The 57500-nt window shown below is 43.9% G+C and overlaps 1 long non-coding RNA gene across 1 annotated transcript; it reads left to right on the forward strand.

Annotated features, from left to right (window-relative positions):
* Positions 1-18573: 18573 nt before the first annotated feature.
* Positions 18574-52086, forward strand: LOC143527571 (uncharacterized). The gene is made up of 4 exons (XR_013134175.1): positions 18574-18638; positions 18732-18833; positions 19361-19488; positions 51954-52086. It is a non-coding gene; the product is annotated as an uncharacterized LOC143527571 (long non-coding RNA).
* The last annotated feature ends 5414 nt before the right edge of the window (positions 52087-57500 follow it).

Genomic DNA, 57500 nt, shown 5'->3' on the forward strand with positions numbered 1-57500 from the left:
ACCCCAATCATTGTCACAATTAGAGTGATCCCATGACGTCAACATCTCAGATTACCAGAAGACTCAATGACTGGGGGCCCCGAGCCCCACACCTTTACATGTAGAATATTAACTGAAGTCTTGATTAAATAGGTGAGTCTTAAGTCTAGATTTAAAGATTGGAACTGTGTCAGAATCTCGGATTGGAGCTGGAAGGCTATTCCATAATTGAGGGTCTTTAAAGGAGAAATCTCTGCCTCCGGCTGTAGTCTTACAATTTTTTGGAACTAGGAGAAATCCAGCATTTTGGGAGCGCAAAGGGCGAGATGGGTTGTAGTAAGCAATGAGTTCACTCAGATATTGTGGAGCAAGACCATTTAATGCCTTATAGGTCAACAGAACAATTGTAAAATCAATTCTGAGAGAGTGGGACTAATATGATCAAATTTTTTAGCCTTAGTTAGAACTCTAGCTGCAGCATTTTGTACAAGTTGTAGTTTCTTTATGGACTGTTTAGAGCATCCAATTAGAAGACTATTACAGTAGTCCAATCTTGATGAGACAAAAGCATGGACCAGCTTCTCTGCATCAGCTTATAAAAGTAAATGTCTCAGCTTGGCGATATTACGTAAATGAGAAAAGGCAGCCTTAGTGACATTGCATATATGTTTGTCAAATGAAAGATCCGAATCAGTAGTGACACCCCAGCTTTTTGCGGTAGATTTAGATGTTACTGAAAATCCATCTAGATCGGGGGTCGGCAACACGCGGCTCTAGAGCCGCATACGGCTCTTTGGCGCTGCCCTAGCGGCTCTCTGGAGCTTTTTCAAAAATGTTTGAAAATGTAAAAAGATGGGGGAGAGAAATATATATTTTATTTTAATATAGTTTTTGTAGGAGACAAACATGACACCAACACTCTTTAACGTTTTCCAATGCTGTAAGAATGTGTAGAATAAATTACATTAAATTTCAACATTTATGTCAACGAAGATTTGCGTCATAGCCTGCGACACACGTTTCTATTAGCAGGGCGAGATGAGGCAGGTGGCTGTTGGAAACAAACCCGCGCCACGCTTCAGCGCAATGAACAAATTCGTGTTTGCAGGGTTCATACACCTATATAAGGTGGAATTAAAGCACTTGTACGTCACTTTAAAGGTCTATTTAAATAATTCCCAGCATGATAACAGGCCCGTAGCCAGGGGGGATCGAAGGGTTCGTTCGACCCACCCCCCCCCCCCCCACCCCCCCCCCCCGCACCCTCCCTCCATACATACATGCCCCTCAAGATAGGTAGGCTATTCAACGAATGAATTGTTAATCTCCGGTTAATATACAGGCGATCAAATAAGGACAGCAACAACAGACTCACAACAAACTTATAACACTGTTGCCAACTCCCACGCAATAAGCATGAGACACACGCATTTGACTGTCTTCACACGCTCACATGCCACACTTCCGATTTCTCACACGCCACACTTCCGATTTCTCACGCTAAACAAAAACTAGTTTATTTACCGCTGATCCACATCTATGATTCAATGAGTTACTACCCCCTGCCCCCAAATCTATTCTCACTAGTGATTTTGAAAAGTTGGCAACCTTGCTTAAAATTAATAATATGTTTAAAATAGTGGTGGGCCGTTAACGGCGTTCGTTAATTTGATACTCTTATCGGGCGATATAAAAATTATCGCCATTAATCTATTAATCTATTCTTAAAGTTGGGTTGGGAACTGGGACAAAATGGTTAAGCAAACTATGATGACTTTCAACTTGATAGTTTAGCTCGGCTGTATTCCTAACCAAATTGCACAGTAGGGGCGAGAACGAGTTTTCAAACCTGTGAATTACAAATCGTACGTGTGTTTACATGGATGCAGCCACGAAGTCGCCAGGTTTGCTTAATGGAAATTTCATTTTTAGGAAGCTTTCTAATGGAGACATTGACAAGACTAAAGTTGTTTGCACCTTATGCAACGTGGAATTAGTTTATTGTAGGAGTTCTACCAGTCTGAAGTATCATTTAAACGTGAAGCATCCGTTTGCTAATGCTGCTGACGCTGGGTCAAACACTGATGCAGCCCAGGGGAAGAGTCACCGCCGCCGAAAACAGGTTAAATGTACTAAATGTTGGCTTACATTTCAAATATCATGTTTAGCTGAATAAACATGTTATCAATCCCCTTTAATGTACAGTATGTAGGCTTACAAATTTATGTTTAACTGAATAAACCGTTGAACACGAGTAGCCTACATTTTATTGTTTTTTTTTTTCAAGTATCAAAGTAGAACAGCTTCCTCAAGCAGTCATTGATGCATTTTGGAAACAGGAGATGAGCCCCTGGTCTAATGCACGCATATGAACCATTTTAATCTAGATTAATCTAGATAAATTTCAAGATTTCAGTGAGATTAATCTAGATGTAAAAAATTAATCTATGCCCACCCCTAATATTTATACATATACTCGTAATGATTCGAAATAATGCGCTTTTTATCACATTATTTAATGGTTGTTTATTTTCAAAACGCCCAATCTTAACGTCTTCACGTTCTCTCATGTTTCGTCCTGGAATTACAAGAGGCTCGTATTTGTTAATGTAATACAAGAGAACTGTTCAGTCAGACATATATATGATATTTGTTGTGAAAGTAGTTACAATTTCAAGCATTTTCAAGTATTTTGGCCTAAATTCCAGCACTTTTCGAAGCTGGAACACAATGCAATATTAGTATGTGACGCGCCAAGTTCGCGCGAGGTGTGCGGAGTCGCGCGCTACGGTCACTCGTGAAAGTATCTTAATCTTAAAACTAAAATGTTGCCCTCCATGTATGAAGACACTAAAGAAATAGTTTTAAAGAGATTTTGTAGGATAGAGTTTAGTTTGTTAAGACTATTTGTTCTATTATTTTGTAAATTTAGAGAATCGTGACACCCCTACTACAGAATACACTGCAGGGAGAATAAACATTTAATCATGAATGCTCATTATGTATTTGTAGCTAACTTAGTCATTTTGATGGTAGGCTAATATAGATACTTACAGCATGTGTTGCCTTCATTATAAGGCTTTTAATTTTTTGCGGCTCCAAACATATTTGTTTTTTGTTTTTTTAGTCCAATATGACTCTTTCAACATTTTGGGTTGCCGACCCCTGATCTAGGGTAAGAGGAATATCAGCCCAATTGCTTCTAGCAGCTTTTGGTCCAAAAAGCAACACCTCAGTCTTACAGGAATTTAGAAGAATTTAGAAAATTAAACACCCAGTTTAGACATCCAGTTTTTTAAGTCCTGGACACAGTTCTCAATTTTGAGAGTAGTATTGACATCATCCGGATTAGAAGATATATACAACTGAGTATCATCTACGTATCAATGGAAGCTAATACCATGCCTACGAATGATGGTGCCCAGTGGTAGCATATACAGTATAATGAGAATAATATGGGGCCCAGTACAGATCCTTGTGAGACACCATACTTTACCTTAGAATGCTCTGAGCATTCGTTATTTACTAGTACAAATTGGTAACGATCTGTCAGGTAGGACCTGAACCGCGAGAGTGCTTCTTATGCCAATCAGTGTCTCCAGCCTATTAAGTCGAATGTTGTGATCAATGGTATCAAAAGCAGCACTGAGGTCTAGCAGTATAAGAAAAGAAACGTGTCTTTTTTCAGAGGATATTAAGAGATCATTTACTACTTTAATGAGTGCAGTTTCGGTGCTGTGGTGGTGTCTAAATCCAGACTGAAATAACTCTAGCACATGTTCTGTCTATAAGAAAGAAGAATGTTGCGAAGAAACTACTTTCTCAAAAATTTTGGAAATGGATGACAGATTAGAGATTGTGTGTGTGGGTGTTTGTGTGTATCTGCATGTGTGAGTGTGTGTGTGTATCTGTGTGTACCTGTGTGAGTGTGTATACGTGTGTGTGCGTGTGGTGTGTGTGTGTGTTTGTGTGTGTGTGGGGGGGGGGGTTTATCTGTGTGTGTGTGTGTGTGTGTACCTATGTGAGTGTGTGTGGGTGTGTGTGTGTGTACCTGTGTGAGTGTGTATACATGTATGTGTGTGTGAGAGAGAGTGTGTGTATGTGTGTGTGTATGTGTGTGGACCTGTGTGAGTGTGTACCTGTGTATGTGTGTGTGTGTTTGTGTGTGTGTGTGTGTATTTGTGTGTGTGTGTGTATGTGGGTATACCTGAGTGAGTGTGTATACATGTATGTGTGAGTGTGTGTGTGTGAGAGAGAGAGAGAGAGAGAGAGAGAGAGAGAGAGAGAGTGTGTGTGTGTGTGTGTGTGTGTGTGTGTGTGTGTGTGTGTGTGTGTGTGTGTGTGACTGAGCTTCCTTACTCATGACCTCAGTTTCAGCGTTTAAACACACCTGAGAGTGGAAATGGCAGCAGTGCTGTTTGGAATCTGTTACAGCAAATTACATCAGCAGAGCAGCTACTGTTACCTGAACTCCTCCCAACCATTATCATCATTGTGTGTGTGTGTGTGTGTGTGTGTGTGTGTGTGTCTGTGTGTGTGTGAGACAGAAAGAGAGAGACAGAGAGAGAGAGAAAGCAGGTGAAACTCATTCTGCATTAAATAATCAATTCCTCTTAGCTACTCTCCCTGTTACACAATCATGTACACACATAGACACATACACTGTTACACACACACAATCGCACACTTACACACACATACACTTACAAACACACTATTTCACACACACACACACACACACACACACACACACACACACACACACACACACACACACACACTCTTTTGCACACATACACACACACTCTCACACAGGCACACACACACACACACACACACACTCTTTTGCACACATACACACACACTCTCACACAGGCACACACACACACACACACACACACACACACACTGCTCTCTCTGTACCTCTATTTCTCCTCTGGTATTCCTTTCAGGTCAAATGAAAGTAGAAGGTCTGAAAGTCTCTGCCTGGTTTACTGGTTGAGTGCACAGTTCTTCTTGACATCTTAACAAAGTCATAGCTGAGGACTTCATCAAGCTAAAGTTGCAGCAAAGCCCTCATCAAGACCAGCACAAGAGAACGCCCTCCGCATAAAGTCAATGCAAAGTGAACTTGGAACTTGTTGAAGGACAGCTCCTAACGCCAGTGACCTAAATACAGCTCAGGCAGCCTTTTACACAGCTGCTAATGACGGCGATTTAACGTTAACCTTCGTGTTTCTGTCTGACAGCTGTGTCAAATAGCAACAGAATATCAAAAAGCTTTATTCATAGAGATCAAACACTGGCTTTAAAATGTCAGTAGAAAAATAGTTATAAAACACATAAAAAATAGTTCCTTTAAGCTATTTGAATTCATTTTTAATCTATTTGAATTCGCGTTACGTAAATCTGATTCATAGCTTTATTTATTTCCTTGTCTGTTGTTCTTCAAAGTCAGGACTTTAATACACACTCTCTAATATAGCATAATATATAAATACACACATATATATAATACACACATATAATACAGCACACATTAGCTCAGTCTTATAATGCAAACTATTAATACACATATAATACAACACAGCAGCTATCTCTAAAATAACAAAAAATCTAAATATAAAACACCCATGGCAGCTGTGTCCCTGATAGCAGCGTGCTGGTGTTGAGTTGTAGCACCTGACTCATGACAGCAGCAGGAAGGGTCTAATGAGCCCCTGTGTGGTTGATAATAGAGCCTGTTTATGTGCTGCAGGAACGCAGGACTCTAAGATGAGAGTAAAACCCTCTGGTCCTTCACATACGCTGCTTCTGTTCAGCTGTTTGCTGAATCTCTGCTCATGCACTTAAGAGCCATTAGGTTTTTCTATGACCCCTCAGATGTAGGAAGTGTCACACTGCTGTGATGTGGCCTGACACATACACACACACACACATACACACACATATACACACACAGACAGACAGACATACACACACAGAGACAAACACGCACACACACACGGACACACACACGCACACATACACACAAACAAACACACACACAGATATTGCTTTGTCTTGTGTTGTTCAAACACACACAGCAGAATAGCCTGGTGTTGTCTAATATACCCAAGATCTGTCAGACGTAGAGTCAGTGTACTGAAGTTTGTTCTGGGACCCTTACACGTACACTGTAGACAGCACAGTGAGACAGGACAGGTGGACAGGACAGGGAGACAGGACAGGTAGACAGGACAGGTAGATAGGACAGGTAAACAGGACAGGTAAACAGGACAGGTAGACAGGACAGGTTCATGCTGGAGTCCCAGGAGGAGCTTCTGGAAGCATTAGCAGTATTAGCGTTACTGCAACAGACCAGCATTCAGAACAAGTACCCATGAACCAGTACACATGAACCAGTACCCATGAAACAGTACCCATGAACCAGTACCCATGAAACAGTACCCATGAACCAGTACACATGAACCAGTACCCATGAAACAGTACCCATGAACCAGTACCCATGAAACAGTACCCATGAACCAGTACACATGAACCAGTACCCATGAACCAGTACACATGAACCAGTACACATGAACCAGTACCCATGAAACAGTACCCATGAACCAGTACACATGAACCAGTACCCATGAAACAGTACCCATGAACCAGTACACATGAACCAGTACCCATGAACCAGTACCCATGAACCAGTACACATGAACCAGTACACATGAACCAGTACACATGAACCAGTACACATGAACCAGTGAGCTGCAGTGAGTCACTAGCTGACATGCTGTAGCCTTTGGTCTGTGGCCTTTTCAAAGCTGCTATGGTCCCATGTAGCGTCCCAGAGAGCTAGTGTCACCTCGGGGCTCACATGAGAAATGGACAGTAAACACATTTCGTCTGTCTCAGGGGGACGTTCACAAGCTGCAATTTATTACTACTCTTTAGAGAACAAGTGTTTTAAAAAACTATTAATAATGATAAAGATTTTAGGACAGAAAATCAATTTCTGTTATTATTCTGGAGAACATAAAGTTAAAAAAGTAAAAACAAAAAAAGTAATTTCATCAACTTGCAATAAATAAGGTTGAGTGATGTTTCTATAGTGCATGTTAGAGGTTTATTAAGAAGGTGTGTGGTTTAGGGTTAGAGGAGACAGGAGGTGAGGGGTAGGGGGGGAGGAGGGGTGGGGGGGGGGGCTTCAGTAAATTACCCATCTGCTCTTGTTGAGGTCTTGAGTGAACATCACTCATCAGTGCTAAATCCAGACCTGTCTGGAATCTGTAATTTCTTAAAGCCTATAGCAGACTAAATGAACCCAGACCCAGTTTTAAATATGAATAAATGAGCAGTATTTCCCTATATAGCAGACTCAGACTCGACCCAAAGATTCAGGCCTTTTGAACTAGAGCTCTTTGTTTCTCTGCCACAAAGCATTCTAGTACCCTATATTCTAGTGCCCTATATTCTGTGTGGATTCTGGGAGGCCACTGTTTATGCTCTGTACCTATTTACACACTGAACATTCACAGATAAACATTATCTGTAATAAATCCTTTTAATTTACAGTTCTGTAGGTAACTGTCTACCACTGCAGCATAAGCCTGTTTAATTCTGAGCTAGTGATTCAGAGCTGGCTACCTGGCCACTGTAAATTACAAACAAAAGTTATGAACTATTCTCATTTCCACAAATGCAAAAAATGGCAGTTCGGGGCAGTGGCAAATACGTGGAGTCACCCAGACGAGTCTTTAGATGCCTGTGAGCTGAAGCAGGGCCCATTCTGGACCACAGACGAGCAGCACTGGCCACACTAGGGCCACGATTATGTGGCACCTGCCACATGCCAAACAGGGACAGCACCCTTACTGGAAACTTGGTAGAAAGAGACGCCTCCCAGTGACCTCTGACATGCTTCCTGATTGGTCAGATGTGAGTTTGATTAGCTCTACGTTTTTTTTGGTCTTCCCAAGTTCCCCGGTTGTTTTCCTGACCTGAATTTTTCAACCTGAACCTGATTTTCAACTTGTTTTTTTGAATACCTGATTAAATTTCAGAATTTCTTTCAAGAAATATTGATTTCAGGTTCGGGCTCTGGTGACTCTGAATTATCACCACAGTTTCCAGTCTGCCCAGTTTGTGTTTACCCGTTAGCCCAGTTCTGTGGTTCTGTTCTTCCGTCTTTTTCTAGTTGTCTCTATGTTCTTTCATTCTTTACCCATTTATTTTATTTTGCCTGTTAAGTTATTTCTGTTTTGTGTTTTCATCCTCTGCCACTGGGCATGTATTCAGGTTACCTTTCTGTTTCTGATCTCCGCACTAATATGACCCCTGATGCGACCCCTGATGCGACCCCTGATACGACCCCTGATACGACCCCTGATGCGACCCCTGATACGACCCCTGATGCGACCCCTGATGCGACCCCTGACCCCGAGTCTGTTCTATTTTTAAGTCTCTTGTCTCTGTATTTGGATTCTGCATCCGGGTTCCAACATTACATAAATATCACATTCATACTTTACATGTTTCAAAATTCATATCATAACTTAAATCTTTCCCATTTTCCTTTTACGTGTCTGTCAATGTGCTGAGTTCCTGCAGCCCTGTTCCAGCTGCTGTGAGTCTAATATTAGTATTTTTATTAATTCTCTTAAATTAACTGTCAAAATGGTTAATTAGAATAATTAATGTAGTGTGGCCAAAACTGAATGGTATTTGAAAAATGTTAAAACATCAGAGTGACTCAATAGTAAGTTGTCAAAAATACATAATTACTGTTATTAAATTCCTGCCCTGACACACGTGTCTTTAATAAAGATCTGCAGAAAGTTAAGTGGAAAGAGAATCTACTCACGTTATTCTTTCACATTAATCACATTTACATTTCCAAGAGGACACACCTGGGTTTAAAGATTTATTGCTTTGCCACTTCGTTTTGGCTGCAATTTAGCAAAAAAGGGGAGAGAGGGGAGACTGTTCTGAGATGTCTCTGCAGGAGAGAGGGGAGACTGTTCTGAGACGTCTCTGCAGGAGAGAGGGGAGACTGTTCTGAGACGTCTCTGCAGGAGAGAAGTGAGACTGTTCTGAGATGTCTCTGCAGGAGAGAGGTGAGACTGTTCTGAGATGTCTCTGCAGGAGAGGAGAGACTATTCTGAGACGTCTCTGCAGGAGAGAGGGGAGACTGTTCTGAGACATCTCTGCAGGAGAGAGGGGAGACTGTTCTGAGATGTCTCTGCAGGAGAGAGGTGAGACTGTCCTGAGACGTCTCTGCAGGAGAGAGGTGAGACTGTTCTGAGACGTCTCTGCAGGAGGGAGGGAGACTGTTTTGAGATGTCTCTGCAGGAGAGAAGTGAGACTGTTCTGAGACGTCTCTGCAGGAGAGGAGAGACTTTTCTGAGACATCTCTGCAGGAGAGAGGGGAGACTGTTCTGAGACGTCTCTGCAGGAGAGAGGGGAGACTGTTCTGAGATGTCTCTGCAGGACAGAGGGGAGACTGTTCTGAGACGTCTCTGCAGGAGAGGGGAGACTGTTCTGAGACGTCTCTGCAGGAGAGAGGGTAGACTGTTCTGAGATGTCTCTGCAGGAGAGAGGTGAGACTGTTCTGAGATGTCTCTGCAGGAGAGAAGTGAGACTGTTCTGAGACGTCTCTGCAGGAGAGGAGAGACTTTTCTGAGACATCTCTGCAGGAGAGAGGGGAGACTGTTCTAAGACGTCTCTGCAGGAGAGAGGGGAGACTGTTCTGAGACGTCTCTGCAGGAGAGAGGGGAGACTGTTCTGAGACGTCTCTGCAGGAGAGAGGGGAGACTGTTCTGAGACGTGTGATAGGGAATGTTTAGACCTGAAGGGAGACCTGAATGCTGTTGGTTGGTTTGTTGGTGGTGCAGGGGCTGCTGGGTAAAGGTGGGTGCAACTGTTCAGTTTCTGCTGATTTGGATTCTAAATAAGCTACTGGTGTTGCATAGAAATGTTAATATAGAATGTTTTACAGGGTCTTCTGAACGGCAGCCACAGAATGGTGTAAGTATTGAACAGATTTCCTGACAGCTGCCATGTCCAATCACCATGGTGATCAGTAAAGGCTGCAGTAATAAAATGAGTAGATATCACCTCCTCATAGAAGCTCCTCACCACGCTGCTCCTGCAGTAATGTAACTCAAACTCTACCCACCTGAAGCAGAACAAGCATCATAACCACAAACATTTGAGCATAGTTCAAGTCATCATTCATACTATTTTGCAAAGATTCAAATATTTTCATTTTTCATATTGTACAACTGTTACGAATCTATGCACAACAATTGTGGTTCGATTTGACCAACTAGATGTTACATGTGAAACTGCCTTATGTCTTACTGCAAAGATTCAGCTGGAGACGAATCAGAACATTTATTGGTCAGGATCACAACTTCCATGTAAAATAACAAAACACATCAATTCTATAAAAAACACCACGACCAATCACACTGTAGCACTCAGAATCATACATGGATATGATACATATGTCCAAATACATATGACACATACAAAGAGGGCAGAGACAGAGACAGTCTGAGAAACCAGATCAGTGTCCATGCAGAAAACGTGAGAAAATGGGAGCAAAGGAAAGAACATTTAGTCTCACAGAGTTTACGGCGGTTTATTAGTTTATTAGGGAGTGTCAGTGCACACGATGTCTGAGCCACTCTGTGGGACACCAGGCGAGACGGAGATTTAAACTCATCAAAGAAACCGTCGTCCCCAGAATGCTGGTCAGCGAAACATGACTGGGCCTTTGAAAAATTAACACACACACACACACACACACACACACACACACACACACACACACCCTCACACACACCTCACACACACACACCCACACCCACACACACCCACACACACACACACACCTCACACACACACACCCACACACACACACACACACACACACACACACACACACAACTCACACACCCACACCCACACACACCCACACACACACACACACCTCACACACACACACCCACACACACACACACACACACACACACACACACACAACTCACACACCCACTCACACACACACACACACACACCCACACACACACACACACACACACACACACACACAACTCACACACCCACACACACTCACACACACACACACACACACACCACACACACACACACACACACACACACACACACACACACACACACACACACAACTCACACACCCACACACACACACACACACACACACACACACACACACACACACACACACACACACACACCCCCACACACACACCTCTTATTACAAACCTCACTATCATTTTCATTCCCATTCTGATCCCTTATCACAGTTAATAAAGCACTTGCGTTTGAAGCAAGCTTTGCTCATGGAGAATGCAACACCCTCAATAAACATAGCTTATTCTCTCTCTCTCTCTCTCTCTCTCTCTCTCTCTCTCTCTCTCTCTCTCTCTCTCTCTCTCTCTCTCTCTCTCTCTCTCTCTCTATCTATCTATCTATCTCTGCACCACTCTCTCTCCCAGTGTGCAGATGCTACACTAATGTGCCATTCATCCTCAGTCCTGTCTCCTCAAATACACACGACACACTACACACCTCAAATTCAATGTTTATATGTTCATGTGTGTGTATATGTGTTCATGTGCTATGATCACACATCTCTATGTGTGAATATGTGTGTGTGTGTGTGTGTGTGTGTGTGTGTGTGTGTGTGTGTGTGTGTGTGTGTGTGTGTGTGTGTGTGTGTGTGTGTGTGTGTGCATTTGAACTCTGAGTGTGATTAGCAGCTCTTTTACTCTCTGGGTCACATAAGTGTTCTCCTGGTGACTGTTATCACCCAGCTGTGGATGTGTCATTGCTGTCAACCTAACACAGAGCACAAACGTTCACCAAACGCTGAGATCAGACAGCACAAACACTCACCTAACGCTGAGATCAGACAGCACAAACACTCACCTAACGCTGAGATCAGACTGCACAAACACTCACCTAATCCTTCAATGAACTAGTGTGACTTGTAGGGGTTTGGGATGAGATGGGAATAACTGGATTAGAGGCACTAAGCTTGTCTCAGAATAAGTTGAGGTCTGTACCCTAGGACATGGGCTAGGGTAGGTCTGTACCCTAGGACATGGGTTAGGGTAGGTCTGTAACCTAGGACATGGGGATCCTTTAACCCTCCGAGAGACAGAGAGATATGTGGAGAGAGGGTGTGACAGGGACCTCTGTAAATATACATCTAGGTGCATGTGTGATTAACTCACCTGTAGATGTAAGAGGAGAGAGGAGAGGAGCCCAATCGTGACGCCGCTGGTTGAACCAGGCCTGCGTGGGGCTGGGTCAGAATGATGCAGGCTGCCTCATGTCTTTTCAGCCCGGCTGGAAGCCTAATCAAGAACGTCCAGCTTCCAGACCCGGGATGTCTTCACCCACGCAGCTTCTGACAACCATGAGCTTCAGCTGAGGGGTCACAGTCTTGATTAGAGGACAGAGTGCAGGAGAGAGAGAGAGACAAAAGAGAGGGAGAGACAGAAGAGAGAGACTGAAGAGAGAGGGAGAGACAGAAGAGAGAGAGACAGGAGAGAGGGAGAAACAGAAGAGAGAGAAACAGAAGAGAGGGAGAGACAGAAGAGAGAGAGAGACAGAAGTCTGGAGGGCTTCCTGAAAATCTAAACTTGCTCAGAATTTGTGTAATTGCAATATGTAAATGTAGTTTGTAGTATATTATTGTAATATGTAAATGTCAGCTCAGAAAAGACTTCTAATAAAGACGTTCCCAGCCTGGCCTTTAGGAGAGCACAGCACTGCTGGGTCAAGCAGTCCACCTGTGACGGTGGCGCCAGAGAGACGGACGAGACACGAGTCCGGTTGTTCACACACAGTCACTTTAATTTAACAACAAGTATTGCGCAATCAGCGCACGATAAACACTCACACACAGCACACAACGTGCAGACTGTAGACAACGACGAGCACAAGACACTGCGCGAACGCACATTAAATGGACAGACCACATCAACCCCACGTGATGACGAGACGAGCCACAGGTGAGACGGATAATGACAAGACGCACCCGCACTCACGGAGCTACACTGACGCAGACGAGTAGACACAGACAACGTTAACACACGCCCCAAAAGGAAGGGTTCGGGGACCGTAGCGTGACAGACGCCCCCACCAAGGGCACTACCCGTCCCGGGGTGCCAACAGGACCGAGTGCCCCGAACCCACGTCGATGGGCGGATCCGAAGCGCCCAGTCCTGCGTCTGGGAGATGACCGCCCTCGGTGGAGAATCCGCCACGAACAGCCTAGAACACCCTCCCTGGGAAGACTGGGGAAAACACGTTAGACACATTTAACGGGACATTTACAAACACACAAACAGGAACATTAACACACAGAGGCACGAAAGGGAAAAGGAGATTAGGCAGACATACGGGAATACATACGAAAACAGGAACGGACACACATGACAGTGGCGCCAGGCTGCGCGCCAGGAGGAGAGCGATCAGGGGAGAGAGACCGGGAGCTGCTGGGGCTGCAGGCGCTGCGGTGGGCGGTCCTCCTCCTGCCCTCGCTGCAAACCCTCCACCGGGCGCAGGGCGGCTGGCGGACGCGTCAGGTGCAGCGCGGCTGGCGGACGCGTCAGGTGCAGCGCGGCTGGTCCCGCCCCTCGGTGGGCCGTACGGGAATCCTTCACCCGGGGATCTCCCTCCGGACCTGGCAGTGGGAGGGGCCTCCTCTGCTTCCATATCTTCCTCACTGCCACGGCTCCAGCTCATGGGCTGCCCCGAGCTGCCACCCCGGGAACAGTCCATGTCGCTGGCTGGGGAGCGCTCGGGAGACGAGCCCGCCTCTGGAAACCTCCTCTTCACCGTCCCGGCGGACAGTTCCGAGGGGGGAGGGCTCTCCTCTTCCTCCTCGGTATAGGAGCCCTCTTCCTCAGGGTATGCGGAGCACTCCGACGGAGGGTACTCCTCCTCGTCATACTCCTCTCCGCCTTCCTCCACGGTGGTAGAGGGACCTACGGGCGGAGGGATGTAGCCCTCCTCCTCGGTGTAGGACCCCTCCTCCTCACCGTAGTCTATGGTGGGATCGGAATACACTGATGGAGGGTAGTCCTCCTCCTCCCCGCCGTAGTATTCGGTTGGGGCGGAGCACACGGAGTGGGGATAGTCCACCTCCTCTTCTCCCTCGCCATAATCTATGGTGGGTGCGGAGCATATAGAGGGTGAACTGTCCTCTTCCTCTTCTTCCTCGTCCGGAGAGTCCGCCCCCTCGAACTCGCTCTCGGGGGTCTTCTCCGTGGAGCAGAGCTCGAGGGAGCCTACCCGCAGAGGTGAGAGGTCCTTGGAGGGAGAGGGGTGACGCGCCTTCCAAAACCGCACCGCGGTCTCGCGGAAATAGTCCGCCAACTCCTCAGTCCTGGCTTCCCGAGCCTGAAGCAGCATAACCGCACATAACGGATCCTGCTGCATCGCTTCGAGGGTGACGGGGGCTCCGCGGTGCTGTGCAGGGGAAGAGGCGTGGTGGTGCTTGCTGGGCCTCCTCCCCTTCTTAGGTCGGGTGGTGTAGCCTGGCATGGTTTGGTGTCTCTTGTCGGCTCGTCGTTCTGTGACTGTGGCGCCAGAGAGACGGACGAGACACGAGTCCGGTTGTTCACACACAGTCACTTTAATTTAACAACAAGTATTGCGCAATCAGCGCACGATAAACACTCACACACAGCACACAACGTGCAGACTGTAGACAACGACGAGCACAAGACACTGCGCGAACGCACATTAAATGGACAGACCACATCAACCCCACGTGATGACGAGACGAGCCACAGGTGAGACGGATAATGACAAGACGCACCCGCACTCACGGAGCTACACTGACGCAGACGAGTAGACACAGACAACGTTAACACACGCCCCAAAAGGAAGGGTTCGGGGACCGTAGCGTGACACCACCACAGGATAAGATTAGGATTTAGGGTTAGGGTTCGGATTAGTGTAAACAATGTAGGAAATAATTATAATCTTTATTTGTATAGTGCAACTCAAAGTGATTTGCAGAATAAATAGAACAAAAGAAACAGCAAAATAAGGTAATAAAATTATAAACATGAACAATTATTAAAATAATAGAAGAAAACAACAATAAAATAATAAAGTGGTAAAACTATTAAAATATGTGACGATGGGGTCGTGGCGAAGGATGAGACACAGAATGACAGTGACTGACGTCACTTTCGGTTTATTTATAACAATTATAGCGCAAAGGCGCACGTAGAACATTAAACATGTACACAGCAACGTGTAAACCATAGAGCGCACATTAAATAGACAAACCACATTAGCCCCACGTGATCACGAGATGAGTCACAGGTGAGACGGATTATCACAAGACACAACCATAACCACGTAGTTCCACAGACACAGACGATGCACGTGGACACGTAAACACACGCCCAAAAGGGAGGGGCCGGGGTCCTCAACGTGACAAAATAATTGGAAGAAGAACATAAAATGTTATTATGTAAATAATGTTATAAAGTGATTAAATAATGAACCATCAGAGTTGCTTGACTAAATGCAGCTCTTAACAGGAAGGTTTTGAGACTCAGTTAATATATAAAACACACCCAGATAGGTTTGTTTAGTTTATGTTAGACACTTAGCCGTCATTACAGTTAATATATAAATGTACATTTATTTTACAGTTACAGTTATTGGCAGATATTTTCCATCTCCTGTTCCTAAGCTTATCTTGGTATTGAATCAAGACTTAACTTGGACTCCAGCCTAAACACTCATGACTTGACTTAGACTTGTATTTTGCGACTTCTCTTTCACGCACACACACACACACACACACACACACACACACACACACACACACACACACACACACACTGCTGTATGATACTCACACAAACACATGCTGCTGTATGAAACACACTCATGACAGATGCAGTGAAAATGCTTCTCATGCACAAAAGTTGGTCAACAAACGATTAACTCCCAGAACACGATGAGGAAGCACTCAGTGATAACCTTCATCAACAGCAGAACATTCACCTTACTCTCACATCCACACTCTCTCCTTCCCTCCATCTCTCTCTCTCCTCCTTCTATCTCCCTCTTTCCCTCCATCTCTTTCTCCATCCTCCATCTCTATCTCTCCTTCCCTCATCTCTTTCTCCTTCCCTCTATCTCTCTTTCTCCTTCCTCCATCTCTATCTCTCATTCCTCATTTCTCTCTCCTACCTCCATCTTTCTCCCTCCTCCATCTCTGTCTCCCCATGCCCCTCCCCCTCTCCATATGCCCCTCCCCCTCTCCCTATGCCCCACCCTCTGGGCTTCATTGGGGATATTCATCTCCCTGACAATTTATGCACTAGATAGTTTATATCTGTGCAGCACCAGCACATGAGTAATGCTGTGGGGGTTTAGGATCAACGTATCGGCACTGCAGAGAGAACCGAACGCACAAACAACAGCAATTACTTTCTTCTTGTTTTCTCTGTTTCTCCATCTCTCCCCCTCTTTCTCTCCCTCTCTCCCCCCCCCTCTCTCCCTCTCACCCTCTTTCTCTCCATCTCTCCCCCTCTTTCTCTCTCTCCCTCTCTCCTGTTCTTTGCTGTTTTTTCTCATAAACACTCTCAAAGAGTCTCACACTGAGAATGAATGTAAAATTTGCTTTGGTGTACAGAGGCAAACAACACACAAACAGTATTTTACCACAACACTCACAAACATTATCAGCACACAACTCTTTAATTCTAAGCATGTATGTACTGCATGCCACAAACTCAGTGCTCAGTGCTTATACACTTATTGTCATACAGCAGACCCAAGGGGACTACAACACCCAGAATTCCAGTTGTCACCTGCCTCGTTTCCCCGCCCCTCACTACTAGCTCACACCTGTTTTCAATTTAGTATCTCCAGTCTATAGTCTCTTTGAGAAGTATTTCCGGAACTCCTGAAAGTAAGCATACCGAGCAAGTTTTTTTTTTTTTGCAGTATTTCTCTATTCATGGTTTTCCCTTTATGATTCTCCTTTGGATTCTTCTCTTTCTACCTTTGCCTGGACTATACGATTGTCTGATACTAACCTGGATTGTTTTTGACACTGAGTTTAGATTACGGTTGGATTCCAGCCATCACAGAATACTTGACCTGACAGTCAGACAGCAGATGAGAAAAGGGTTCAAGCAGTGAAGCCTCAAGGCCAATTGCTGGGACAGTACCAACGCCAATTCAAGGATTTAAGAGCCTCTGTGGAAGCCCTTTCCCAGCAACAAGCAGGACAGCAGCAAGTTATGGTGGATTTAAGCAGAAGCATGTGAGAAGTTAGCCTTCAGCTACAGACTAAGTCCAGTGGCCCTGCTAATCCTGCCATAGTAATGGGTGGTTCACGTCCTGCTCCCCAAACCCATCAGAAAGTGAACCAAAACAGCACGATGGGTCATCTGAGAAGTACAGGGTTTCTTACTGGAATGTGAGATTTTTTCAGTAACTAGCCACCAGGCACCGAAAGCAGTAAAGTGACTCCATGAAAGTGTTGGAGTGGTCCTGTGTGGGAGAGCAGTGACCTGTTCACTTGCAACCAATTCCTCTCCCGCTTGTGTGCAGTGTTTGACCACACTCTTGGGGAACGTCTTGTGGAGAGCTTTGTCCTAAATTACATCTAGGTAACCGGACCACAGCAGAATATGCTCTTGAATTCCGAATGTTGGTGGCTAGAATGAGGCAGCGAGACTCCTCAAATTTCAAAATGGTTTAAAGGAAGAGGTTGTGCAGGATCTGCCATGTAAGAACGATGGTCTTTGAACAAACTCATCGCCCTCACTATCGATCGATTAATGACTCTGGGAGCGTAAACCACAATGAAGCGTGCGTCACGGCCTTCCTCAAACCTACAGACACGCCAGGAAAACTGAGCAACGATGCAGTGCGAATCAACGTCCCTAACAAGGGAGGAGTGCCAACTGCATTTTGAAAATGAGTTATGCTTGTATTGTGGTAACTCCGGACCCTGAGTGAGAGACTGTCCTCAGCTCACACAGACTGGTCTAACCGGGAGTGTTGGCAATAAATCCATTCGTAAGTCTTTTACCACCCCTGTTATTATTTCAATGGCGTGTGATTCTGCTGTTTTCCCAGGACTGATTGATTCAGGAGTTGAGGGGAGTTGTATCTGCACTTCAGTCACCAAGGATTTGAAGATTCCCTTAGAACCATTGAACCATATAACATAACGTATAACATAAAAACGTAAAACTTCTCTTGATGGAGCCCCAGTAGGAAAGAGTGTCATTTCACACAAGACAAAACCCATTAAACTCTGTACTAGCGCATTACATTCTGAGATTATGTTGTTTTTTATTATTGAAACATCTGGTTTACCAGTAGTATAGGGGGTTGCCATGGTTACACAAACACAACCCTCAGATTTCACCTGGTCACTATTTTGTAAAGGAGAATATTTGCAATCCAGGACCATGTGTGTCCGCTCCACCTCAGAAGAGTCCTGAAACACCGTCTTCTGTTCCATGTCTCATTCCAAAAGAGGATCTTTTTATTCCAGGATCTCATAGCAGTTTTTAGGAACGAGAAGGCCACATGACCTCCCCACACATATCAGACAAGTATGTATAATGTTGGAGACATTTCTCAAGAATCAACTCTTTGTGAAGACAGGAAAAATGTGAGTTTCATGAACAAGCAATCTTCTTTCCTAGGCTATGAGATTAGCCAGATGGGCGTCACGATTGATGACAACAAGGTCTGAGGCGTTTGAGACCCAGACCTACCACGCGGACCTACCACGCAGACCTACCATGGTGAGACAACTACAGAGCTTCTTGGGTTTTGCAAGTTCTATAGGCGGTTTATCCACAACTTCAGCTCCATTGCTGCTCCACTCACAGCCCTCCTTAAGGGGCTCCCAGGAGACTGATATGCTCCACTGAAGCAGATAGATCCTTTGAGAAACTGAAGATATCCTTTACCACTGCACCTGTGCGGAAACACCTGGATCTGGTGACTCATTTTATCGAGGAAGTCGACACCTCTAACTCGGGCGTGGGAACTTCGCAGAGGCTAGAGGGTTCACGTACGCATATATGCACCCTGTCGTGTTCTATTTACATAAACCCACCCTCGCAGAACACAACTATGGTAGAGGTGAGCGAGAATAACTGGCCATCAAGTTTGGGGGAGTGGTGCCACTGGCTAGAGTGGGCCAAACATCCATTCAAGGTCATCACAGATCACCACTTAGAATACATGTGCAATGCCTATAAACTGTTGGCGAGCCAAACACGATGGTCACATTTTTTCAGACATTTAAATTTTCTATCACCTACAGATCAGGTTCTCGGAACACCAAGGCTGACGCTCTTTCCTGGCTACATCAGGAGGAACCAGACAGACACTAATTCCTCAAAGGCTCTTCATCAGATGGGAGATGCTGACTGAGTGTCCTATGGGTAAACGGTATGTACCGGCAGAGTGTCGCAACCGGCTACTTGCCTGGTCCCACACGTCACTGACCACTGTTCATCCTGGTGAACCGCACACACCAAAACTCTCCGGACGATACTGGTGGGTATCCACGGCCACCGATGTCCACCGATATGTAGTGTCATGTTTGATCTGTTCACAGTGCAGGACACCCAAACCCCTACCTGTTGTTAAACTCCACCCTCTTTCTGTACTTGTATGTCCATGGACACACACAGCCATAGACTTGATGACTGACCTGCCTGAGTCACAGGGGTACACAACAGTTTTAACCGTCACGGACCATTTATCTTGTGGTGTAAAATTGATCCCTTTTATCAAGTTTTCCTACTGCTTTTCGAACAGCAGAAGCCTTGTCTTGTTTTGACATGTTTTCAGGAATTTTGGGATGCGGAAGAGATCCACTTGGATCAGGTTAATTGGTTCTCCCAGGTGTGGTCTGCATTCTTTGACAGACTAGGTGTAACGGTCAGTCTGACGTTCGGATATCACCCCCAATCTAACGGGTAGTGTGAGATGGTTAACCAAGAGTTGGGAAAGTTCCTACGGGTATTCTGCTACAATAATCCCAACGACTGGGCTGCTTTGCTTCCTTGGGTAATGATGGCCCAAAACTCACTCACCAGTTCTACAGATCTTACACCTTTTGAGTTGTTGCTTTAGGTTATCCTAAGAGGACCCAAGAGGACTACAACACCCAGAATTCTCCTCCCCTCACTACTAGCTTGCACCCGTTTTCAATTTAGTATCTCCCATATATACTCCACCAGTCTATATACTATAGTCTCTTTGCGAAGTATTGCTGAAACTCCTGCAAGTTACCGAGCGGTTTTGCAGTGTTTGCAGTCATAAAGGTTACACTATATAACACACCATGCAGACACATCGTCCCACAGCACTGCCAGCAAACACATGTCCACAATGCAACACGCACTACTGCAGACAGACACTGCAACACACAATGCTGCACAAATATACACACTAATGTAACATACATTAATGAAAAATATTTAATACATTAATGAAACAATGTAATACATGTGCTAATGTAGTGGTGTTGGTGGTGTAATGGTGTGAGGGAGCATTAAACACTACCTTCCTGAGCACTAAACACCACAGCCTACCTGAGCACTGTTACTGACCATGTCCAGCTCTTCATGACCACAGTGTTCATCCAGCAGTGTCTTCCACAAATTCAGGCCAAACAATCTTAAACTGATTTCCTCAAAATCTCTGAGCAATGTTTGCAGCACATTGTTGAATCTGCAACAAAGATGGGAGCTTTGAAGGCCAAACTGGGCCGAGCCTGGTTCTGGTTCTGGTGAATTGTACCAAAAAAAAGCAGCAAGAGTTTCACTGTGGGGGTGTGTGTGTGTGTGGGGGTGTGTGTGTGTGTGTGTGTGTGGGTGTGTGTGGGGGGGGGCGCGCGTGTGGGGGGGGGGCGCGCGTGTGCGTGTGTGGGTGGGTGTGTGGGGGGGTGTGTGCGCGTGGGGGGGTGTGCACGCGTGTGTGCGCGTGCGCGCGTGTGGGGGTGGGTGTGGGGGGGGTGGGTGTGTGTGTGTGGGGGTGGGGGTGTGGGGGGTGTGTGTGTGTGTGCGCGTGTGTGTGCGGGTGTGTGCGGGCGTGTGTGCGGGCGGGTGGGCGTGTGTGTGCGGGGTGGGCGCGCGTGTGCGGGTGTGCGCGCGTGTGGGGGTGTGCGCGCGTGTGGGGGTGTGCGCGCGTGTGGGGGTGTGTGCGTGTGTGCGCGTGTGGGGGGGTGCGTGTGTGCGCGTGTGGGGGGGGTGCGTGTGTGCGCGTGTGGGGGGGGTGCGTGTGTGTGTGCGCGTGTGGGGGGGTGCGTGTGTGTGTGCGCGTGTGGGGGGGTGCGTGTGTGTGCGTGTGGGGGTGCGTGTGTGTGCGTGTGGGGGTGCGTGTGTGCGCGTGTGGGGGTGGGTGTGTGGGCGTGTGGGGGTGGGTGTGTGGGGGGGGTGTGGGGTGTGTGTGTGGGGGGGTGGGGTGTGTGTGTGGGTGGGGTGTGTGTGTGGGGGGGGGTGGGGTGTGTGGGGGGCGGTGGGGTGTGTGTGTGGGGGGGGTGGGGTGTGTGTGTGTGTGTGTGTGGGGGGGGGTGTGTGTGTGTGTGGGGGGGGTGTGTGTGTGGGTGGGTGGGGGGTGTGGGTGGGTGGGTGTGTGTGGGTGGGTGGGGGGGGTGTGTGTGTGTGTGGGGGGGTGTGTGTGTGGGTGGGGGGGTGGGTGGGTGGGTGTGTGTGGGTGGGTGGGGGGTGTGGGTGGGTGGGTGGGTGGGTGTGGGTGTGTGGGGGGGGGGTGTGTGTGTGGGTGTGTGTGTGTGTGTGTGTATGCACTGACTTGGCTAATGTAGAGCAGCTCCATAAATCAACTTAAGTTGAGGTTAATTTCAGAAAGTGCTGGTATCTTTTGGCTTCATCTTAGACCTCTTCGACTCTCTTTCTGATATTTTTTCTAGAAATACTAGAAACAATTTAACCTCCTTTAGAGAGAGATTGTAGAGAAAATGCATGTGCATATCAGTATGTTAGAAATGGATCTAGACCAGATGCTATCTTCTCATGTACAGTCACATTCTCAAACACACACACACATACACACACACACAGTAATCTTTTTAATGGATAGTTTCCCTTATCATTCTAACCATACAGTACTACTCTCTCAGTATGATATATGGTGGTAAGTGGGCACATATCCATACCTGCGTTTATTAGTTGAATTGCAGAGTTTTAGTCTGTGTAAAGCAACTCTGGGTGTTCCAGAGGGACCTCCACCCACTCTGGGTGTTCCAGAGGGACCTCCACCCACTCTGGGTGTTCCAGAGGGACCTCCACCCACTCTGGGTGTTCCAGAGGGACCTCCACCCACTCTGCTCTCATTACTGGGTCCCTGTGACATCCATATCCACATGGAGCTAAAACAAGAGTGGAGAGCTAAGAACGTATGTGATGGACAGAAAAATGTGGAGAGTGAGAGAAAGACAGAGTTGGGGGGGGGTTAGAGAAGGAGGCACAGGGGGAAATGAGGGGGGTGTCAGAAGAATGATTCAGTCCAGTCCTTGGGGACCTGCAGCCGGTCCACATATTTGTTGTGTTCCCCGCACACCTTGGCCAGGTAAGAGCCAGCAGCTACAGACAGCCTGGTTGAGGTGATGCTGCAGGACCTCGTCTGGCTGAGGGAGACCAGGCAGGATGGAGCCACACACACACATATATAGACATGTAGACACACACACACACATATATATAGACATGTAGACACACACACACACACACATATATATAGACATGTAGACACACACACACACACACACACATATATAGACATGTAGACACACACACACACACACACATATATAGACATGTAGACACACACACACACACACACACACATATATAGACATGTAGACACACACACACACACACACACATATATAGACATGTAGACACACACACACACACACACATATATAGACATGTAGACACACACACACACACACACACATATATAGACATGTAGACACACACACACACACACACACACATATATAGACATGTAGACACACACACACACACACACACACATATATAGACATGTAGACACACACACACACACACACACATATATAGACATGTAGACACACACACACACACACACACATATAGACATGTAGACACACACACACACACACATATATATAGACATGTAGACACACACACACACACACATATATATAGACATGTAGACACACACACACACACACACACACATATATAGACATGTAGACACACACACACATATATAGACATGTAGACACACACACACATATATAGACATGTAGACACACATATATAGACATGTAGACACACACACACACACACATATATAGACATGTAGACACACATATATAGACATGTAGACACACACACACACACACATATATAGACATGTAGACACACACACACACACACACATATATAGACATGTAGACACACACACACACACACATATATAGACATGTAGACACACACACACATATATAGACATGTAGACACACACACACACACACACACACATATAGACATGTAGACACTCACACACACACACACATATATAGACATGTAGACACACACACACACACACACACACACACACATATATAGACATGTAGACACACACACACATATATAGACATGTAGACACACACACACACATATAGACATGTAGACACACACACACACATATAGACATGTAGACACACACACACACATATATATAGACATGTAGACACACACACACACACACATATATATAGACATGTAGACACACACACACACACACATATATATAGACATGTAGACACACACACACACACACATATATAGACATGTAGACACACACACACACACACATATATAGACATGTAGACACACACACACACACATATATAGACATGTAGACACACACACACACACACATATATAGACATGTAGACACACACACACACACACATATATAGACATGTAGACACACGCGCGCACACACATATATAGACATGTAGACACACACACACACACACACATATAGACATGTAGACACACACACACACACACACACATATATAGACATGTAGACACACACACACACACACACACATATATAGACATGTAGACACACACACACACACACATATGTAGACACACACACACACACACACATATATAGACATGTAGACACACACACACACACACATATATAGACATGTAGACACACGCGCGCACACACACACACATATATAGACATGTAGACACACACACATATATAGACATGTAGACACACACACATATATAGACATGTAGACACACACACACACACATATAGACATGTAGACACACACACACACACCTATAGACATGTAGACACACACACACACACATATAGACATGTAGACACACACACACACACATATAGACATGTAGACACACACACACACATATAGACATGTAGACACACACACACACATATAGATATGTACACACACACACACACATATAGACATGTAGACACACACACACACATATAGACATGTAGACACACACACACACACATATAGACATGTAGACACACACACACACACACATATAGACATGTAGACACACACACACACACACACATATAGACATGTAGACACACACACACACACACATATAGACATGTAGACACACACACACACACACATATATAGACATGTAGACACACACACACACACACATATATAGACATGTAGACACACACACACACACATATATAGACATGTAGACACACACACACACACATATATAGACATGTAGACACACGCGCGCACACACACACATATATATAGACATGTAGACACACGCGCGCGCACACACACACATATATAGACATGTAGACACACACACACACACATATATATAGACATGTAGACACACACACACACACACACACATATATAGACATGTAGACACACACACACACACACACACATATATAGACATGTAGACACACACACACACACACACATATATAGACATGTAGACACACACACACACACACATATATAGACATGTAGACACACACACACACACACATATATAGACATGTAGACACACGCGCGCACACACACACACATATATAGACATGTAGACACACACACATATATAGACATGTAGACACACACACATATATAGACATGTAGACACACACACACACACCTATAGACATGTAGACACACACACACACACCTATAGACATGTAGACACACACACACACACCTATAGACATGTAGACACACACACACACACACATAGACATGTAGACACACACACACACACACATAGACATGTAGACACACACACACACATATAGATATGTACACACACACACACACATATAGACATGTAGACACACACACACACATATAGACATGTAGACACACACACACACACATATAGACATGTAGACACACACACACACACATATAGACATGTAGACACACACACACACACATATAGACATGTAGACACACACACACACACATATAGACATGTAGACACACACACACACACACACACATATAGACATGTAGACACACACACACACACATATAGACATGTAGACACACACACACACACACATATAGACATGTAGACACACACACACACACATATAGACATGTAGACACACACACACACATATAGACATGTAGACACACACACACACATATAGACATGTAGACACACACACACACATATAGACATGTAGACACACACACACACATATAGACATGTAGACACACACACACACATATAGACATGTAGACACACACACACACATATAGACATGTAGACACACACACACACATATAGACATGTAGACACACACACACACATATAGACATGTAGACACACACACACATATAGACATGTAGACACACACACACATATAGACATGTAGACACACACACACATATAGACATGTAGACACACACACACACACATATAGACATGTAGACACACACACACACACATATAGACATGTACACACACACACACACATATAGACATGTACACACACACACACACATATAGACATGTAGACACACACACACACATATAGACATGTAGACACACACACACACATATAGACATGTAGACACACACACACACATATAGACATGTAGACACACACACACACATATAGACATGTAGACACACACACACACACATATAGACATGTAGACACACACACACACACATATAGACATGTAGACACACACACACACACATATAGACATGTAGACACACACACACACATATAGACATGTAGACACACACACACACATATAGACATGTAGACACACACACACACATATAGACATGTAGACACACACACACACACACATATAGACATGTAGACACACACACACACATATAGACATGTAGACACACACACACACATATAGACATGTAGACACACACACACACATATAGACATGTAGACACACACACACACATATAGACATGTAGACACACACACACACATATAGACATGTAGACACACACACACACATATAGACATGTAGACACACACACACACATATAGACATGTAGACACACACACACACACACATATAGACATGTAGACACACACACACACACACATATAGACATGTAGACACACACACACACACACATATAGACATGTAGACACACACACACACATATAGACATGTAGACACACACACACACATATAGACATGTAGACACACACACACACATATATAGACATGTAGACACACACACACACACACACACACATATATAGACATGTAGACACACACACACACATATAGACATGTAGACACACACACACACACACATATATAGACATGTAGACACACGCGCGCACACACACACATATATAGACATGTAGACACACGCGCACACACACACACATATATAGACATGTAGACACACACACACACATATAGACATGTAGACACACACACACACATATAGACATGTAGACACACACACACACATATAGACATGTAGACACACACACACACATATAGACATGTAGACACACACAAACATATAGACATGTGGACACACACACACACACACACACACACACACACATATAGACATGTAGACACACACACACACATATATAGACATGTAGACACACACACACACACATATATAGACATGTAGACACACACACACACACACACATATATAGACATGTAGACACACACACACATATAGACATGTAGACACACACACACACACACATATATAGACATGTAGACACACGCGCGCGCACACACACACACATATATAGACATGTAGACACACGCGCGCGCACACACACACACACATATATAGACATGTAGACACACGCGCGCACACACACACACATATATAGACATGTAGACACACGCGCGCACACACACACACACATATATAGACATGTAGACACACGCGCGCACACACACACACATATATAGACATGTAGACACACGCGCGCACACACACACACATATATAGACATGTAGACACACGCGCGCGCACACACACACATATATAGACATGTAGACACACGCGCGCGCGCACACACACACATATATAGACATGTAGACACACGCGCGCGCACACACACACATATAGACATGTAGACACACGCGCGCGCACACACACACACACATATATAGACATGTAGACACACGCGCGCACACACACACACATATATAGACATGTAGACACACACACACACACACACATATATAGACATGTAGACACGCGCGCGCACACACACACATATATAGACATGTAGACACGCGCGCGCACACACACACACATATATAGACATGTAGACACGCGCGCGCACACACACACACATATATAGACATGTAGACACACACACACACACACACACACATATATAGACATGTAGACACACACACACACATATAGACATGTAGACACACACACACACACACATATATAGACATGTAGACACACGCGCGCACACACACACATATATAGACATGTAGACACACGCGCACACACACACACATATATAGACATGTAGACACACACACACACATATAGACATGTAGACACACACACACACATATAGACATGTAGACACACACACACACATATAGACATGTAGACACACACACACACATATAGACATGTAGACACACACAAACATATAGACATGTGGACACACACACACACACACACACACACACACACATATAGACATGTAGACACACACACACACATATATAGACATGTAGACACACACACACACACATATATAGACATGTAGACACACACACACACACACACATATATAGACATGTAGACACACACACACATATAGACATGTAGACACACACACACACACACATATATAGACATGTAGACACACGCGCGCGCACACACACACACATATATAGACATGTAGACACACGCGCGCGCACACACACACACACATATATAGACATGTAGACACACGCGCGCACACACACACACATATATAGACATGTAGACACACGCGCGCACACACACACACACATATATAGACATGTAGACACACGCGCGCACACACACACACATATATAGACATGTAGACACACGCGCGCACACACACACACATATATAGACATGTAGACACACGCGCGCGCACACACACACATATATAGACATGTAGACACACGCGCGCGCGCACACACACACATATATAGACATGTAGACACACGCGCGCGCACACACACACATATAGACATGTAGACACACGCGCGCGCACACACACACACACATATATAGACATGTAGACACACGCGCGCACACACACACACATATATAGACATGTAGACACACACACACACACACACATATATAGACATGTAGACACGCGCGCGCACACACACACATATATAGACATGTAGACACGCGCGCGCACACACACACACATATATAGACATGTAGACACGCGCGCGCACACACACACACATATATAGACATGTAGACACACGCGCGCGCACACACACACACACATATAGACATGTAGACACACGCGCGCGCGCGCACACACACACACACATATATAGACATGTAGACACACGCGCGCGCACACACACACACACATATATAGACATGTAGACACACGCGCGCACACACACACACATATATAGACATGTAGACACACGCGCGCACACACACACACACATATAGACATGTAGACACACGCGCACACACACACACATATATAGACATGTAGACACACGCGCGCACACACACACATATATAGACATGTAGACACACGCGCGCACACACACACACATATATAGACATGTAGACACACGCGCGCACACACACACACATATATAGACATGTAGACACACGCGCACGCGCACACACACACATATATAGACATGTAGACACACGCACGCGCACACACACACATATATAGACATGTAGACACACGCACGCGCACACACACACATATATAGACATGTAGACACACGCGCGCGCGCACACACACACATATATAGACATGTAGACACACGCGCGCGCACACACACACATATATAGACATGTAGACACACGCGCGCACACACACACACATATATAGACATGTAGACACACGCGCGCACACACACACACATATATAGACATGTAGACACACGCGCGCACACACACACACATATATAGACATGTAGACACACGCGCACACACACACATATATAGACATGTAGACACACACTCTGCTGGGGGAGATGCACCCAGACACAAAAGCAGCCTATGATAAGAACACTGGTCCTACTCTGGGAGATTGTGTGTGTGTCTGCCTAAATAACCTGCTGATCTACTGGGGGCTTATACACTACACTTCTGAACCTGCAGAGGAAGCGAAACTTAATGATAGTGAATATGTGTAGCCGAATATGTGTGTAGCCGAATCTGTGTGTCTCTTGTTGTAACTGATTTTTGCAGCTGGTCTCATTTATAACAACTGCAATCAGTTAAATATTAAAGGAAACAGCTGGACAGTCAATAAAAGAGATGATGTCTAGATCACAGAGATAAACAGATGTGGCAAGAAGGAGAGAGAGAGAGAGAGAGAGAGAGGTGGTAGCAGCAGGAAGAGACATCACAAGCGATTAGTGGTAATGTGTGTGGGTGGGGCAGACACTGCTTTAGCCACTCTAACTACGTGCATCATTAAAGATTACACACACACACACACACACACACATATATACACACTCACTCACACACACGTGCACACATACTCACATATATACACACACAGATACACACACACACACACACACACACACACACACGTACACAAACAAACGGGCTGGATGTTCAGGAAGTAGTGGGGGGTGTTCAGAGAGAAATCAGGATATTATCGAATAATCACGTATAAACATCGAAAACTTTTCAATCAAACCAGATAAATTGAAAATGTCCTATGCCATGCTTTCTGATTTTTATCTGTCTACATGCAGCCGATCGCTAGAAATCCGGCTTGTAAGTTCTTGAAAACACATGGACCACGTGGGTCTCTTTAAACATCCGTTTAAAAGGTTTACGACGTGAAATGATCATGTTTCGTCACCTAAAATTCATTTACTAACTGCTTCAATATCACACTTTAAAACTGTGGACAGAATGTGGGAATGCGTTGTTTTTATTGGACCTGAGTGAGCTGGTGACTTTGAGGTGTTAATCTTTTCAGCTTCGAGTGAACTATTGGTTAGAACAGCTATCAATCACTTCGAAGGTGTCAGCTGATCGCTGTCGAGGCTGTTGATTGGCCCACTGCCCCTCCCCTTTTCTGCCTGGCGAGGTGTGAAGGTGTCACTACCTTCAAAGTGATTGATGGTTATATATATATATATATATATATATATATATATATATATATATATATACACACATACACATACACATCCTGATAAAAATCTTAAGGCCAGCTAATAAATTGGAAGAATTTGCATTTTGCACCACTGGATCTTAAGAAGGTTGTAAGTAGAGCTTCATTCAAAGCTAAAAGAAGAAATTGGACCAAAAGACAAAAAATTTTGAGCAGCCAATTTCTTGTAGACTGCATTTACACTCAAACATGTGTTTTTCAGCTGATCAAAAGTTTAAGACCACAGCCTTTAAAAGCCAAAATCTGCCAAAAATTTTGAATCTATGTCATTTTTTGTCAAGTATTCCTACTGTCAAGACCTCCAGATGGCAAAAGCTAAAAAACTTACTGACTTTGAGTGTGGTAGGATTGTTGAGCTGCATAAGCAAGGCCTCTCACAATGTGCCATCGCTGCTAAGGTTGGACGCAGTAAAACTGTAATTTTGCATTTTTTAAAAAGATCCTGAGGGATATGGAACAAAAAAGTCAAGTGGTAGACCCAAAAAAAATTTGACCAGCGCTGAGCTGCAGGATCCAACTAGCTGTGCGTAAAGACACGGGACGATCCTTGACACAGATCAAGGCCTTTACTGGTGCTGACTGCAGCCCAATAACCATCAGACGGCATCTGCAAGAGATGGACTTCAGAAACAAAAAATGTCTTCAAAGGCCACGTCTCATTCAACGCCACAAAACTGCCCGTTTGGACTTTGCAAGGGAGCACCAAATATGGGACACTGAAAGGTGGAAGAAAGTTTTATTCTCTGATGAGAAAAACCTTGATGGTCCTGATGGCTTCCAATGATACTGGCATGACGAGGAGATCCCACCTGAGATGTTTTCTACACGGCACAGTGGAGGGGGCACCATCATGATTTGGGGAGCTTTTTCCTTCAATGGAACCATGAAGCTTCAGGTTGTACAGGGGCATCAAACAGCAGCTGGCTATGTGGAGATGTTGACGCAGGCATCCCTCATGACTGAGGGCCCTCGTCTGTGTGGTAATGACTGGGTTTTTCAGCAGGACAATGCTCCCATTCACAATGCCCGCCTGACAAAGAATTTTTTCCAGGAGAATAACGTCACTCTTTTGCATCATCCTGCGTGTTCCCCTGATCTAAATCCGATTGAGAACATTTGGGGATGGATGGCAAGGGAAGTTTCCACAAATGGACAGCAGTTCCAGACGGTGGATGCCCTTCGTGAAGCCATCTTCAACACCTGGAACAACGTTCCCAGTAGCCTCCTGGAAACACTGGAATCAAGCATGCCTAAATGGTTGTTTGAAGTGATCAATAAGATCACTTTGATTTTTGAGTTTTGAGGGGCCCTTTGGGTTTTTTGAGGTATGGTCTTAAACTTTTGATCAGCTGCTGAACAGCCTATTTCAGTTATATTGTTGTTTTCAATAAATTGGCTCAAAATCTTTTGTCTCTTGGTCCCATTTCTACTTACAACCTTAAGATCGAGCGGTACAAAATGCAAATTCTTCCTATTTTTTTAGCTAGTCTTAAGATTTTGATCAGGAATATATATATATCTCAGTAGCGAACCGTGACCATTAAACCTGGGCCCGCTCCCACCCCCCTCCCCCAAAAAAAATTGTTTCCTCTCCTAATTAACTGCAATTTAAAAAATTGAGATGACAGTACAGCTTTAGAAACGCAATAGACAATAATATATGTACTAGATAACTTCTTAAGTAAAATAAGGTGCCAAACAAAATACGGTTCACAGCTCCGTGTTCCTCGGGAGCGGAATATGTAAACAACGCAAACAATGAATCGAAACTAGCTAGCGGTGGTAAGCTAATGACAACTAGCATCGCCACAGTGGGCGAAAATTATCATACAGTTAAGCCCGCTCACTAAGAGGGAAGATATGATTGGTCAATTTTACTGTCATTTGAAACTGGTATTGCGCTGAATTATAACTGCCAGGCCCTCTGTAAACGAACAGCGGGCATCACAGTCCTGATAGGGGGAGACACAGACAATAATTTATTTGCTTATATTTTTGTAATTGTTTAGATGTCTATTGTCAAATAAAATTGGATAAATTATACTATATATAGTTGTTTTAAGAATATTATAGGGCCTCTGAGAGGCCGTAGAGGGCCCTGACACGGTTCCCCACAGATAGATAGATAGATAGATAGATAGATATAATGTTGCATGTTCCTGATGATGGGCCAGTGTCTTGGACCAGGGTGTGCCACATTTGGACCAGGGTGTGGCACTCTGGACATTCCTTGCGCCATTTAATGTGAAATGTTGTGTAACTCAAAATTTACATGTATGTGCTCAATATGCAAGAGCACATACATGTCAGACAAGGCCCCATTGAATCATAGATGATAGAATAGAAAAAAAATCCACATCACCAGTGTACAAATACGCACTGTATATCCCCAAATCAAAACTGCTTTTTCGTACGCCATGTTTTTTTTGACATTTTCTTCTGTATTAGAGGCTTTCAAATGGAACCAAAATTACAGAAATATAAGCCTGGAGGTGAATCAATATGTTGACCCAACTGTCTACTTCAGTTTGAGTCCTGTATGATCATTTTCCTATACATACACCTTGAGATAACTAGTGTTAAAGTGTACTAGTACAAACGGCTCAAAAATGTCTCAAAATGGGCTGAAATGGCCTCTGCACATGTAGTGGAGACCTGCCCAGTCCTCTGTGTTGTCAGTGTGGTTGTGAAGCATCTCATCAGACACCAAATGGGGCTTCTGCAAAACATCATACAGCTTGTGTGTGTCAGCATGCAGTGTGAGACACCACACAACAACTTCAACTTGGTATAGTAATAGCAATCTGATGATGGTGACGGGGAGTCTGATGTTTTAGGAAGTGTTTCCTAATGTGAGAAGGTTGAACATAACTGGAGTAATTACTCGTAGGAGCGAGCTTTCATGTTCATTAATTTGGATGATAAATGACATTAATAAATAAGTAAAACAAAAAAATAAACATTAATAAACGAAGCAAAACAAATAACATTAATAAACAAGCTACACAAAAAAACTAATGTGGAGGTTTGAAAGATCTGGTTTAAACATCACTGACTCATTCACGCTGTTTCCATAACAACCTTAACCCTAACTAACCCTAATCCCATTTGTAACCCCAACTGTAACCTTAACCCTGTACCACACACACACACTTCTTTGAGTTGGTGTGTGTTGAACACTTTTTTTATTTTATTTTTTTTGTATGGCAACCTTTTTCACAACTGATTTGCTGATTAGAACAGCAGCACTTATGGTCAGTACTCATTCAACCTTTATCCAGCAAAGCTTGTGGTGCAAAATATTTTGTGTTTCCTATTATAGATTGTAGTAGCATAAAGAAAGAAGAATTTCACTGATATATTGCTGCAGATGTGAAGTGTTTCCCTTTGTGAATGTACGACAGCCAATGGGTCCCTTCATCTTCTGTTAAGCAGAGCTGAATGTGATGCTCTCCTGAGTAGGTGGCACGGTGTGTGTGGTGACGGCATGCGTACAGTGCCGTTAATGTTTAAACACCCACTCCCCAACATGGTGGGGGTAATACCGTTTGTGTTTGGGGGTGGTTCCTTGCTGGGCTAATGACTTTGTAAAATTTTTGCTGGAGCTGGTTGGGTGTGGTTTTAATATGGTTGGTTGGGTGTGGTATTAATATGGTTGGTTGGGTGTGGTATTAATATGGCTGGTTGGGTGTGGTATTAATATGGCTGGTTGGGTGTGGTATTAATATGGCTGGTTGGGTGTGGTATTAATATGGTTGGTTGGGTGTGGTTTTAATATGGTTGGTTGGGTGAGGTTTTAATATGGTTGGTTGGGTGTGGTTTTAATATGGTTGGTTGGGTGTGGTATTAATATGGCTGGTTGGGTGTGGTTTTAATATGGCTGGTTGGGTGTGGTTTTAATATGGCTGGTTGGGTGTGGTTTTAATATGGCTGGTTGGGTGTGGTTTTAATATGGCTGGTTGGGTGTGGTTTTAATATGGCTGGTTGGGTGTGGTTTTAATATGGCTGGTTGGGTGTGGTTTTAATATGGTTGGTTGGGTGTGGTTTTAATATGGTTGGTTGGGTGTGGTATTAATATGGTTGGTTGGGTGTGGTATTAATACGGCTGGTTGGGTGTGGTATTAATATGGTTGGTTGGGTGTGGGTGTGGTATTAATACGGCTGGTTGGGTGTGGTATTAATATGGCTGGTTGGGTGTGGTATTAATATGGCTGGTTGGGTGTGGTATTAATACGGCTGGTTGGGTGTGGTATTAATATGGCTGGTTGGGTGTGGTATTAATATGGTTGGTTGGGTGTGGGTGTGGTATTAATATGGTTGGTTGGGTGTGGTATTAATACGGCTGGTTGGGTGTGGTATTAATATGGTTGGTTGGGTGTGGGTGTGGTATTAATACGGCTGGTTGGGTGTGGTATTAATATGGCTGGTTGGGTGTGGTATTAATATGGCTGGTTGGGTGTGGTATTAATACGGCTGGTTGGGTGTGGTATTAATATGGTTGGTTGGGTGTGGTATTAATACGGCTGGTTGGGTGTGGTATTAATACGGCTGGTTGGGTGTGGTATTAATATGGCTGGTTGGGTGTGGTATTAATATGGCTGGTTGGGTGTGGGTGTGGTATTAATATGGTTGGTTGGGTGTGGGTGTGGTATTAATATGGTTGGTTGGGTGTGGTTTTAATATGGTTGGTTGGGTGTGGTTTTAATATGGTTGGTTGGGTGTGGTTTTAATATGGTTGGTTGGGTGTGGTTTTAATATGGTTGGTTGGGTGTGGTTTTAATATGGTTGGTTGGGTGTGGTATTAATATGGTTGGTTGGGTGTGGTATTAAAACGGCTGGTTGGGTGTGGTATTAATATGGCTGGTTGGGTGTGGTATTAATACGGCTGGTTGGGTGTGGTATTAATATGGCTGGTTGGGTGTGGGTGTGGTATTAATACGGCTGGTTGGGTGTGGTATTAATACGGCTGGTTGGGTGTGGTATTAATATGGCTGGTTGGGTGTGGTATTAATATGGTTGGTTGGGTGTGGTATTAATACGGCTGGTTGGGTGTGGTATTAATATGGCTGGTTGGGTGTGGTATTAATATGGCTGGTTGGGTGTGGTATTAATATGGTTGGTTGGGTGTGGTATTAATACGGCTGGTTGGGTGTGGTATTAATATGGCTGGTTGGGTGTGGTATTAATATGGTTGGTTGGGTGTGGGTGTGGTATTAATATGGCTGGTTGGGTGTGGGTGTGGTATTAATATGGCTGGTTGGGTGTGGTATTAATATGGTTGGTTGGGTGTGGTATTAATATGGCTGGTTGGGTGTGGTATTAATATGGCTGGTTGGGTGTGGTATTAATATGGTTGGTTGGGTGTGGTATTAATATGGCTGGTTGGGTGTGGTATTAATATGGCTGGTTGGGTGTGGTATTAATATGGTTGGTTGGGTGTGGGTGTGGTATTAATATGGCTGGTTGGGTGTGGTATTAATATGGTTGGTTGGGTGTGGGTGTGGTATTAATATGGTTGGTTGGGTGTGGTATTAATATGGCTGGTTGGGTGTTGTATTAATATGGTTGGTTGGGTGTGGTATTAATATGGCTGGTTGGGTGTGGTATTAATACGGCTGGTTGGGTGTGGTATTAATATGGTTGGTTGGGTGTGGTATTAATATGGCTGGTTGGGTGTGGTATTAATACGGCTGGTTGGGTGTGGTATTAATATGGTTGGTTGGGTGTGGTATTAATATGGCTGGTTGGGTGTGGTATTAATATGGCTGGTTGGGTGTGGTATTAATATGGTTGGTTGGGTGTGGGTGTGGTATTAATATGGCTGGTTGGGTGTGGTATTAATATGGTTGGTTGGGTGTGGGTGTGGTATTAATATGGTTGGTTGGGTGTGGTATTAATATGGCTGGTTGGGTGTGGTATTAATATGGCTGGTTGGGTGTGGTATTAATATGGCTGGTTGGGTGTGGTATTAATATGGCTGGTTGGGTGTGGTATTAATACGGCTGGTTGGGTGTGGTATTAATACGGCTGGTTGGGTGTGGTATTAATACGGCTGGTTGGGTGTGGTATTAATACGGCTGGTTGGGTGTGGTATTAATACGGCTGGTTGGGTGTGGTATTAATACGGCTGGTTGGGTGTGGTATTAATACGGCTGGTTGGGTGTGGTATTAATACGGCTGGTTGGGTGTGGTATTAATATGGCTCGTTGGGTGTGGTATTAATATGGCTGGTTGGGTGTGGTATTAATATGGCTGGTTGGGTGTGGTTTTAATATGGCTGGTTGGGTGTGGTATTAATATGGCTGGTTGGGTGTGGTTTTAATATGGCTGGTTGGGTGTGGTTTTAATATGGCTGGTTGGGTGTGGTATTAATATGGCTGGTTGGGTGTGGTATTATTATGGCTGGTTGGGTGTGGTTTTAATATGGCTGGTTGGGTGTGGTTTTAATATGGCTGGTTGGGTGTGGTTTTAATATGGCTGGTTGGGTGTGGTTTTAATATGGCTGGTTGGGTGTGGTGTTAATATGGCTGGTTGGGTGTGGTGTTAATACGGTTGGTTGGGTGTGGGTGTAGTATTAATACGGTTGGTTGGGTGTGGTGTTAATACGGTTGGGTCTTGCTGTGTTTGGTGCACTTTGCTTGACCTCATCTGCCCCCTGTGGTGGTTGGACCTGCCTGCTACAGAATTGGCTTGGGTTATTAATCATTGATGGCTTGGGTCAGCCCACCTTCAGCCCTCTTCATTGTTTGTGTGTGTGTGTGTGTGTGTGTGTGTGTGTGTGTGTGTGTGTGTGTGTGTGTGTGTGTGTGTGTGTGTGTGTGTGTGTGTGTGTGTGTGTAGGCCTGTTGGTGTAGTGGGAGAAAGGAAGAAAAGAGAAGGTGTGTTTGGCAGGAATCCAGACAAAGAGGTGCATGTTTGTGTGTGTGTGTGTGTAGGTGAATACAAATGGACACACGAGGATTCTACTCTCATCTCTTTCTTTCTCTTGACTGCCAGTTCTTTCTGTTTCTAACGAAAATTGTGTGATGGTCCGATAAACTATAACAGCACAGCCGTTACCTCCCGCCACAGACATAAACACCACTATCATCTGTGTGTGTGTGTGTGTGTGCGTGTGTGTGTGCGCGATTGCTTTTGATTGCCTGTGTGTAGCTCGTATCAGTAAGGCCAGACCACTGACATTTTGTCAATAAAAAGAGCAAGAAAACTTCACTCTTCTGGGGCAATCACCACTTGACCTTACACACACATACATACACCATACTTACACACACACCATAGTTACACACACATACACCATAGTTACACACACATACATACACCGTAGTTACACACACATACATACACCATACTTACACACACATACATACACCATACTTACACACACATACATACACCATACTTACACACACACCATAGTTACACACACATACACCGTAGTTACACACACATACATACACCATACTTGCACACACATACATACACCATAGTTACACACGCATACATACACCATACTTACACGCACACATACACTGTAGTTACACACACATACATACACCATACTTACACACACACCATAGTTACACGCACATACACCGTAGTTACACACACATACATACACCATACTTACACACACACCATAGTTACACACACATACATACACCGTAGTTACACACACATACATACACCGTAGTTACACACACATACATACACCGTAGTTACACACACATACATACACCATACTTACATACACCATACTTAAACACACATACATACACCATAGTTACACACGCATACATACACCATACTTACACGCACACATACACTGTAGTTACAGACACATACATACACCATACTTACACACACACAAGCCGGGTTTCCATCCAAACCTTTCGAAAAAATAATGCGCAATTTCCAAGTTTCGGCAGAAAAAAATGCGAATTAAGCCTCGTTTCCATTCATTACAGTTATGCGAATAAACTTTAGATCACGTGAGAGGACGCCAAACAATAGTGGTTTTACGTCCATCTGACAGTTACGCATTTTTGCACTTTGAGGTTTTGAAACATTTTTTTATTTTTCTTTTCTATACATGGAGAAGTTAAATTCAATTTTTGCTCTCTCCAGAACTGTTTTTGTATGCATTTGCCATGTTTACATCGCGATCATGTACAGAACCACATGACTTGAGGCATGATACGTCATCGTTTATGCGAAAAACCCTTTTCCATCCAGTTTTTCCGAATTTTGGCGATGCGATAGTCTAACTTTTCCACCTCCTCCTAGCGTAAAAATCTTTTTGCGATATTTGGGGCTTTTTTCGAATTTTGGTCTTTTTCCATCCAGCATTTTCAAAATGCGCAAAAACTCAGTGGATAGAAAACCCTCTACACCAGGGGTGCCCACAGTTTTCAGCTTGCGAGCTACTTATAAGATGACGAAGTCAGAAAGATCTACCGGGGTGGCGGCGAATGTAATTTGTTGAGCGGGGGGGGGGGGGGGGGGGGGGGGGGGGGTGGCGAACGTAATTTGTTGACCGGGGGGGGGGGGGGGGGGGGGGGGGCGGTGAACGTAATTTGTTGAGTGGATTGCAGATTGGCTACCGTGAATGTCAATCAAAATACAACCGTCAGTGCAGATGTGCGATTCTTCTACTACTGTTACTCGACGTAATGAGCACCCCTGCTCTACACACCGTAGTTACACACACATACATACACCATACTTACACACACACATACTGTAGTTACACACACATACATACACCATACTTACACACACACACATACACTGTAGTTACACACACACACACATACACTGTAGTTACACACACACACACACCGTAGTTACACACACACACAGACATACACCATACTTACACACACACATACATACACCATACTTACACACACACATACATACACCATACTTACACACACACATACCGAGGTTACACACACATACATACACCATACTTACACACACACACACCGTAGTTACACACACACACACCGTAGTTACACACACATACATACACCATACTTACACACACACACACACTGTAGTTACACACACATACATACACTATACTTACACACACCGTAGTTACACACACATACATACACCATACTTACACATACACCGTAGTTACACACACACATACACCGTAGTTACACACACACATACACCGTAGTTACACACACACATACATGCACCATACTTACACACACACACATGCACCATACTTACACACACACACATGCACCATACTTACACACACACGTACATAGTTACACACACATACATGCACCATACTTACACACACATACATGCACCATACTTACACACACACACGTACACCGTAGTTACACACACATACATACACCATACTTACACACACATACATACACCATAGTTACACACACACGCACGTACATCGTAGTTACACACACACACACACACGTATACACAAACCTATACACACGTACACCATACTTACACACACATGAACAACATATGTATACACATGTTATACAGGACTCAAGTCTACTTCATCTTACTCATTGTGTGTTTAGATGAATAGGGCAGTGTTAAAGTTCTCAGCAGAGTTGTATAGTAACGAAGTAGAACTACTTCACTACTGTACTTAAGTACTAAAATGCTGTATCTGTACTTTACTGGAGTATTATTTTTTCTCCTACTTCCACTTTTACTTCACTACATATTTTCCATCAGTTTAATACTTTTACTACGATACATTTTTTACGTGCTGTATAGTTACTCGTTACAATTATAAACATGTTAGCTGGCGCTGTCACCGGGTCAAGCGATCAGTCTTATGAGAAAACTGCGCATGCTCTGGTCGCGTCTCGTTTACCCTGCTGCTGCCTTCACTGAACACTTGAGCTTCATAATCTAGGTTCACTCGACACGTCGTGACTGCCGCAAGGGTCCGCACGGCAAAAAACTCTTTTTGGGCTCCGCCCATGCATGCTGGCCACGCGTGAGGTCGCGTCGCGAGGTCGTGCACCTGTCGATTTTTGTGTGTGCGAAGTTACAAGGTGGAAATCATGCACTTGTACGACACTTTCAATGTCCATTTTCAGTATTTTCAAGCACCTTCAGCTTAATTTACACATTTAAAAATTCACTTCCGAACTTGAAGAAATACATCTGTGCGTTATATTTGTAACTTACATTGAAGACATGCCAGCTTTAGCTGTCAGTAAGCACTAGTTAGGTTAGATATCTTAGCCAACTAACCTAATTATGTTTATGATGTGCTGCAGTATTCACTTAACATTAGCTGGCAATAAAGGCGGTCACGCTGAGTTGTGTTATTAGCAACAGTAATTCGTGTCTCTTTGTGCTGACTAATCGTGCCCATTTTTATAGTGTAGTGTTTTTATAGGTTAAGAGCATTTATTGAGGGTAAATGGATATATTGTATGTCCACAATACACCTCGTTTTCTCAGCTAAATTAAGCCGAACTTGAACTTCTGCATAAAACCTACAACATAGCGGGACATAGGTTATCTGTTTTTTGTGTACGAAGTTTTAAGCCCAGTTTTTCAAGTTGCTACTTGTTTTTACCTACAGAACACTTGTATTTGTGGTCTTTGACAGCTTTGATTTGTAAGTGATACATAAAAACAATTGATGATCAAACTTTGACGGCTTTCTTTAACGAATTGAAATGAATTGTACTTTTTACTTTTAGTACTTGAGGAATACATTTTAGAATAAACTACTTGCAATACATAAGTACAAAAAATGATGTACTTCTACTTAAGTAAAGTTTTTAAAGAACACTTCAACTTCTACTCAAGTCAATGTTTTGATAGAGTAGGGGAGACCGGGTATGGTTGTAACACTTTTTGCTTCAGCACCTGTAACTCACTGAATTTTTGAGCTAGACTTCTCAAACTTTTATACAAAGTACACCCATTTGTTTATTACAAAGTGCACCAATTCAAACTTCAATTGAAATATCACAGCTGTCGTGAGTTGATGTCAAATACAAGGTGTTCCCTTGCTGGGGTAAGTTGTAACAATTAGCAGAGGTGGGGACTCGAGTCACATGACTTGGACTCGAGTCAGACTCGAGTCATTAATATTAAGACTTTTGACTTGACTTAAAAAAAAATATTCAGAGACTTAGACTTGGACTTTTACATCAATAACTTGGGACTTGAATTGGACTTGAACCTGTTTACTTGCAAAGACTTGATTTTTTTTTTTTACCCCAAATCTAAATTTTAAAACGCATATAAATGTTTATAAAGTGCGCCCCATTAATTTCATTTCCGTCCTTCTGACGCAGACCGGCGTTACACCAGATTCTGTGACCGTCGAGTTTTGTGACCACAGGGGGCGCTATTTCACAGTTTCTGTTCAGAGGCACAAACGCTTTACGAATGCTATGTAAACTACGCTGATGCACTTTCTTTACTCGTTTTGTTGGTGTCCACGAGCCAAAATATGACAGATGTTTATATTTACATTTATCGTCTCTTAATTACATAAATGTACTTAAACAAGATTTACCATCCCCTCACCATTGCAGCCAACAAAGAAATCATGAATGGGATGTACAGGTGAGCCTTTTTAACTGGGGTCACCAATTCTGACGGCAGCCATCAGAATATGTGACCCCACTGAATCTCCAGGTAACAATAGTACACCGTGACCCCACAATAACAGAAAACAATGAAAAAATAACCCTAACCTTTTATTAGTCTATATTTAAACATTTTATCCAAATGTTTAGAATAACCATTCGTAATGACAGCATCTTGCTTACGATGAAGCTTGCTATTTTCGTGTAAAATGATGTAACTTCCTGCTTTCCTCCTGTACAGACGCTTTTCTGTCAGCTCTGCTTGTCCTTTCATTTATTTGAGTTATATCTACAAGTTCAAGTTATTTTTACAAGTTAAAAGGATCCATTACTCGTTACTTCACTTGGTAAGCTTTTTTACATTCATCTATAAAGGATTATTTAGCATTTTTTACATTCCGACAGTCCGACACTGCGAGTGAACTGTTTTTTGCGCCTCATCCTTGTGAGTGGTTTTGTGCACTGTTTTATCAGCAGCTGATACTGTTTTCAGCTGTGAAATACCTGCCAGAACTTATTGGGTGTTATTTTTGCACTTTGGATTTTTAACTTGGATATTTGAGCCTTGTGCCCGGTGCTTTTGCGATTATGCCTCATGCTTCCACATCATCTATTTGCTCTGAGTGTATCAAACTGTCTCAGAGGGTTGCAGAACTTCAGGAAAGAATCCATACCTTACATTCTATAAGGGAGGAGGAAGAATATCTGGACTCGATTCTTGCCACACAAACCGCTGACAAAACCGTCCCTGTGACTGGCAAAGAAAGAGACGTTTCTCTCCATTGTCGCTGGGATGTACTGGGGGCAAAGCCTAAGCTCATCTTGGCCTCAACTCCTAATCCTGTTAACAACAACAATGATAAGGGCTGGACTCTTGTTCGGGGGAAGGAACGTAGCAGAAACCAGCACAGCAGCGGCGGCAAGCAGCAATCTTCAGAACAGAACATTCTTCTCGATAACAGATATGAAGCTCTTGCCTCAACTGAAGTAGCAGAAACTGAGCAGTCTCATCACAACGTACTGCCTCCCTCTCCAGGACATCAAGGACATCAAACGCACCCCAATCAGCATCAGAGATCCGACTCCAGTCTGGCTGCTAAGCTTGCAAATAACTCTGGCCATTCGCGGACCAACCACCAGGCTGCCAACTGTGTTAGCCAGCAGCATGCTAACAAGCATGCTAAGAGGGTTAGCCATCGGGATGCTAACCATGTTGGCCATCGGGGGTGGTAACCATGTTGGCCATCGGGGTGGTAACCATGTTGGCCATCGGGGTGGTAACCATGCTGGCCATCGGGGTGGTAACCATGCTGGCCATCGGGGTGGTAACCATGCTGGCCATCGGGGTGGTAACCATGTTGGCCATCGGGGTGGTAACCATGTTAGCCGCCGAGGCATTAACGGTGAAAGAAGACGAGGAACACCGCCACAGCCCAAAACGCTGCTAATCGGGGACTCAGTCATCAGAGATGTATGGAGCAACAGTATTAAGGCCTTTTGCTTTCCTCGTGTTACTGTCTGTGAAGTGATACCCATGATTCCACACATATTGCATGACCATCTAGCTACGGAAAGACTGATTGTACATGTCGGCTCTAGCGATGTTTACAAACAACAGTCTGAGATACTGAAACAGGATTTTAACCATCTGCTCGACATTCTGGAGTTTTCCCGGTGTGAAGTGTTCATTTCTGGACCGATACCAACTGCACGTCGAGGCAGTGGTCACTTTACCAGACTGCTGGCTCTAAACAGCTGGCTCACTACAGCCTGTGCACATCGGAAGGTAAACTTCATTGACAATTTCAACATTTTTTGGAGGCGTCCTGAGCTTTTTAAACCTGATCAGCTTCACCCTAACAGGGCTGGGACTCAAATGCTTGTGGACAATCTAATGTATGGAATCACTCACATGCGGAATCTGCACCCAACCGCCAGCAGTAACGTCAGTAATGTCAGTCAAAGGAGCCCACCATCTCCTGTCAGAGAATCTGTCCACAGTCTCAGAGGTAAACTCCAGGAGATTGAAGAGGTTCTGCAACACTACAGTCTGCTGTCTTGCAGGAACTCACCCACTTCTCCTGCACACTCAGTGAATTCTCAGGTCTGACACACTGGAACCCATGCTCCTAGTCAGTGCTACATTCCAGTTATTTTAAATAGCCGGTGGCATGGCTCTCAGAATCTAAATAAAAATGTAATCAGAAGAAAACATAAGGGTACAAAACATTGTAACAAACAAAATTTGATCCCAGTGAAATGCACAAGTGATGTAAGCGATGCTGATCAAACACATCAAGTCTTCAAAGTCTCCTTACTAAATGTCCGCTCACTCACAAACAAGTCTTTTATAATAGCTAAATTAATTGAAGATTACTGTCTGGACTTTCTTTTTCTAACAGAGACTTGGCTTGATAGCAATGGAGCAATAGTGCTAAATGAAGCTTCACCTCCCGACTTTAACTATTTTAATGTCTCCAGAGTAAATAAGAGAGGTGGTGGTGTTGCATGTTTTTACCATAAAGCATTCCGATGTAAGCAGATCTCATTAGGGGAACATCCTACGTTTGAATATCTGGCAGTACAACTCAACAGTACTTATTCAGTTCTTTTGATTGTTATCTATCATCCTCCCAGACTACATGCAGATTTTCTTGAAGATTTTGAAGAAATGCTTTCAAGGATTTTAATTGATTTTGATTATGTTTTAATTGCTGGGGATTTTAATATTCACATGGATATATCCACAAATCCAATCACTTCAGAATTCATGAGGATGCTTAACTCTTTTGATCTCATACAGCATGTATCAGGCCCAACTCATAAGCATGGCCACATTTTAGATTTGGTCATTTCTAAACGTATAGAGGTTAATAATACTGAAATTACTGATGTTGCAATCTCTGACCATTTTGGTGTATTTTTCAACATGTCATTATCTACTAGAACACTCAGTGAAAAGCGCACAATAACCAAGCGTTATCTCAGTACTGGCAGTGCCGTGGCCTTCACAGACATGATACAGTCCCTCCCTCCCCTCTCAGAAAATGGGAATGAGCTAGTTGAAACATTCACACACAGAGTTAGGAACTGTATTGATGCTGTGGCACCAAAGGTAACTAAAATAATCTCTGGTAAAATTAAGATGCCCTGGAGAAACACTCCATCTATTGTAAAATTTAGGCAAGATTGTAGGCAGGCTGAGAGACGTTGGCGAAAGTCAAAATTGCAAGTACATTTTGATATTTATAAAACAACATTGCAGAATTACAACAGTGAAGTGAAATCAGCAAGGAAAAACTATTTCTCTACCTTAATCAATTCATCCAATAATAACTCAGCTGTCTTGTTCAGAAGCATAGATCAGCTAGTAAACCCCACCTCCTGTGGCTTCCCTGAGACTGTTTCAGTTGAAAAATGTGAGGAGTTTGCTATATTTTTTAGGGACAAGATTACTAGTATAAGGCAGAACATAGCAACAAGCACTAATAGACCATCAACCCTTATATCAGTTACTCAGCCTAACTTTAATATGTCTTATTTCCAAGAAGTTGACATGGTAACACTACTTGATGTGATTTCATCACTAAAATCCTCTACTTGTGAACTGGACCCTTTACCAACAAGCTTTTTCAAGCAGGTTCTGAGCTCATTAGCAAATGAAGTTCTAACGGTTGTTAATCAGTCTCTGCAATTGGGTGAATTCCCTAAAATTTTTAAAACTGCAATGGTTAAACCACTATTAAAGAATAGAAATCTTGATCCCACAATTCTTAATAATTATCGACCTATATCTAACCTTTCCTTTCTTAGCAAAATCATTGAAAAAGTAGTGTCAATCCAGTTGAATGACTATGTCAAAGTAAATCAAATAAATGACACTTTTCAATCTGGTTTCAGAGCTCTCCACAGCACTGAAACAGCCCTAGTTAAGGTAGTAAATGACTTGAGATTGAATAAGGATGCAGGCAAACTCTCAGTCCTTTTTCTGCTAGATTTAAGCGCCGCTTTTGACACCGTTGATCATGAAATACTTCTTGATCGACTACAGAGCTGGGTAGGCCTTAGTGGCTTAGTCTTAGACTGGTTTAGATCGTACCTAACTGGGCGTGATTACTATGTAGCATTAGGTACCTCTTCCTCCACACGTCAAAAAATAACTTGTGGTGTCCCCCAAGGATCAATCCTTGGGCCGTTACTATTCAACCTATATATGCTTCCATTACCACACATCATTAATAAACATGGTATTAGTTATCATCAATATGCAGATGACACTCAACTTTATATTTCGCTAGAACCTAAAGCCCTAAAATCAATTTGCTCACTGTTTGACTGCATAGATGATATACAGACATGGATGTCTGACAATTTTCTGCAGTTAAATAAACAGAAGACAGAGGTTCTTGTTCTAGGCAGTGATTCACAAAGGAATGATGTCCAGACTTATTTAAATCAAATGAATCTGAAAGCCAGACAATGTGTTAAGAACCTGGGCGTCACCTTTGATAATGAGCTCAGCTTCAAATCACACATCATGACTACATGCAAGACAGCTTACTTTCATCTTCGAAACATCACTAAGGTCCGAGATATGCTCTCTCCTGCTGACAGTGAAAAACTTGTCCATGCATTTATCACATCAAGGCTAGATTATTGTAACGCTGTTCTATCTGCTCTTCCAAAGAGCTCTATTTCGCACCTACAGCGAGTTCAGAACGCGGCTGCAAGGGTTCTGACCCGCAGGAGAAAGAGAGATCATATTACACCTGCACTCCACTCACTGCACTGGTTACCTGTCAGCTTTAGAATAGATTTTAAGGTTCTAGTCATGGTTTTTAAATGTCTTCATGGTCTTGCCCCTCTTTACCTAAGTGAAATGATGGTTAGATATGTTCCAGTCAGGTCTCTCAGGTCTTCAAACAGTAATCTACTGGTGATTCCTAAAAGCCGATTAAAGATTGGCGAGGGTGCTTTTAGCCACTATGGCCCAAAGCTCTGGAATTCTCTTCCTGAAGAGCTCAGAGGCATTTCATCCCTGCATAGTTTTAAGAGCAGTCTCAAAACATTCCTGTTTAGATCCGCTTTTAGTTAAAACTATTAAGATAGTTTCTTATCTTATTTACTTTACTTTTTATTATCTTACTTACTTCACTTTTAACTTTTTATGTTATTTTAATATTTTTATCTTTAATTTCTTTTAAAATTTTCTTCTGTCTTTTTGTCTTTGTCTTATCTCCTTTTAATGTTTCTTTTATTTATACTGTAAAGCACTTTGAGTTACATGTATGTATGAAAGGTGCTATACAAATAAAGATTATTATTATTATTATTATTATAACGAAACATTCTTGTTTAAGTACATTTATGTAATTAAGAGAAGATAAAATGTAAATGATCTGTCATCTTTTGGCTGGCGGACACCAACAAAACGAGTAAAGAAACGCATCAGCGTAGCATTCATAAAGCGATGGTGCCTGTAAAAAAAAAAAAGACTCGAAAGGACTTGAAATTCCAAGTTTCAGACTTGGGACTTGACTTGATGGTTGCATGTCTTGACTCGAGACTTGACTTGAGTTGACTGTCTTTGCTTGAGACTTGACTCGGGACTTGAGGATAAAGACTTGGACTTACTTGAGACTTGCAAAACACTGACTTGGTCCCACCTCTGACAATTAGACAAAAGAAGCAAAAACAGAGGCCACACCATGCAATATGCTTCAAAAATAATTTTTTTAAAATGAAATAGCAATCCAGAACAATGTATCTCTCTCTGTGACTGACCATAACTCATGTCCACTTTCTGTTTTACTCAGAAGTGTGTGTTTGGGTGTGGGTGTATATGGGTGTGTAAATTAGTGTACTAGAACAAACTTATTTAACAATATGTATGCTTAATGAACACTAATACAATGTACCTGTGTAAAGAACATGTAGGTCAAATAATAAAGTGTGTATGTGTGTGTGTTACATGGCAGATACTTTTGCAACTGATCTGATTGACTTGCTCTTCTTTGTGACCTCATCAGATGCTGGCACACCTCTGTCAGTCTTTTCTTTAAAATGATTCAAAATCAAGTAAGTTTTCTTAGTTGTATGTAAGGTGATGGTTGTAAAACTGTTACAACCCACCCCACCCCTGTCAGCCATTGTTTAACTAGCTGTATTTGCAAGGTGATTTGAAATGAACAGGGGAAAAATGCATCACAATTTACCTGAGAAACTACAGTTTAATGTAATATAATTCATATGGTTTTATCTGCAATAGTATAAGTACTAAACAAAATATAGTCTTCAAAAATTTATCAAAATCAGTTTTTTCTCTATAGAATCTGCATGTGTCTGTTTCCAGCCTTGATATTCACCATGTGGGATCAGGGAGGAATTGGGTAAATACTGGAATGATCATATGACTCCTATCTTATCCGTGATTGGTGGAACTGAAGGTGTTACAACTCTCCCCATGTTACAACCATACCCGTACGTTTACTCAAGTATGGGTCTCTAATACTTTATACATGTCTGGTTCTCAGTGTGTGTGAAGATGGAGGTGTGAAAGCCAGACGGTAGAGGACCAAGCTCAGGGTCAGAGGAGCTGAGGTCACCATTAAAGAGGGGAGAGGTCATGAATACAGTTCGAGAGGTGAAAGGTCAAAACTGTGTGCAGCTGTGAGAGTCGTTGCCATTCTGGTTGCACAGGAGGGCCAACAGCACACGGGGCTCAGACGGCAGGAGGGAGATGGAATGAGAACATGTAATCTGGCAAAATGTCCTAATCCCAGTTCAGCTGAGACAGGTCAGCCTGATACTCTCATCTAATCCCAGTTCAGCTGAGACGGGTCAGCCTGATACTCTCATCCTAACACCAGTTCAGTTCTCAGTGGGCGACCCTTAGCTGCATCAGATACTGTTGTGGCAAAATCAGAAAAAGAACACAGCCTCCATAAACAAGAACACAACCTACAAAAACACATTCTCCACAAACAACATTGTCTCCATAAACAACACAGTCTCTACACGCCCAGATCCAGCACTACTGCCATTTGCAATACATGCCAAAATTCATTTTGCTTGAATTTCACTTTAATACAAAATAAATAAACGAATGAATCTGAAATAAAACAAAGTAATTGCCTGGTTTGTAAGGTGTGTGTATGTGTGTGCCAGTGTGTGTGCGTGCCTGTGCATCCCAGCACAGTGGGAGTGTTTGAATGTGTTCACATTTGTAATTCTTATATAGTATTTACTGGTTCGCCTGTTTCAATTTACACCATGTGTGCTAATGAGGCAACCCCCAGGGGGCGCTAGTGCCTGACTGAGCCCACGCCCTGCTCTCCTCTTGTTTTTGACAATAATCCCCATTGGGGCTCGGCAGGCCGACAGGAAGCAGTGTTTGTGTCCTGAGGATCAGACGTGTTTTATTTCCACTGCGCCGAGGGAAAGATTTTGGGTCCCAGTCAGCAAAGGAGCAGCCATATCCATGGCAACCGTGACAGACGTGAAAATGAAGAGCCTGTTTGTTTATTTTTCTTTGTCATCTCTCACTGTCGGATCATATCCAGAAGAGTCTTCAAGGACGACAGAAACAACGAACAGCCAAGAAGTGAATGATCATTCATGCCAAATGATTCTTATTGGACCTGTCCTGACGGGACTGTTTACATGTGGCCTCATCAGGCTTCTTGTGTTTATGCTGCTCATAGTGCAGGGCAGGACAGGACAGGACAGGACAGCCTGCTCATACGAGTGTAGTCCAGAGGACCGTCCATGTCTTGGTTTCCCCTGTCTGGTGGACGTTAGTGGGGGACAGATGTCTCACACTGGAGCCCACTAGCACCCCCACCCAGCACCACTGTACCCAACACTGGAGCTCCATGACTGGAGGGAGGGACCCAATGTCTTGACACACTGAGACTCTGTACCCTCTCCTGATTGGCTTAACTGTGATCCTATTACCTTCACTGGGACATGGAGGGGGTGGCTCTTGTCCGACTGCCTTGCCAATAAAGGAAATGTAATGGTCTTGACTAATAAACCACATCCTTATTATGACTTATTATTCATCTGTAATCATATTTGCTCTAATTAATTTCTGTTGGTAAAATGCCCTTAAGACAGCCTGTTGCCCCAGTGCAGTGTGGGTCAGACTGCTGCTTTGGGATTTTGCTAAACTATTTCTATACTTACAGTAATCAGCCCACCTCAGAGTAGTTATGGCCACTCATGTGCTTTATTAGTGAGGAAACAATAAACTCCCACTATAATCAAATATGATTATGGATCTGAATGAAAAATGGGCTGTTTTACAGTCTGAAGGATGGTGTTGTGCTGTTTCCACGGCAGCAGCGTCTGTGAGCACACTCGCTGGGACTGTGGGCTTGCTCCACTCACACCACACACTTCAAATGGATCAAACATAGTCCCTTAACAATACAGTGTATTACCTTCAAACCATCTTCAATTTATCTTTAAGAATTGAAATCATCTTATTATTACACAAAGAATAAATCACAACTTTTGTCTGACTGGCAGTGGAGGCAATTATTTCTGTTAACCTAAATTAAGATTTTAAATTTTGATTTTCAATATGAATACAAATCCTTCATTTCACTCTGACAAACCACTCCCCTGAGAGACCACACACCTGAGAGACCACACACCTGAGCCCCTACAACAAACTCTCAGGTTCACACACACACACACACACACCTGGGCCCGTACAACAGCTTATCAGGTTCACACACACATACACACCTGAGCCCCTGCAACAGACTCTCAGGTTCACACACACACACACTTTCTCTCATGCTCTCTCTCTCTCTTTCCACACGCACACTCTTTCTCTCATGCTCTCTCTCTCACACACACATACACACACTCTCTCTCTCTCTTTCTCTCACTCACACACACACACACTGTGGGTATCCCAGACTGAAAGTGTTTACCTGCAGGATAGACACATATCAAATTGCCTTCAGTAAGAATGCAGTGGATCTTCAATCTCCTGCTGTTAAGTAGGTTAGAAAATGCTGGATAATGATCGTCCTTCATTTTAAAAAGATTGTTTATTCATTACAACAACTCATAAATTGTCACTTAAAAAATATTGGTTCCTAGATTAAAATGTTCATCTTTTATGTAACAATATGAACAATAAAACCTAGTGCACGCCCAAGCTCCAGTTACCATGGCAATTATTATATAATTCATTGAAAAGGATGTAAGGATGTTTAATTTTGTCCTAATGCAACATTTCATGGTTATTAAAAAAGATGTACATAATTCTCCTCTTTCTTGGTTTTAATTCAGATTTCTGGATGAAACGTGTGTGTGAAGGAGAGGCAGAAGACACTCAGATACATCCAAAAGTAATTTTTGACATATTAGACACATTCTTCATGTTTTTTTTTTCAGTGTATTCCTGTGCTGCTGAATGAGTCTGATATTGCGTGTGTGTAGCGGAGATACTACCCCTAACCCTAGCTGATAAACACAGTGTTGTGGTGATGTGATGAAGGCCACAGTGGCCTTGAGGAAACAAAGCAGGTCATGTTGGGCCTAGTGAGACTGTACCATCTCTACAGTGATCTCCTAGCATGCTCTGAGCAGTGATCTCCCAGCATGCTCTGCGCAGTGATCTCCCAGCATGCTCTGCGCAGTGATCTCCCAGCATGCTTGTCTTGTATGTTGTGTGTGTGTAATGTAATGTAATGTATTGATATTTATTGTAATGTAATATAACGTGATATCATGTACTGTAATGTAATATAATGCAGTAATTCAGTCACCAGCCTCTGATGCTGCCTAATAATATAAATATACAAATAGACTGTTGGATATGTACAGAAATGTTGCAGTGTGTCTAGCGACAGATGAACAAAGAACCATCACCCTAAACCCTCACCCTAAACCCTCACCCTAACTCCAGAGCCATGTCCTATGCAGCTTGCTGTATGGTAAACTGGACTATGGAATTAGCGCTTCTATGATAAACAGACACAGCAGTGATGTGATTATGTATTATAAAGGTGCACAACACATAAGAGAAATATGTTTCAAACAGGTTTGTTTGATCAACAATCTGGATGTTTTAGGGCTAAATTGAATAATTTTATGTACACTGATCATTATCAGCTTTCTAAAACTAATAATTACATGCATCCACATGTCTGGCTTGCACAAGCATGTCAGATTAATCAATACTTAAAATATTCAGAAATATTGACTACAGTACAATATTATTGTAGCAAATCTTTGACTGGTGAGATCAAACACTTAGAACAAACACGTAATTTTGCTGCAAATTAATCCCTCGCAGTCTCTTTGCATGTGTAACACATTCCTGTATAGGAGATGCAGACATTTCCTTTGCTTGACCCGCATGTGTTATGGATGAGAGTTTTGCCCTGCAGTCACAGAGATCACGAGCTCAGCATATGTCCAGAGCAGAGTGCCAACCCCAAGCGGGCGTGTCTACAGCCCCAGACGGGCGTGCCAAGAGCACAGGTGTCGTACCAAACAGGAGGTCAGCTCACTGCCATATGTTCAGATCTCACTGAGTCAAGCAGACGCAGAGCTGGTAACGGTGGCGAACACTCACCATTAAACCAGAACAAGAGGAGAACATAGCATGTCTGTTGGAGTAGGTGAGGAGGATCAAAGGATGAGGAGAGGGGAGGAGATGAAAGGAGAGGAGAGGGGAGAAGGGTGGAGAAGTATGTCCTAATGAGCTCCTTGTCTCTGCTCCTAGGTTCTTCTGAGAGATGTTGGAGTTACTGGACCTCCTGGTTATTGTGGAATGATGGTGAGCAGACATGTTGGTGGGGGGGTCTCTGGTCCTGGTCTCGCTGTGTTTCGTTTGGTCTTGATGGAATTCAAATCTGTCAGGCACAGAGAGTGCTGGCCCGTCTGGAGTAGAAACAGCAGCTGCACTCCTGCAACAACACGGCATCCACTAACACTCCCAGGAACTAGAAGATAATTACTCTCTCACTGCAAAGGGTGGGTTAGGGTGAGGTGGGTGAGGGTGAGGTGGGTGAGGGTTAGGGTGGGTTAAGGTGAGGTGGGTGAGGGTTAGGGTGGGTTAAGGTGAGGTGGGTGAGGGTTAGGGTGAGGGTGGGTTAAGGTGAGGTGGGTGAGGGTTAGGGTGAGGGTGGGTTAGGGTGAGGTGGGTGAGGGTTAGGGTGGGTTAGGGTGAGGTGGGTGAGGGTGAGGGTGGGTGAGGGTGAGGTGGGTGAGGGTTAGGGTGAGGTGGGTGAGGGTGGGTTAGGGTGAGGGTGGGTTAGGGTGAGGGTGGGTGAGGGTGAGGGTGGGTGAGGGTGAGGGAGGGTGAGGGTGGGTGAGGGTGAGGGTGGGTTAGGGTGAGGGTGGGTTAGGGTGAGGTGGGTGAGGGTGGGTGAGGGTGGGTTAAGGTGAGGTGGGTGAGGGTGGGTTAGGGTTAGGGTGGGTTAAGGTGAGGTGGGTGAGGGTGGGTTAGGGTTAGGGTGGGTTAAGGTGAGGTGGGTGAGGGTGAGGTGGGTGAGGGTTAGGGTGGGTTAGGGTGAGGTGGGTGAGGGTTAGGGTGGGTTAAGGTGAGGTGGGTGAGGGTTAGGGTGAGGGTGGGTTAAGGTGAGGTGGGTGAGGGTTAGGGTGAGGGTGGGTTAAGGTGAGGTGGGTGAGGGTTAGGGTGGGTTAGGGTGAGGTGGGTGAGGGTTAGGATGAGGGTGGGTGAGGGTTAGGGTGAGGTGGGTGAGGGTTAGGGTGGGTTAGGGTGAGGTGGGTGAGGGTTAGGGTGAGGGTGGGTTAGGGTGAGGTGGGTTAGGGTGGGTTAGGGTGAGGTGGGTGAGGGTTAGGGTGGGTTAAGGTGAGGTGGGTGAGGGTTAGGGTGAGGTTGTATCTCAACCTGCTAAGGTCAGACTTTTCTGACGATGTTAATTAACATCACACATTCCCTTCCCACAATCATCCATGTCCTTGTAGCAAAGAGACTTACAGTGAGCTCAAGACTATTGCTGGAGGTTTTAACAAATCTTTTGTTGTCGACAAAATAAGTCATTTATGGTGTTGTTTTTTATTTTATCCAGTAGGAAATGTTTGATGTTTGATTGTGGAGTTCTGTGAAGTTGTAAACAGCCAAATCCAAAAACCAGTTATTGTGATTTAATCTTGTTGGACTTGCTGGATGCTCCATCAGGTGAGGGATACCCAGACTGGAGTGAGTGGGAGTGAGAGAGACTGGAGTGAGTGGGAGTGAGAGAGACTGGAGTGAGTGGGAGTGAGAGAGACTGGAGTGAGTGGGAGTGAGAGAGACTGGAGTGAGTGGGAGTGAGAGAGACTGGAGTGAGTGGGAGTGAGGGTGAGACTGGAGTGAGTGAGGGTGAGACTGGAGTGAGTGAGGGTGAGACTGGAGTGAGCGGGGGTGAGACTGGAGTGAGCGGGGGTGAGACTGGGGTGAGCGAGGGCCAGACCGGAGGATCATTGTGGAGCGATCGCACCCAGGATGGCTGGCGACAGCTCTGAGCCCTGATTTATTCTGGAGTTGCATTACTCTGATAGATTAAGATTAAAATGCATTCATCAATTCAGCGGCGGACATAATGCATTATTGCCTAGGAGTAAACAGGGTGTCTGTGCACCCAGAGAATCAATAAGGATAATTAAAACAGGGAAATGTAACGACCATTCTGTGTGTGTGTGTGTATATGTCTGTGTTTGTGTGCATGTGTGTGTGTGTATGTGCGTGTGTGTGTGCTACATACATTACAGGAATCATGTCTGAGGTTTGATGGGCAGCATCAAAAACATTCAAACCTGGAGGTACTTAAAAGATTAAACATAAATATTAAATATAGTACTATAATAAACTACTGAACTATACGTAATAAACTACTGAACTATTATAAACAACTGAACTATAATAATCTACTGAAAAACAGACTGCTGGTATATAACATTCTGGGAATAATTTAGTCCAGTATTTTAGTAATTAAGGTAGACTGTAATTATTCTGGAGTAAGGTAGACTGTAATTATTCTGGATTAAGGTAAACTACAACAGCCTTCTTCATTATTTCATACCTCCCAACTCTTTATTCCAAATGTGACCCCAGTATTCTGGCTGTGTGTTAAATGCTCACCTGGACCTTCACTTCTGTTCTGTGATGTATTGACATACAGGCTGTTTGTTAATCAGTCACTTTAAATCTCTTTGACATGGACTCAATATTGAACAATTTCAAAGGTTCAGGAACAGGAAACAGTCTCAGCTGGTACGTTGTACAGTGGCGACCCAACGTGCCTCCATCCTACAGCCCTGGGATGCTGCTGGCAAGATGATGACATCACGGTCCCAGGGGTGATGGTGGGTGGAAGTGTACCATATTTTGAATAATTTTATCTTTAAATGAATTATTAATTAATTATTAATGGGACATCACGGTCCCATTACGTTGGACAAGCTGATGACATCACGGTCCCATTACGTTGGACAAGCTGATGACATCACGGTCCCATTACCTTGGATAAGCTGATGACATCACGGTCCCATTACCTTGGATAAGATGATGACATCACGGTCCCATTACGTTGGACAAGCTGATGACATCACGGTCCCATTATGTTGGACAAGCTGATGACATCACGGTCTCATTACGTTGGACAAGCTGATGACATCACGGTCCCATTACCTTGGACAAGCTGATGACATCACGGTCTCATTACGTTGGACAAGCTGATGACATCACGGTCCCATTACGTTGGACAAGCTGATGACATCACGGTCCCATTATGTTGGACAAGCTGATGACATCACGGTCTCATTACGTTGGACAAGCTGATGACATCACGGTCCCATTACCTTGGACAAGCTGATGACATCACGGTCCCATTACGTTGGACAAGCTGATGACATCACGGTCCCATTACGTTGGACAAGCTGATGACATCACGGTCCCATTATGTTGGACAAGCTGATGACATCACGGTCTCATTATGTTGGACAAGCTGATGACATCACGGTCCCATTATGTTGGACAAGCTGATGACATCACGGTCTCATTACGTTGGACAAGCTGATGACATCACGGTCCCATTACCTTGGACAAGCTGATGACATCACGGTCCCATTACGTTGGACAAGCTGATGACATCACGGTCCCATTATGTTGGACAAGCTGATGACATCACGGTCTCATTACGTTGGACAAGCTGATGACATCACGGTCCCATTACGTTGGACAAGCTGATGACATCACGGTCCCATTACGTTGGACATGATGATGACATCACGGTCCCATTACCTTGGATAAGCTGATGACATCACGGTCCCATTACGTTGGACAAGCTGATGACATCACGGTCCCATTACGTTGGACAAGCTGATGACATCACGGTCCCATTACCTTGGACATGATGATGACATCACGGTCCCATTACCTTGGATAAGCTGATGACATCACGGTCCCATTACGTTGGACATGATGATGACATCACGGTCCCATTACCTTGGATAAGCTGATGACATCACGGTCCCATTACGTTGGACAAGCTGATGACATCACGGTCCCATTACGTTGGACAAGCTGATGACATCACGGTCCCATTACATTGGACATGATGATGACATCACGGTCCCATTACGTTGGACATGATGATGACATCACGGTCCCATTACGTTGGACAAGATGATGACATCACGGTCCCATTACGTTGGACAAGATGATGACATCACGGTCCCATTATGTTGGACAAGATAATGACATCACGGTCCCACTACGTTGGACAAGCTGATGACATCACGGTCCCTTTACCTTGGACAAGGTTGTGCCATGAGTTGCTGGCCCAGCTAGTTCATTAGATGGTCTATCATATTTCAGACCGT

The sequence above is a fragment of the Brachyhypopomus gauderio genome, chromosome 11, assembly GCF_052324685.1.
Source record: "Brachyhypopomus gauderio isolate BG-103 chromosome 11, BGAUD_0.2, whole genome shotgun sequence".
Classification (NCBI taxonomy): Eukaryota; Metazoa; Chordata; class Actinopteri; order Gymnotiformes; family Hypopomidae; genus Brachyhypopomus; species Brachyhypopomus gauderio.